Source organism: Xiphophorus maculatus, chromosome 21, assembly GCF_002775205.1.
Source record: "Xiphophorus maculatus strain JP 163 A chromosome 21, X_maculatus-5.0-male, whole genome shotgun sequence".
In the NCBI taxonomy this organism is placed as follows: Eukaryota; Metazoa; Chordata; class Actinopteri; order Cyprinodontiformes; family Poeciliidae; genus Xiphophorus; species Xiphophorus maculatus.
In genome coordinates, this window is record NC_036463.1 from 1,226,604 (window position 1) to 1,294,800 (window position 68,197).

Here is a 68,197-nt window from a genome sequence, read left to right on the forward strand (position 1 = left end):
TGGGAGTGGGGGCTACGCAGGTGTCTGTGAAATCTCATCTTAGGACGTTTGGCGCCAGGGATCTTCCGTATCAGGCAGAGATGACCACGGGGTAGTCCGCCCTCTGCTTAGATAAAAAACAGACACCTTTGCTATAAATCAGGAAGTCCCAACTTTCTTTGGGGGCCTGAGGGAGTTCTAATTGGTCGAAGAGCAGAACGCCTTGACTGCATATATTAAATAGGGAAACACCTTTTTCATTTAAAAAGTACAGGTCAGCAAGCAAACGGAGAGTTTTTTTCATCTTTTCTCCACGTGGGCGCCTTTGTCTGTCTTATGTGTTTTCGTGTTGTCTGTTTCATGTTGTCTGTATAAAATGTATATCTCTGTACCTCTGCAGCTCTGTTAATGGATTCATGCGGTGCTTAGTATGAATTAAACTATGTGATCTGTGACGTCATTGTGCCTGCCGTCTCCTTGCCAGCTGTGACGAGATCCGTTTGCGACCCGGCTAACAGGAGGAAAAGGAGAGCCATGCTTTTTCCAAAAGTTTAAGCTAACCTAATAACTTTCCTTCTTAACAACTGTCACAAAAGTTAATTATTAATAATGACAAAACCCAAGCATTGATGCACATTCTGATTCCCAATCATTTTCATGCCATTCATTTTCTGTTTTCTGACTGCAGCATGGGTTGCCTAATTTAACTACTTCAGTTAATTTCATTTCGGCTAACTAACTCACTGCTAATCTTGATCAAAGAAAGAGTGATTTGGAGTGATGCAATGCTAACAATTTCTTAAGAATAGAACAACATTTTAAGACTTATCAATTTAATAATAATAATTGCAATCAATAAGGTATTATTGATCAAATTATTAATAAAATGTGAATTCTTTAGTTTAATCAGGGCACCAACTCCAGCAACTATGGAGTCATAAGCCAAACTCAGTCTCTTGTGAAGGAATGAATTCAGAAGAAATTGTTCACACAGCAAAGAATGATCACTGACGTGCTGATTTCTAATCAAATCTGAAAATTTATTAGCAAAATAGCCAAGCTTTACAGCTGAATTATTCCACAATTAATCTTTTTCTTTAACTACTGGCATCCAGTCTAACTACTGACAAGACAAAAGGAAAATACTGAAAATAAAATAGTAAACATATCAGTTTAATGAATGAGCTATGACAAAATGAAAGTGGAATACTGAATAATTAACATCAAAACTAATTAAACAAGAAAACAAAAGGAAAATCAGATTTGCAGAACCACAAATACAGCATACAGTGTCATAGAACAAAGTAACTTCCTCTGGTGAAGGAGGAGTAAGATCTCAGACCTGTCCACCACTTTCAAACTAAGAGTTGTAAAACTCCACTCAACCATGAGTTTTGCTAACCTCAAGCTAGACAAAGGAAGCATAGTCTTAGGCCTTGTATATTCACTTTGTATACGCAAAGTGAATATGTGTTTATTAATAAGGAAATTTTAAAAAAGGCAAATAAGGTGAGAAGAAGTGGTGAGAAGCATGAGGTGGAAAGAAAAGAATTAAGAGGAAAGAAGCCAGTGAGTACTAGCAGGACCAAATTCAATTATTCTAAACCCAGGCAGTCTGACATGTGGAAGACTCAAAACAGCAAAGTAACAACATAAGAATATTACAGCATATAATTAGCAAAACTTTAAGCAAGCATGCAACAGAAAGGCGATTTACCATAATCTTAGATAAAAAGCCTACTTCAACCCAGATAATGGAAAGATCTCACTGTGAGTCGATGGGCACAGTGAGACAGTGAGTCGGGTCAAAGCAAATATCCAAAAATCCATAAATTGGTGCAAGCGGAAAAACCTGTTCTCTTCAGGTAACAGGCGTAAAGTTGGCATCCCATCTATATTCTCAGCAGAACCTCCAGGACTTTGGGTTGGGTCAAGCAAGGAAAGTATCCTTCAAGGGATGGAGAGGTTGCCCCGGCAGGCCTCTATAGGTATGCTGAGCCTGTAAAGGCTTTCATGTCTCTATGGGAATGCAGAAATGTGGGGTTTGCAGACCGCTTTCTAGAAGTTCGCCAGTGAATGCTTTGAAGGTTATTAAACAAATTTTCTTCCTTGTCATCAAGTTAGAAGAACAAGGTTCAGAGATCCTGTCTCTTTGGAGGTTGACTCCAAAGACAAGGCTTTGGGATACAGGTCTCACTTTTGTAGTGTGGTTCAGGTCATACCTGATCAGCTCTGAGTTTTAATGCTGGTGGGGTTTGGAGGTTTGGCAGTGTTGTGTCCAGTACAAAGAATCATTAGGAATTACATCTGATCAGTTTGTGAATAGAAATATTCCAACAAATTTAGGAGAATTCTTAAAACAAGGCCTGTTGTTAGTTTAGATAGTGAACCAACATGGACCAGGCAGGATGTATTTTTCTCCGTTACATGAAGAAAAAAAATACTATTCAAAATCTTCATTTGACATTTGTTCATAATTGTGTTCTATTATTTTCATATTTGACATTTTTAATAAGATATTTAAAACATTGTTTAACTGATGGTACTGTGTTTTCTTCTGTATTCCATCAGCTTTCATAAAATCGCCTCAATAATTATTGATACCCAGCTCCGATGTGTCTGAACTATCTGACAAATGCTGTGGCTCCCTCTGTCTTTAGAACATGTGCAAATGTGAAACATTTTGTAACAATACGACAAGGAATAAAAAAACAGATAAAGGAAGCCATCAGTTCAATTAATCTGATGGCTGATTTTATGTCTGAAATAAGCTTATGACACAAAGAAGGAGAAGAGGTGTTGGGTATGGAAAGAAAAGTGTTTGAAACAGATGAAGCACAAGTGAAGTTACATTCTGCTGCCCCTTCTCTTGGCTTTATAAATAACACACCATGCAAAGCTGCCCTGAAGTTGTGAAGGATTTGTTAATGGCTATGCTAATTGCAGTAAACACAAGTGGTGTCTGAGTCCTGCAACAGGCGCAACACTCCTAATTAGGCTGCCTCAGCCTCATTAAGGGCAATAAGAGGACAAAGGAAGAAGTCGGGAAATGTGCAAAGCAAATCAATGAACTCGGAGAGAGAAAGACAGCAAAAAGAGGACGTGTCAGTAAAAGAGCAAAATGAGATTGGAAACAAAAGGACACACAGGAGACTGTTAGAGCTCTATATATGAGCAAACTTTCGAGATGATATGGAAATAAAACTGCATTAAAGGGGGCATAGCATGCAAAGTTCACTTTTTTAGCCCTTAAATACATTTTTTTGTGAATTTTGAGTGTCTAGAAGTGCAAAAAATTGAAAGGCTTTCTCTCCCAGTGCTGCATAGATATTTTTAAATTCTCTTTGGGTTAAATTTTTAAGGCTCTATTCGCTATAATGTTTTCTTGGCTATGACATCGCCATATTTGCTGTGGTACTGCTAAACAAGGTCATAACTTTCTGCTAATCAGTTTAGTAAATCTGCCATTTTTTATAGTCTGAGTTCAGTTATGCCAAAGTTGGAAGTAAACAAGTCAAAATGTTTGGTTCTGGCATGTATTATACCAAAGCACTGCAGTTCTACTTTACATAGTGAATGATTTGCATGTGAAAAGGAAGGATTTTAAAGCAAACGATTAATCATGGATTCCACAGATCTGGCCTTTTTTAGACCAATCAGCTTGGAACCATCACTGAGTTTGTATAACAGGAAAATATTGGTCATAAGGTGTTTCCTACTAGTTGCCCTTCTACTCATAGGAGGACTGCTGTTAACCCCATACCTTCTATATATTCTACATATGAAAGCTTTGGTCACTCGGTCCACACATCAGAAAAAGATCCTACTAATCGATCTAGCAGTGTTTATATGTCAGTGAGTCTCCCTACGCATAATGAACTAAAAATAATTAAAAGTCTTTCTCCTCTTTCTACTGTCACATGAGGTGCCTGCATCACAGGGATCAACAGTCTGCAAGCTTTTACACAGTAATACATCTACATATTAATTTGTCCACACACACAGCTGCTGTCTTTCAGTGCATTGAACTCCAGACTAATGATGTCCAAAGGCTTCTTTTACCTCTTGATGAGCTCTCAGCCTGGCTGCTATGGCTCTGTACTGCATTGAGTCTGGGTGTAGGTAGCATCACATGGCTTTTTAGCTCAGTATTTGAACCCTAACTTTGATGTCTGCCAATCAATGGAGTCCAGAAACTAAATGTGATGTGCTAATCCAAGAAGATGAAAAGTTGCGGCATCCACTTATGTTGCATTCATGTCATACAAGGTGTTAGAGCCATAAATAGGAAATATTGAAGTTAGTTGTATGATGGTTTGTTTTTTATTTTATTATATTTAGTAAGAAGACTGATATTTGTTCAAGCCATTTTTATTGTGAAATTTTGATTTATTTTTGAAAGGCTTGCTTCCTGTCGGGCCATATATTGTATTAGAAAAACTATTGATGGATTACCAAGACACGGAGCCATACAGTTTTTGACCTAGTAAACTGTGTATGTTTTGGAAAAGGAAAAAGAGGAATTGTAAAACTGACGTATTGTCATTTTTGTATTTGCATTTTTTCGTTACTTTTTACTGATAAAGAATTTTTGTTAAATTCACGGTTTGCACGCGTCCTTTACTTCCAGTGTCTAAGGAATGACACAGATATTGGATCTGTTGCCATAACACAAGGTTTACCATGATTCTACCAAAGAGTGCGATTCACACTGGCTTTTTGGTGCATGAACATCACACTGAGGCTCAGAGAGGTTCACAAAGACAGGAAAGTGTTTCAAAGCTGAAGATACAGAGAGCAGAAATGAAGGAAAACTACTGACGGTAAACTAGGTACAATGCTGAATGTTGAATTGTGCTTATATTAAATGAGTGTAATGTTAACTCAGTTTACTTCAAAAATGCTTTATCCCAAAGTGAAATTAACTAACATCATCCAAATGTGTTCAGAGTCATTGTGGATGGTGATGCTGTGGGCTGGAAGGATCTCCTGCAGGAGTCAACTTTAGAACGGGAAACTTTGCTAATCCACCTCATTTGCTTTTGCCATCCCTATTAAATCTTTGTCTGACTGTATGGTTAGATTTGATTTATCAAACCAAAAGATAAATGGAAAGCTGTGTGACAAGTTAAGGTCACCTCTGATGTTTCCATGGTGAAATAGAAACACAGCAGTCAGGCACTAGATTATTTGATGAGCAGAAGGTGTGAAGACCTTCATAAAGTGCAGAGAGCTTTTACAGCTAGGTGCTCCAGAGTAGACAGGCATGTTAATACGACATCCAGGAAACCTTGGAACAGCAATTGTTGTTTCAAGTAAATCTGCAGAACTTCTTTAGAACAATTTCCAAACATTTTGCAGTCCATTGTTCCACTGTGATTAAAAAATTATCCACAGCTAGAAAACAGCTCAGTTCAGTCCATTGTAAGACATAGTAAAAGAGTGTAGCTTGTCTGATTGGCTTGATATAGTTCCTCTACTGGCACCTCTAGAATGAAAACGTATCTTTCTTTCTTTGATATTAAAGTTTGCTTGATCGTCTGAAATATTTAAACGCTTCAAAAACCATAAAAAGATGACAGATGGTGTGGGGGACACTTTTTGAAGGCACTGTTTTCTATTTTATTTTCATGCTGCAGTAGTTATAGCTCATGTTTTTGCAGTTTAAAAGTTCCATTACTCCGTAAGAATGTGTGTGAATGAATGTTAATTGCACTCAGTTAAAAGCCCCATAAATGAACAACATGATAGAAAAGGTTTTATCTATTTTCAGTTCATTTTCATTTACATTTCACTCATCAAGCCGATGGGAACTTGTCATGTTTATTCATGCATTGAATCAAATAAATGACAAAACTAGAATCTTTGAAAGTTTTGACACATATTTAGATCTTTAATCTTATTAGATTGTTCATGAAAAAAAGTTTTTGCAGAATCATAATTAATAACTGCAATGGTAATAGATGTGGCACAAGATGTGGCTGATTTATTAAAAATTAAATAAAAAACTCTGCCTGTGGTGGAAACAAAAGGTCATAGGCCAATTTACCATAATTTTCCCATAATGAAGCCAACATGTGACTTGTTTGGTTTGTTTGTGGACAAACGAGTCACTGTTCAAAAGACAGACAAATGGCTTAATTACAAATACAAATTAATATCCCCCATGAGAAATTTTTTTTTAAAAAAGGTCTGCTCATGATTGCGCTCAGAGAAAAGGTATTGTCCTACTACACCGTTTGCACTCAGTGTTCAGGCATTGCACGATCTCTTTATTTCTTTATTTGGATTTTATTTTTTTGTAAATGTATTATTTTTATTTTTGTGAGGTGACTTTATGTGTCGTGAAAGGACCTTTTAAATAAAACATATAGTTATTATTATAAATATTTATACTGCTACAAACAAGGACTTTGCCATGGTTATTGCTTCACGTGGTGGCTGACTTCCGGGTATTTATACTAATTTACATATGTATTCAAGGGTGGCGACAGGGCGGACCAGCAGCTGCTCTCAATTTCCCTCAAATGAACCCCCCCCCCATCTCGCCCCTCCCTGGATTGGAAGCTGTTTGTTGTTTTTACCTTAAAGTGGCCAACTCTCTGTTATTCCTATATCGATTTGATACAGTTAGGGCTTCTGCACTTCCCATATCTGTGGCTTCTGTCACTTTTTTTCAGCAGTTAAAATTGTTCAATCCGTTGTTAACATGTCGTAACCTGTTTTTCCGAGCTGCCTTTAAATGCAACATGAGCGCTAAGACACTCGCGCTGGTGTAAGAGATAAAAGTGTGTATGTATGTATGTATGTATGTATGTATGTATGTATGTATGTATGTATGTATGTATGTATGTATGTATGTATGTATTTGAATTTTACCCAAAATAATAGTAATAATAGTATGTATTTATAATGAGATTTTTAATCTATGCCTATGTTTAGAGCCACCTAGTGGTGTGATGAGTGACTGCATGCAACGGGTTCTTTAGGCGCTCTCACGGCTTCCCCCACCAGAATTCTGAGGAATGCTGGTGGAGGTAGGTGCGAGTGAAGCTACTTTTTTTTACTTAGGGTCATATTTTTCTAGTTCAACAATTAACGAAATACTGTAAGATCATTTAACATTTACAAATATAATTTGTAAAGTTTTCTCGTGGTTGGGCTGGAAAAATATGACCCTATGAGTGGGAGCTGCACCAGTTGGTGTTCGTGGCTGACCACTCAGTCACGACACTAACCGAGTCTTATTTTTAAGCTGTTGGGCCACTTGCCTGCAGTCAAAGTCACATTGTGAAGAGTTTCATTCTGTATCATACCAGGTGGGTTATATATGAGACCCATAGAAAAAAAAGTTTTTGAATTTCTTTTTTTTACACTACATGACTCTTTGGAGTGAAAAATCATCACTACAATTGAAAAAATTTCAAAACATGTTTTTATTTATTTTTTAGAGTATGTCCTTTGGAGAGGACATCGGGACTCTCTTGTGGCAAATATGAACACATTTCGAGGCCCAGGATGTCCTCTCCAAGGACCAACAGGATTTAACACAGTGGAATGTATGGTTTCAGAGTTATGAACAAAAAACCTATGTGCTCCACAGAGGACAAAAATGTATTGCTGGGTCTCATAATATATAGGGAAGACAGGGTATGGTTGTAACATAGGGAGAGTTGGTGGAACTGGTGGAACACCACCAGTTCCACCAATCAGGGTTAAGATAAGAGTCACATGATCATTTCAGTGTTTACCCGCTTCCTCCCCAATCCCATGTTGTGATTGTCAAGGCTGGAAACAGGAACATGCAGATACTAAGGAGAAAAAACGGATTTTGAGGTAAGAAAGTAAATTTTTTGACCATGACTACATTTTGTTTAGTACTTATACTGTTGCAGATAAAACCATATGACTTATATTAGATGAAAGTGTAATTTCTCAGGCAAAATGTGATGCATTTTCCTGTGCTAATTTCAAACCGCTATGCTACTACAGCTAGCTAAACATGGCTGACAGGGTTGGGGTGGGTTGTAACACATCTTTAAAAAGTGTTACAACCATCCCCTTACATACAACTAAGAACATTTTGATTTTAATAATTTTACAGAATGCCTAGGCAGTGGATACGAAAGACTGATAGAGGTGTGCCTGCAGATGTTTTAAAAAAGGCATCTGATGAGGTCACAAAGAAGAGCAAGTCACAGTGTCTAATATAATTATTGCTAGCCCCCGAAATAAGCAAATGCCCCCCCCTGTCAAACTCGTCTGGAGCCGGGGCTGGTGTTCAAGCACAATGGTTGTGTTAATATAGGGTAAGGGTTAGTGTTAGGGTTAGAGAAAAAATAGATGACACATCTGAGAGTGTATATAGGGCTGGGGCCGCAGCGCCCCTCAACAGAAAACCCCTTCTGGCCTGCTTGTGGTCCTAATTAGAAGGCAAATCTTTTTTATCCTAAATTCATTTTTAATTGTTCACTCCCTGCATTCATCCAGGTGGCCAGGTTCCCACATTTGTTCTCTCCCTGTGCTGTGTCTGTCCCTCTCTTTGAGTGGAATACGTTTGGAGCTGCTTGGAACTGTTTGTGGCAATTTCCTGAACAAGAGCAATTCATTCTACATTAGACAAAGAGGATGGTTGGAGGCGAGGAGAGTGGGAAGAATCCTGAAAGCTGACAGAGACACAGGCGTTGTGCTGTAAATGTCAGTAATGCTTTTCAATTTTTGTTATTTTGCACTTGATTCAGCACAGTCACGCTAAATGTTATGAAGCCTAGGCGCAAATTCAAACTGGAAGACTCTTTAGCCCCACCTGCATCATCCAGTCGGCGCGTCCCACTCATCACCGCCGACCTATCAACGCTGGACCAAGCCACGTCACATCCAATCACCAACCAAGGCCCAGTTGATAAGGACCTCCATCCATGGCATCTTCCGCTTTCCAGCTGCGCTCAACCCTCCTCCACCCATTCTCCACCTCCACTCTTCAGGCTCCCATCCTTCACCGACCTCCACCACCAGTGTCGGTCCCGGGGGATGACATTCCTAACCTACATCGGGAATGCTCATCCGAGCTTATTGCAATTCACAGCTCAATGTCCTCAGCCGGGGCCCGAGCGCCAAAGAACTTTAAATTCATGCATGTCAATAAACCTTTTTAATCGCTGTTTTTTCCGTCTGAGTCTCTCCAGATTGAATTCATTCTTTGATTTTTTTTTCCCTTTCTGTCGAGTTGAGAAGTCACTCTGCCTCCGTTGGGTTAATGACCATGGAGGTGTGTAAAAGCAGTCAGACATTGCCCATTTATAGAGGCCATTCTTAATCAACGCTTGGTGATGAGTTGATCTGATTTCTACGCTGTTGCTGATGGCTTGGTTATGTCTCAATGCCAGAGATCTGTGTGGCCTTAACTGGCTCTTCTGCAGTCCGTCCAAGTCAGATTTGTTTCTATCTGCACATCCTGCAAAGTTCTCTTCCCCATTTTTTCTAACCACTTCAGGATTAGTGTAAGCTGTGCCAAGCTGTGTAGTGCATGTAAGTGATTTAATTGACAGCAGACTGCATTTGTTATTGATTGGCGATGATTTATGTCACAACCTTTCTTTAAATCTCGACTAAAAACCCAGCTGTTCAGAGTTGTATTTGAAACGTAATCAATTACGAATTTAATGATGGAACTTGACTTAATGTCATGTTTTGATTGTTGATTCCATGTTGCATGACTTTGTGTTTTTGTGTTTGTTATGATGTAAAGCACTTTGAAATACCTTGCTGCTGAAATGTGCTATACAAATAAAATTTGATTGATTGATTGATTCTACTATTTAGAATAAATGTCCACATTCCCACTCAAAGGACTCTCTGACACGCTGTCATTCTTTAAATCCTGGCTGGATGCTCTACTTTTCTAACAGGCACTTGCACAATCTCTTTATTATTTTTATTTGGATTTTTTTTTTCTTTAAAATTTATTATTTTTGTTTTTGTGAGGTGACCTTGTGCCCTGAAAGCACATTTTACATAAAATATAGAATTATTATTGTAGAAGACTGTGTGCGTCTAATAGGCGCTAATTTCAGATCACTCATCAATTGAATCTTCCTCGGTTAGAAGGAATAGGTCAACTCCACCGGTGCAGCTTAGAAGGTTTATTGATGTTTCCTATGTACATATATGTGGGTGTGAGTGTGTGTGGTTATCTGAAACAGAAAAAACAATAAAGGTACATATTAATAGCCATGCGAGCAAAAACATAGATACAGAACAAAAATGGCCCGCAGCACCACAGAAATCCACCGGAAGGCACCACAACATCACAAATGAACCATTGGTTAAATGCAACAAACATACAAATGACAAAAACCGTCAGAACACATAAAATGAATGGTAATTCCCTCATATACTAATGCAATAACAATATACATGTATATCTGGCAGAGTATAGCATATAACCTGAGCTATTATAAGTAAACTCCTGCATTGCCGGCAGCCAGAGAAACACGAGGACGCCATCACCTCCTGGGCCAACAACCGACACAAACACAAATATCGGACATAAAACTGCACACTTACATCATAAAAACGCACACAGGTTTCATGCACGAGAGACCAAAGAAGAATTGATGGTGGATGCCATCCGCGGATGCCACTTCCATGCCACTGAGCCACACAGAAGCACTAGTGATGTGTCGGTCGCGAACGATCCGGCTCTAAGAGCCGGCTCTTTGAAGTGAACGATTGGAACCGGCTCCACAATGGGAGCCGTTTTAGGATCCTATTTGGGAGCCGGGTTTTTTTCTACAGTATATCGCTGTCTCTCCGCCTCCCTGTCGTTGTGCTTGTGCTCTGCAAGTGCCAGAGCCGATAGTTTTTCCCCACATCGGTTTTTTTTGTCCTGCGGTGCCTTGCTGTCTCTCCCCCCCTTCTCCCTCTCCTCCGCGTTTTGCTCTTCTGCCAGTGCTAGAGCGGAGAGTTTTTTTTCCCTCGGTCGGTCCACTGCCCTCATGTCAAGCGTGTGCTCCACACATCTGACCAATCACACATAGTTTCAATTAATAATGTGGCGGGAAAACACTGAAAAAAAAGTTTATCTCCACTTTTTTTGTGGAAACGGCAGGCAGTTGGCCAAGCTGTATAGCGTTCGTCGGCAGGTGTTTATGTACAGACACTCAGTCAGCGGTCAAGAAGCACAGAAAGAAGTCAGTGTGAGAACTGAATAGGTGAAAATAAATGAGTGACATAAAACGGAGCAAGATTTGGACTCATTTTAATGCTACATCAAGCTCCAGGGCAGAGTGCAGACTGTGCAAAGTCAGCATTTCCTATCGTGTAGGCTCGACAAACAACCTGCACAGGCACATGCGGACATCACACGCATCGGTATTGCTATAGCATTGTTATGCGGCATTTTTACTCATCATAAGTGCTTAACAATGTCAATAATGAAACAAAACATTATAAAATTAGGTTTAAGCTATTAATTAATTAATAATGTCAAAAATATATATGGGGAGCCGAAAGAGCCGGCTCTCCACAGTAAGAAGAGCCATTAGAGCCGCATCTCGAAAAGGAGCCGAAAATCCCATCACTAAGAAGCACAGAAAAAACAACCAGCTCATCTAAGTGAAACGGAACCACGAAATGAACAGATGCATCTTGGGTAACGTAGTTCTAATGTGGCCTATGTGCATCTGGTGGCTTCTCTTAGTGTGGCAATAAAATGACAAGGAGCTCAAGCTGGCATCAGTTGTTTTCTTTAATTCTCTATCTGCATTTCACACAATGGGCATCGAGGTAAAGTCAGTCTCTGGCATAAAACAGGCTCCTTGCAAGGAGGAGCCATAATGTTACCTTGTGGGAAATTCCCACCACACTTTCTCACGAACTAAACATTTCTAAAATGCAACAAAAACGATATAATAGCAGAACTAGCATAACCTGGATTAAACATATTTCAATAATATGCAAAAACCATAAACATATTTTATAAAATGCAAGACGAATATTTCTTTATCACATAGCAGAGATCTGGCAGAAAAACTGGGACACCTGGGTTCAGCACCCCCCTGCGCAACTGGCTGCTGGACTTCCTCACCAACAGACCTCAGTCAGTCCGGATCGGACAACACACCTCCCATGTCATCACCCTCAGCACAGGCTCCCCTCAGGGCTGCGTCCTGAGCCCTCTGCTGTTCACTCTGATGACACACGACTGCGCCCCCAGGTTCGCCACCAACCACATCGTGAAGTTCGCGGACGACACAATGGTGGTGGGCCTCATCAGAAACGACAACGACCTGGACTACAGTGAGGAGGTGGAGCAGCTGGTGGACTGGTGCAGAGACAACAGCCTGATCCTGAACGTTGACAAGACGAAGGACATGATCGTTGACTTCAGGAAGAACCGGCCCAGCCACGCTCCACTGCTCATCAACAGCTCGGCTGTGGAGGTGGTCAGCAGCACCAAATTCCTGGGGGTGCACATCACTAACGACCTCACCTGGACTATGAACACCACGTCTCTGGTCAAGAGGGCACAGAAACGTTTGTATTTCCTGCGGAGGATGAGAAGAGCACACCTGCCCCCGCCCATCCTCAAGACGTTCTACAGAAGCACCATAGAGAGCATTCTGACCAGCTGCCTCTCTGTGTGGTGTGGAGGCTGCAGCGCCTCCGACTGGAAGAACGTGAGGAGAGTGGTGCGGACAGCAGAGAGGATCATCGGGGCCCCACTTCCCTCCATTCAGGACATTTCATCCCAGCGCTGCGTGTCCCGAGGCCGAAACATCGTCAGTGACCCCTCACACCCCCACCATGGACTGTTCTCCCTGCTGCCCTCTGGAAAGAGGTTCCGCAGCATCCGGTGCAGGTCCACCAGGTTCCAAAACAGCTTTTTCCCACTTGCCATCAGACTGCTGAACTCTTAACTGGACTGCACTCAAAAACTGGTCTCCACTTTATACCTTGCACATATACATAGCTAAATAACTTCTATTTTACTGTCATTCCTGCACTTTATATTTAGATTTATATTCATATTTTATACTGTATTTTATTTTATTTTGGAGTAACCTCACAACATTGGAAGCTCAAAACATTGTCCTGAGCCGTATGCAACGAAATTTCGTTCTGTATACACCCTGTGCATGCAAAATGATAATAAAGTCAGTCTAAGTCTATACGTTACCTCTCAGTGATCCTCAAGGCTCTGAGGATTACCCATAATACCCCGCTCTTTCTAGAGTGAATGCAATACACCGTTTTACCAGTAGATGGTGCATTTTAGCAGAATTTAACCTGAACCATTTTAACTATGTTACACTGACTAAACAAACAGACGGACGTTTAACATTTATTATTATGATAAATACTCATACTGCTACAAACAAGGACGTTGCCATGGTTACTGTTTCACGTGGTGGCAGACTTCCGGGTATTTATACTAATTTACCTATGTATTCAAGGGTGGCGACAGGGCGGACCAGCAGCTGCGCTTCATTTCCTGCAAATTAGGATTTATAAAGGAAAGGTGCGCAGCAACGTGTGTGCGCACGACTTTGTGCATCCGATTTTTTTTGTGCGCCGCACTTTTCTAAATTTTTCTGTAGCCTACTTCAAGTTTTAGTGTGAAAACTGCACACTCTTTTATGCATGAGACCCCTGGAAAGGAAATTGTTCTGCTCTCCCACCTACATTAAATATCCACAAGCTGATGCGCTCCTGCTAATTCATATCATATTGGGCGAAGAGTGGTTATCCAACCTCTGGACGCTCCCCAGATGCTGGAGAATAGAAAGCTGCCACCTCATTCTGGGGGAGCATTACCCATCTCAAAAGTTACCAACCCAGTAGGTTGCAGATTCCACGTTCTCTTGGAGTTCACCCTACCTTTCATGTAGGCATCCTAAAACAACCCTGTCCTCCAGGCTCAACCCGCCCAGATAATTGTTTTTTATTATACTGTATATATATAGATTTCTGCATAAAGAAAAATATACTCTTAACACTAAGACAAAATGAAAATATAGACAAACAACTTAAAATAAAAATGACTCAGGGCAATTTTCTAAATGAACTTGTTATACTGCACTGAAAAGCGCACACTTTAGGATGGTCTGCCCGGATCACTGATGGCTCTTCACACCATTCAGCATTTCCTTTGTTCTGGACTTTCCGGTTGTGGTGTCCATCATCTGGTTAACTAGGAGGGGTGTTCTCAGGTTCCTAGCTGTCAGATCTGGTGACGGTTGAGTTCTTCCATCGGGATCGTCATGATCAGCCTGGATGATCGTCACTTTGTGGAGGGAGCACTGTCATATTTCATGATCAGTCATGCAACTCAGCTGCATGCTGTCATGCTGTTTCTGTCAGCATTTATATCATCCTCAGACATTGTTGTCTCCTAGATCCTGAACTTTTGCCATACCTTTTGAACCTTTTATCCCTCATCTCAATATAAAATTGCTTCTCTATCTTATGACTAGCCTGGCTAAAGACCAACCAACTGATTCTGCCTGTTTTAGTCTCCACCCCTTTAATTTTTTTGATGAAACATGAATTATAGAAAAAATAGGTAAAATATCTTGTTCGTTTAATCTAGAGGTCAGAACAACCTAAGCTGTTCACCAGTTCAGATGTGAGGCCTCAGTACCTGCACATATGAAACACAACAGTGAACCTCAAAAAAGGCAGCCACCCACACGGTCATCATTGTCATCATTGGAGGCAAGAACACCAGACATACCTCCTTTGGTTTAAAAAAAAATCCAACAGCTGTGGCAGATCCCTCTTCCCCCATTCTTCATTCATTTTCTACATTTGTACAGCTTTCACTGCTAAAGCTGCAGAAGATGCAACTTTATTTTAAAAATCAATCAGACAAACTACTATGAAATGGCATGAAGATAATGTGATGGTGTGGTGAGGTGACCTTTAAACACAGCCACTGCTACATCCCAAGCACTGAAAAAGCCTGACCTTTGTAGTACCATTACAGAAGATTCCAATCTGAAAGCTGGGGGTATGGGATCCGGTAGGCACACATGTACACACATGTAAACCACGCAGACACACACACTGACATCAAATATAGTTTTGTTTTGCATATCCTTCATGATATGTGCCACTAAAAGCAAATAGACCTAGAAGATAATGCAGAGTGTTACATAGACATGCATACACAAAAACAAATACAAGCACACAAGTATGAGACATGTGACCTGTGTGCATGCAAACGACACACTGTAACCTTCTTGCTGGCTGCAAAGGCCAAATGTGATAATAGCTTCCTCTATGTTAATGCTGGTTGGTGGAGTGCCTTTCTTTTCTCCTCAGTATTCCTGTCAGGGAGAGTTTGAATCGTTTTGAATTGCAAAATGCCGAAAGCAGAAGGCTGCATTGTTTGTCATGCAATTGGCAGTATGTGTTTAGGAAAGAAAATACAGAAAGATGTCCTGTGGAGTGCTGCAATAGAATAGTTATGTTCAATGTTGTGAGTATTCAGATGTGAGAGGGTAGATTCAACAATGTCATTAAACAAAAAGAGAACTGGTAGTAATTATGACTGTGGTAGACAGAAAAGATCAATATGCATTGATTATCTTCTGCCTACTTGGAGTAATGGGTGATGTTTGAATGGGTGATGTGATGACACACAGTTTCATCAGATTAGAAAAATAATTAATTTCCAAGAAAATAAATAGTTTCAAGTCAGAAATGGTTCATGATTTGCTTTAGGATCAGTCGGCTTAAAACAAGATGAATGGCATTTATCTGAAATTTCGAGACCTTTTGAATATAAAAACATTTTATTCTTTTCGCATACTATAAAATGTCAAACTAAATTTAACTTTTACTTAAATTGATAGTAAATTTCCAAACTAATTAAGATTTGAGTTTTTAACAAGCATAGCAGACTAGAGTTTAGATCAGGCCTAAAAATCTCCAGCCTGACCCGACCTGAGCCCATTGAGGTGTGAACCGATCCAACAGAGCTAATTAGTGTCAGTGCAGTAGGCATTCACACTTTTGAGGTCACCCACTGTTTTTCTATACACTTTTCTGCACTTATGTGTACTACTTCTGCACACTTTGTGCTATTTCAATAATTCAGCTTTTACCATATTCTGCTCATTCCAGACATTGGGGCTCTGTCTTTTGGTATTGATATCTTCTACGGTTTTTGCAATATTCCGTTATTTTTCTGATAATCTAGAACGAAACGTCCCACGATTCCTAAAAACTTCTGTTTAAAATTTTGCACTCTTTCACAGCTACTTCCACATACTTTCAGCTAGAAAGCCATTCAAAACTTAAAATGTAGTTATGTCCTTCAGCTACTTCTGTTTATTTCAGCTTTTTTCATATCTTTTACAGATTTCATAAAATCCGCCTTTAAGTGTTAGCTCACATTATGATCAGAAAAAGACAGATGCTCTTTTTGCTAAGCACTTGCTCTAAGAATTCTGAAGGTTCCAAAACTAACTCTTTGAACTCGCTCATATTCCTCTCTTTCTACACATATCATACACCAAAACGTAGGTTGGAAATCAGAAAATGTGACATTTACAAATCACCACAAAGAAATAAGGAGTAATCTGATTCTCTCTGCCTCTCACTGCTTGTCTTCTTGCTTCACATGGACCACACTGGCAGCACAGCTGTGTAAGTGGAGTCCCCTCTGAGAAGGAGCTTTGTACCACTTACTTGTGTTAAAGATCCCTGTTGTGTTAGAACTCTGAATTAATGTACATAATGTGATTTACTGAACCTGAGTGTGTCAGTCTGTAGAGCAATATCACCCAGTGACATTGTAGAGCAATGTCACTGGGTGACTATGAACCACGTCAAGCACTGAGTATGTGTAGAACAGATCAGTGCATTGATCAGTTAGTACAGGTAGAATCTACTGATCAGAACTGATATCGGTGTGTGGTTATGGCCTCAGAACTGAACCTTCAGGCACAGAAAGACAGTTGTAAAGGCTGCCTTCTGTCACTTTCATTTTATCCCTACAAGATCTTGAAATACTCATCCATGCGTTTCTCTTTAGTCAGTTTGATTACTGTCATTGTACTGTAGGTGTACCTTAAAAGGTCAGTTAAGCAGCTGCACCTGATCCAGCAGGCTGCTGTCTGTTTTCTCAATAATAATGATCCTCTAATCTGGAACAAACTTCCTCAAAACTGCAAAAATGCAGTTAAATCATGGTTAAAAATCTCATGTTTAAATGCATCTTTGACGTATTGTGGTGCTAAGCCATTCAGTGATTTATAAACTAGCAACAGTATTTTAAAGTCTATTTTCTCAGTGGAAGAACTTTGGATCTGGTGTGATGTGCTCCATCTTCCTGGTTTTAGTCAGAACTTCAGCAGCAGTGTTCTGGATCAGCTGCAGCTGGAATATTGATTTTTTAGCCAGACCTGATTACCTCTGCTTGTTCCTTTGTCACTTCCATCTCTCCCTAAGTACTTAAGCTATTCGGTTTGCCTTGCTCATTACTGAAATCCTTCTGTTATTCCTCCCCATTGTTTTCCTGTTATGTTCTCCAGTTGTTTTTCTGCTAGTTTCCTCCTTGAGCCTCATGTAACTTTCCTTTTTATTTATTTATTTTTTTAAAGAAACTGAATTTACCTGCTAGCCTGGAATTTTACCTGCATTTGGGTCCTACCAAAAACACTCACTATGACAATTTTTGACTAGCTCAGCAGCCCACTGCTTCTGTCCAGGTGATGAAGCAGTGGGCATGCTGCAGAACTCTGTTATCATGTTGTGGTGATTGTCTGTGTTAGATGAGTATTGAAATACTAGTATTGAAATACTAGAGAATAGAACCACCTGTAGGCTGCTGCGGTGGCTGGTTACCATGGAGACTGAATGTGGGGTGGCGGCCAGGCAATAGGTGATGGTGGAGCGCAGATTTCTTTGGCACAAATCCCTGCTGCTTGAGTATCAGAATGTATGACAGGTGTTATTTGGTCTCCTGCAAAAGGAAACACATTGTTTGCTACAGTATAGTTTTGATACACATACAATGACAATGGATTTTACTTACTTTACCCAAAGGGTTCATGCATAAGAATTAAGTGGCATAATACCAAAAAGTAGTCAAGCAAAAGCATTCCACAAAAAAAAAAAAAAAAAAGCATTCAAAGCCCAAAGAAAAACTCATGAAACCTTCAAAAGGCTGGGGATTGATTGATATTGATCAAGACCACTCAGGAAGATTCAATTACTTTGTCTTCTTGAAAGACAAGGTAAAACTTGGTGGGTTGACACTTTTTTGCCCGTCATTGTAACTGAGAATCTCCCCGTTCCTTTAGTCAATTACACAAATCTGTTTTTCCCCATATATCAATAACATATTTTGCTCTTTTAGCCACAACAGCATGGAATGAAGGTGGACATCTGAAGTAGTAGCTGTGATGCTAATCTCAGCTTGTGATGGAGTCAAACGCTCAATCACCAGAGGAAGCAGAAACAGGTGACGTGTAGCATGGCTTGTGCAACACTGACATCTTTTGGTCAACTCCTCTGTAAATGAGGTGAGACTTGAGTCACTGCAGCAAAAGAGCCAAGTACACCACAGTAAATAAAGATTATGATCACATTATGCAAGTGACTGCTTCTTCTGTTCAAACTCCCTCTGCATTTTCATATTTGGACAGTTATTTATGTTCTAAAAGACAGAGAGCCTGACTGTGCAGACACACATTGACAAAACTGATGATTTCCAAAAGTAAAAAAAAAACTAAAACTCTGCCCAAATGTTTATTAAATAAGAAGCAAATTGATCAAATAGTTGATTATTGATTTTTTAATACAGTTCACCAATGCTTATTCTTCCAGATTTTGATGTAAAGTTATCCTCATCCAACCAAATTTTTTTCTGATAGGTAATGAGACAGTTTTCTCATTAAAATATAACAATGTAAAATAAATATCAACTTAAAAAAATTAAAACTTGATGTGAAAGAGAATTTACCCTGAAAGCTGTAGTATTGTATAGTATGAGACAGAAAATCACTGCACTTTATGTGAGTGAGAGGTGGTGTAATCCCGGTCATGTTAACGTGAAGGAACAGATTGTAGCCCGGACATTGAACTTTTGGCTGTGGGAATGCGGCCGTATTATTTACCGAGGGAGTTTACGTCCGCCATTTTGATCGCTGTTTACATTCCCCCATCGGCTGATGCAGCGGTGGCCTGTGACGTCATCAGCTCTACCGCAGCCAAACTCCAAACTCAACACCCGGACGTTGTTATTGTGTCTTGTCTCTTGTCTTGTCTTGTCTCTATGCTGTAACTGCGAAGTAATTTCCCTGCTGGGATGAATAAAGTACTTCTATTCTATTCTATTCTATTCTATTCTATTCTATTCTATTCTATTCTATTCTATTCTATTCTATTCTATTCTATCTGTGAAGAATCAAGCTTCTCCTCACAGTGCTCCTGCAGCCACCTGGAGAAATGCATCGCTCCCAGTCAGAACAATTAATCAGAGCCAGGACTCTGGGTCTTTGAACTCCAGCCGGATTACAGAAAGAGCTGAAACAGTTTATGTCGGCATTTGTTTGCTCAATTCTGAGCCTTACATTAAGTTCTCTTCTTTTTTAGTTCTCATCTTTTTATTATTATCTATGTGCTGTGGGAAACATCTGCTTTTTTGTGTTTTTCTTTTTTTTTGTCGTCTCTCTTTGACTGCAGGTACTACAACTCATATTACTGTACTGTGTGTAACTGTGCATGTGACAAATAAAACTGATCAAATCTAAGCAAACCTAATTAATTTAATCTAATGTAGTTTTTTGTTTCTTTTTATTGCTGTTTGATGCTTTTTTTGGGTGCTATAGTTTCATGTGTTTTCATAATCATTTTATATTCACAGATAACTAAAACCTTTTCAGTTGAAAACCCTTCTATACATTATAGTGAATCAGAATGCAAACAATGTGTTGGCAAACATTGCTAATTCCTATTGAATTAGCAAAATATTGTATAAAACAGGCTGCACAGTGGCGCAGTTGGTAGCACTGTTGTCTTGAAGCAAGAAGGTCCTGGGTTCCATTCCCGGCTCGGGGTTTTTCTGCACGGAATTTGCATGTTCTCCCTGTGCATGGTGGGTTCTCTCCGGGTTCTCCGGCTTCCTCCCACAGTCCAAAAAACATGACTATCAGGTTAATTGGTCTTTCTAAATTCTCCCTAGGTGTGTGTGCATGGTTGTTTGTCCCATCTGTCTCTGTTTTGCCCTGCGACAGACTGGTGACCTGTCCAGGTGTACCCCGCCTCTCGCCTGGAACGTTAGCTGGAGATAGACACCAGCACCTCCGGACCCCACTAGGGACAAGGGTGTTAGAAAATGGATGGATGGATTGTATAAAACACTGTTAATTTATTTTCTTCCAATTGCCAGCTTCAGTTGGATGAATGAAAAAACAGACCTCATTAATCCAGTAATCGGATAAAAAATGTGATAAAGTAAAATATAGGCAAATACTGCCCTAATGGCAGCATTAATATTTAAATTTTTGTGTACCTCTAACAATTCCTTTTCTGTAGTTTAGCAAATTAACCTGTAACAATAATAGCAACATTTTTAAGCTAACGTGGACAAAAAAAACAAAACATACCAAAATCAGAAATTATATTAAATGTAATTATAAAGAAGCAGGCTCACAAATGGTTTTGTTAAATGTTTAAGTTCAATTTCCTCACAGTTTTTTACTAATAAAACCACTCCTGAAAGTTGCAGCTATTTTGTGATTTCTCAAAGGTTTTTCCAAGAGTCTCACCAGGAAGAAAAGGCAGTGCCAAGTAAACCTGCTGCAAACCCACGTCTACTGTTTTATACTCGACAGAAACAATGGAATAACAGCCATTCCAGCTTTGGGTACTATCACTGGAGATAAGAAATATCTTTTACAAAAGTTTGTCTTGCAGCATTCTTGACACAGATGTGAACCACCATCATGTCTTCTAGCGGCAGTGATAAGTTACAGTCCGTTGCTATCAGTTCTGTGGCTCTCTGTTGATTCTTAGGAACTGATTGTGAACTCACGTGAGTCTACCGCATCTGCGTACTGTATATTGCAGTCATAGAAAAGAGAAAATGATTATACTGGAAGTACGTTAGATGTTTACCAAAAATAAAAGCACCAGTATTAATAACCTAAATAAAAGATCAGGGGGGTTTGTTACTTTTCTAATAGTGTTAAATTAATCTGATCTCTCAGAAATGAATGATTCCTGTCATAATGTTACATTTATCCTGTTTTATCTGTTATCCCTCACCTTTCTTGAGTTGAAATAAACATCTGCAGAGGATTATTGCTGACCTTCTATCCAACCTGAAGTACAGGTTTAGGGTCAGGAAAAGGCTTGATTTCAAACCGAACTGCATTTTTCACCAATTATTAGCGCTATTAGTTATTTCCAATAACTGCTAAACATTATTGCGTAAAACAAGATTGACTGTACCTGATTTTGAATCTGTCTTAAAGACTGATTGCTCCCGTTTTATATCTCAGTAACCTACATCTGTAGGTCTCATAATATGCTGTGAGACAAGTATTGTTAATTGACGAATTATAAATAAACTATGGCCAAAGTCGTTATCATGCTTTTATTTTGAAAACGCTCAGTGGAAGTGGTTTCGGTAGCTGTGGCTGAATGATTTGGAGCCGCTCAAAAGTTGGAATGGAAGTTTTTCTCTATTCTTCCTATTGAAGTCATTTCATTTAAAAAGTTGGGCATTGTAATGAGTGGAGCTAAGGTCCCGGCGGACATTTCAGGACACATGTTGGACCTTGATGAGGAGGAAGACCTGGAGGTGTTCAGTAAGGTAAAATAAAGTTGGCCTCGAGTCAGTTTTGCTTTGCTCTGGGTTTCTGGTGTTGTGGACTGACCGACTGAGTGGCTTTCCGCTGACACCAGGAAGAGTTGAACAGAACCGAGTCTTTCGTCAGCTGCCTGTTGTACTAGACTTCTTGTTGTTCCTAACGCCATATACAGTCTTTTATAAAACTGCTGCTGTTTTCAAACTACTTTATTTTTTTAAGGGACTTTTTTGTCTGTTTAAAGAAATTTTGCTGAAATTAATTTCTGTAGGTTTTGAAGTGTGAAGCTGACCTTATTTTCGCCTGAGTAAAAGTAAAACCTAGAATTTCAGGTAGAGAATGCACCGATCGATGTCCTGGCCAACACCGAGTTCTCACCTGACATTTTTTTTATTTCCTGTGCTCTGACTGATTCTTTGATAGGAATGTTAATTTTGAATCCAACAGGAAACCGAAGGAATTTGAAACCTTATCCTCATTTATCCAGATCATCAAAGCATAGGTCCCTGATCTGCAGACTTGATTAGGGCAACATGTAAACATATTCTGGCTGTAAGCTAATTTTGGGCCTAACTCTCTTTGTAATGAAATGTATCTGACATTATATATGAATATAAATATGACAAAAAAATGCTCCACACTCTAAAGAGATAGTATTATGTAAAATCAACTTTTTTGAGCTTTACATCAAGTTATAATTTTATTTCCTTACCAAACACCTACCTGGAGTGTTTCCTTGATTCTGAGAAATCCTTTAGTCTTCCAAGGCAGTCATTACACCTTCAGACTTCCTGAAGGTGGAGTTTTTAAACAGAGGAACAATTTCAAGGCGTTAAACTACGTAGTCAAATTTCTTTAAGTCATATTTGAGATGCAGCATTTTTATAACAACTGAAGTTGTTATGATGCTTTTAATACAGTTAACTATGTTAACAAATTAAGTTAACATAGTTAACATTTTATAGCACTTGATAGTGCCATTTTATAGCACTATGTGCTTGGAAAACACACAATACTGCCCCTGTTAGTGTTAATATCAATGATGTTGGGAGTTCATTGTGTCTAATATATTTAATCAATTATGGTAAACAACAGATTGATTTGATCGCTAATCATTGGTCCGAACCAATCATTGCAAAATTAGCTAAATAACTAGTTCACTAGTAGAACCTACAACATGCAAGGGAAACATTCTTTGTGGAAATCATGAATAAAAACATTAGCAATGCTCAAGCTTTATCTGCAACAGTTAATAGGCTCACAATCCCACCTCTGACTGTTCCACCTGAACTCCACTCTAACACGTCCTTCAGTGAATTTGCAAACTTCTTTGCAGAGAAAATGTAAAAAATTATAGGATTAATCTGCACATCCATACTAAATCCAGTACCAGTGCTATGCCAAAACACAATAAATACAGAAAAAATGACTCAATTTCAACTATGCAAGCTTAGAAGAAAAAATAAATTAAGCTTATCAAACCACTAATTAAAAAAGAACAATCTGGACAAATCACCACTGCAGAATTACAGGCTGATCTCCAACCATCCATTCATCAGCAAAATTATTGAAAAAGCTGTTTCAACAGTTAAATAACTTCCTAATGATGACAAACGCTTTGATGTCTTTCAGTGCGATTTCCGTGGTTACCATAGAACTGAGACTGTTCAATGACATCCACATATATACAGACTGTAGAAGAACTGTTGGACCTCAGTGTTGATCATTACTGAAGCGACTGGAGAGTTGGGTCAGACTCTCCGGTCCAGTACTCATTTGGTTTGAATCTTACATAAAGAACAGGGATTTATCTGTTTCAATAAGAAACTTCTCATCAAAGTGGACAAAAGTCACATGTGGGGTTCCCCAAGGCTCAATCCTAGGACCCCTTTAATTCAATATCTATATGCTCTCACAAGCTCAGGTTATAACATTAAGTAATATTAGCTACCATAACTATGCAGATGATGCAAAGCTCTACATCATCAATTTGTAGATGAACCTGGTGGTCACTGAAAGACACTGTTGCAGAAGCAGGGGTTAGAATCAACCCTATGGGTTCAGAATCACCAGGTGATTCTGAACCCATAAAAGAATGGAACAGATGCTTAGAACAGATAAATGTGTGGAAGTGCCATAACTTTCTCCAGCAGAACCAAAACAAAACTGAAGTTATTATCTCTGGAGATAAAAAAAAGAGAACGATCTAGAGCAGTGTTTCTCAAACTTTTTCAGGCTGAGGACCTGAGAAAGGTCAATTTGTTAACCCATTCAACAAACACTCACAGGCCGTGTAACTTGACACAACATGTTAATATATACAACCTGAAATGAAAATGTTAGTCTCTTAATGCACTTATTGTCATTAGTAATTCTTCTTGGGGTATTTTGGAGTTATTTTGTGAAATTGTGGTTTTTAAGCTTTCTAATCATGTCAAACACACAGAAATAAAAAAAGAAGTTGTTCTTTATTGCAAAAGTTCTATGTATTAATAACGTTTAGGCCTGTTTGTAATTTAGAAGCACAATTAAAGAAAAATTTACTTTTGAGTTGCTTTGGCAGAAACAAAAATCCTCTTCTGCACCATTAAATCTAAAAAGATATACACCCATTTATTTAGTTATTGTATTTAATTTAATCATGTTTTATTAAGTAAAAATAACAATAGCTGTTGGGGTGTGAGCAGAGCATCATAAGCAAGCAAAGTCATAAAAAACAAAGAACAGTTCTCACTTACTGAGACTTGAGTCCTACCATAGACCTGTTCAAAAGAATCAAATCGGTTGTGATTGCTTGACAGAATACTCCCAGCAGGTGTAACTTGGCTTCCTCTGATTATATAAGTAATTCTAGAGTTATTTTCTTTCAACCTCTATCTGCAGCTTTTCCTTTGAGTGTCTTGGTTTATGCCACTTATTCATTATTATTTTTAAACACAATCATTTGGTAAGATAACTGTATGCATCACACTTTGAGCTCAAGTCATGGCAAATAAATGGTTTACTTTCATGAGCTTGCTGACCACTAGGCGGCGCTCGCAGCCCACTAGTGGTCCAGGGACGACAGTTTGAGAGACACTGATCTGAAGTCAACGTAGAGCTTCACTTATTACAGCTAGAAACCAGAGATCAGGCTGAAATCTGGGCGTGGTGATGAACTCTGACCTGAACCTTCAGAGCCACATAAAGACATTTTATTTACAAAGTCGACCTTCTATCACCTGAAGAACATTTCCAGGATTAGAGGACTAATGTCTCAGCAGCAGCTAGAGAAACTCATCCATGTGTTTATCTTTAGTCGCATTGCTTCTGCAACAGTGTCTTTACAGGTCTGTCTAAAAAATCTGATCAGCTGATCCAGAACGCTGCTGCTGGAGTTCTCTCTAAAACCAGAAAGATGGAGCACATCACCCCTGTAGAATAGCTACAGGAAGCCATTCTCTGACTCACTGTAGCTCAGAGAATAGACTTAAAAATTCTCTTGTTAATCTATAAATCACTGAATGGCTTAGCACCACAATACATTAACGATCTACTGTTGTATATCTTTAATTTCTTCCTCCTAAATGGATGGCTGCTCCCTTCTTCCCTCAGTCTGTAACCATAACAACCAGTTCTTTAAAAAGATCTCATGGTCAGAGTAAAGTTCAGGAATTATCTTGAATTGACTTAATGTTGTCAGTTAAATAAAGGCTCAGAGTGAGACCTCTGTTTGCTGCAGATGTCTGAGTTTTCCTGCTGACCTCAGCGGGTTCTGAGCAGACCTACAGGCAGCAAAGCATGGTTCACTGATATATGCATAAACAGAGTGATTTTAATGAGAGAACCTGTGTGGAAGCTGTAAACACTTCAGTTTCTAACGTGTTGCTGCAGCGCTGCTGCTCTGCCCCTGTCAGCTCAGTTACCAGGAGACAGTGCAATGTTGTGAGGACTGGATGCATAGAGGGTCATTTTATCGTCTTATTGTTTTCTTCTTCAGAAGGTGTGCATTGTTCCACCTATTAAGCATGGTTAAACATTCAGGTTGTTTTAAACATTTGTCTGGATCAGCCCTCCCTGATGAAAGCATTGTTCTAAGCTAACAGCAGCCATACTGTCTGTTGATCCAGAACACGTCCCTGGCGGAGGGCAACCCCATGCCCAACTCTCCTGACTCCATGGTCAACCAGTTCCGACTGGATGAAGAGAATGAAGAGGAGCAGCAAGGTGCCATTAATAAAGACATCTTTGTTACCGTTGACAACCCAGAGAGCCACATTTCTGCTATCGAGACCTTCATTACATACAGAGTTGTAACCAGGGTGAGTTGCTAAATCTGTCCAGTCACAAAGTAACATATTGATTGTAAAACAATCAATATGAACAGGTTCAGGTGAACAGGTTCAGATTAAATGTAAATATTTAATCTGAATCCATTTAAATGTTCAAATGAAATGTTTCTTTAAGTGAGAGACTTAAATGTTCAGCCTCTGTCTCAGTCCCCTAATCCTGGGACAATAGTCCTCTAATGGCCTTCCTTCCTTTTTGCCCGTCTTCTCTTTTGGGACAAATTAAGTATTGTTGAATTGAACTGAATCTAGTTTTCCTTCCTTCCTTTTCTGGCTTTGTTCCATTCATTCATCCATCCATCTACCAACATGCTTATCCCTAGTGGGGTCTTGAGGTTTGCTGGTGCCTATTGCCAGCAGTCGACGGATGAGAGGCGGGGTCACCCTGGACAGGTTGGCAGTCCATTACAGATCAACACAGAGACAGACAGGACATAGGTCAACATGTATAACAGTATTTTAAGTTTAGCAACATGCAGTGAGAAAATTCAGTGTTAGCGGATCTTTAATTACCAGCAAAACCTCTGTGTAAATAATCTGACATTGTGATATTTTCTGGATTCAGCGTATGGATTCAGAGAATGATGTTCAAACCAAGGCCTCTTCAGATTACTTGCAAGCTGACTGCTTCTTTAGATCCTTCCTCTCCACATCAGCATTCAAGTGATGTATCTGTGAAGATACTAGGATAACATCAATCATGACAACATTAAATGTTTCTTTTTGGAATACCTTAAGTATTGTTGAATTGAGCTGGATCTAGTTGGGGGGGGCTGTTCTGACTAAGACTGAAATTGATTTCCACAAACATTTGCAGTGTAACAAAGCAGATTTCAGTCAGAAATATGAACAGTTACCAGCAGAATGGTGAAGACTTTTTACTGTATGTTTTGAATCAAAATGAACACATTAAAGTCCCAGTTTGAGGTGGAGCACAGAAGTAAAGCTTCATGATGGAAGTTCTCATCTGGATCTATTCTCCAGACCACCCGCAGCGAGTTCGACTCCAGCGAGTATGAAGTACGGCGACGCTACCAGGACTTCCTGTGGCTCAAAAGCAGATTGGAGGAGAACTACCCAACTCTGATCGTCCATGTATGTATCACAGCATCAACTTTTCAGCCTCATCGATAGGAAATGCTCAGGTTTCTGTTAGTTCTCTGAGACAGACCCGCTACCTTCTTTTGTTGTTGCTCTTTCTTCCTAATTTCATAATGGCTTCTTTCCTCACCATAAATCTGTGCATATTTAAATGATTTGGATCTGAAGTGACAGCTTTTGTCTTATTGAATGGATATCTGAGAATATGCATGTGTCATGGATGCAGCAGGTTCCTCCTCAGTGTTTGATCACAACACTGTGGGGTTACCTGAGCATGTTAGTCAGAAGATGCTCTGTGTCATTGCAACAGTACTTTTGACCCTCAGGAGAAACCAGTGAGCAGTTGGACTGAGTCACAGTTTGTAGTCTTAGCAACTGGAACTCAGTTTGAATATCAACATGTTTTGTCCCCAACAACAGAAAGTGAAACATATAGATTAATTACATATGGAGTTAAATATTTCAAGCATTTATGCTTTGTAAATTTGATGAGTTTTGCTGAGAGAGAATGAAAGTCCTCAGATTCTGCAACCAATTCTGAGCTCGTTACAGGCTCTGGACACTGCTGTAGGAGAACTGGGTCAGTCACATCCTTTCAGTCAGAGCAGCCAGGTCAGTGTTTGGCAGATATGACAGATATCCACTAGTTGAAGCTCTTTAGGCAGGCCATTTATCTTGGCAGTGAAGGCCAACACAGAGCCTGTTAAGCGCTGCACTGAGATCCAGCCCCACATGTCAGACATGACAGAAAACACGGTGATCCCCTGAGAGCTTTGTGCTACGCTACATGAGCTGCTGCCCACAAATGCTTCATCCTCATCACCCTCATCACATTGGTTTCTAGGGTTAGATTTAAGTTTCTATGTTGGCGTATTTGCAGCCTCTCCCAGAGAAGTTTGTGATGAAGAGCATGGTGGAGCGCTTCAATGACGACTTCATAGAGACCAGGAGGAAAGCGCTACACCGCTTCCTCAACCGGATCACCGAGCACCCCATCCTGTCCTGCAGCCACCACTTCAAAGTCTTCCTCACTGATGAGGTTTCTCTCATAGACATACACGCACACTGGGAAGGGTGGGGACGAATTTATTCATTCATATAACAGCCAGGGAACCACACAGCTAAAGAGCTTAAAAAAAACGACTCTAGTGCAAAGAAAGAGTGAAAGTTAGAAATCTGAAATGAAATGTCACATAATTATGAAAAGCTTTTCAAAAATGAAAAGGTCCTGAGCTTTGATTTAAAGGTCCAGTACTGTGGCCTGGTGTAGATCCAGTGGAAGCTGGTTAGTCTGACTGCTGTGGTCTACCCAAAGTTTTAGTTCTTGGAACATTTAGAAAAACATGAGACAGTGATGTCAGGCATACCAGCTGGGGCCAAACCATTAGAGCTTTAAAAATGAAGAAGAAACATTTCAAAGCTATTCTAAAACGACCAGGCAGCCGGCAGAGAGAGGATAAAACCACATTTTGGACCAACTGAAGCCTGTTAAGGGACAGCATCATAGTCTACAGGTGAGAAAAGCATCTTCTCAAAGCTTCTCAAGATCAATAGCTTAAAAACTCTGACATTAATTTTAAACGATCTAGGTGATTAAATGATCTAGGTTGCTAAATCAGCTTGTTTGTTCAATTTTTTTTTTTTTCAAACTTTATTTGGTTTTTAACAGGAATTGAATAGCCATGCATTTACAATGTGATACATATAAAACAAACCATACAATTCCCTTAAGTTATAAAAAACAAAACAAAAAAAAACACAACAAAACGACCTCCAATCACTCCCAGGCAATAAGAAAAAGCCATAAGAACAAGGACACACACAAGAAAAAAAAATGTTTTGAAATAAATAAAAATTAAGATGCATTGTGCCACACCTAAAGAAAGTACAGTTTGTGCCCAGGAAAGTAAATATGGAACCATAAGAAAAGGAAAATCCAAGAAAAAGGACACAGGATGAGCAGACAAATACATACACAAAGGACTAGACTGGGACAGAATGGAAATTAACTTGACCAACCAATCGTAGCAATGGCTGCCAGATTTCTGCAAATTTGTCAGAGGAACCCCGTAGTGACATCCTAATTTTTTCAAGTTTAAGAAAATAAACAATATCCCTCAACCAAAGTATGAAAAAAGGAGGTTGTGGTGATTTCCATTTAAGAAGAATTATCCTCCTTGCAATAATGGTCATAAAGGACAAAGAAGTTTGTTCAATTTTAAATCCTTCTCAACAATCCCACCCTAGATTTGTTGCTGTGGTTCTAAACTGAATATTCAGAGCTCTGAAATCATTGGTGGTTGTCACCAAACTAGATAGATTCAGTCTGTACTTGATTTGATTTAACCTCTGATGTAGATCAGAGGAAGTCCTGACTTCTGGTTTTAACAGTGGAAAGACAAATGATGCTGAGTTATTATCACTATGAGTGGCAGCAGATAAAGGGACCAACAATGCAAACGTGTGGCACCCCACATGACAGAGGAGCACCAGATGAGGATGCATTATTACCATAACTGAGAAGAACCTGTCCATTAAATAAGATCTAAGCCATGAAATATTAAATCAAGTAAAAGCTTAATGAGATCATTAGTTGCATTAAAGTATTATAGAAATCTGAGTTGTTTTTTAAAAAATACTTCAGGTTCCTTCATAGTCTGGAAAGGGGATGGAATTAGTTTCCTGATCTGAATAAGCTCGGAGGAGAAGTGTATAAAAAACTCTTTATGATTCCGTCTCTTTAAAAGTCTTGATGTGTGTATGGTGCAGGAGCTGGCCCCTCACAGGAAACTAGGTCCAGGCTTTCTGAGCAGGATGAGCGAGACCATGAGAGCCATGGCCAACTCTGTGCGAGGGCTCAGGAGCAAGCTGGAGGAGTTTGCCATCATGCAGGAGTATGTGGACGACTTTAGCAACAATATGTGCTCTGTGGACAAAGTCACCCACAGGATCACAAAGGAACATAGAGGTATGACTCCAGCTTTAAAGCAGTTGTCATAGAAAGTATTTCTCTTCCCGTACCTTCATGAATGTCCTTTTTCTGTTTTTCTTCATCTTCATGCTTCATGCATTAATTCTGACTTATTTTTCACTAAAAGCATCACATATGTGAGAGACAGCAACAAGCTAGACGTAATCACAAAAGTCTTGTTTACTTCAGTTTTATAGATGTCATTTAGCAAGTTGAGACCATGATAAGTTTGTTCCAGTATTAATGCTACATGTATCCAGAACCATCAAAGTGAACGAAACAAATTTGATAAATCAATTAGTCATATCCAATAAATGAGAATATTATTGAAAGTTAATCTTTTGTGTCTAAGACAAACATAGATTATTGCCACACAGACCAAAACATTTTTTCCTGTTAATTAGGATTTTCTGGCTACTGTTAATGAATTTAAGACAGTTTTGTCCCAATAATGGGACCAATCTAGTTTGTCTGAATTCTCTGCCTTTTTCTCCTCTTTAAACTCTGCCAATGTCTGTTATGACACTTTTATTGGGCAGCCTAGAGCCCTTTTGATTGACACCGCAGTCGACCAATAATGTTATGAAATGGCTTTTCACGAGCCAATAATTTCCAGAGAGTGACTTGAGCTCGTTTTGACATGCCTGTATTCTTTCTGGAATATTTCTGACTGGCCAACTCGGAGACTAAATCTAAAGCCACAGATGTGTAGCCAACACATGCTTCTGTCACAAGGATACATGGCACCTTTGCATTTGTTTTGACATGAATCCACTAGCTGCATGCGTAACCATGCACAATCTGTGCGCCTTTGCTGCGTCATGCTGAGGGGAAACTCAGGCTCATGCGCAATGGTGTTTACAGATACACGTTGTCAGAACGTGTCAAAACTGGATGTATTTCTTCAACAGAACTTCAACACAACTCACTGGAGTGGATAATTATGGCCGTAAGAGTGCTGCAAAGTTTTGGATTTGAGAATACCGGAAATTTTTAGTCCTCTGCTGTTACAGTCAGAGCCAGGGGGGTAGAGCGTACCGTAAGAGTGTGCGACAGGGTGAGGTGGGGGTGGACAGAGGTGAGGGGTTTAGCGCACCGTCAGAGCGTGCATGAGGGGGGGGTCGGGGGGTCGAGGGTGTTAGATTGCGGGGGGGAGAAGGAGAAGGTGGGTTACTGTACTGCTAGAGGTCTGTGGGGGTATGAAGGGGTGTGGAGAGTCAAAGAAGAATGAGAGAAGGTGGTTGGGGGGCGGGGTTAGCGTACCGTTAGAGCACGGGGTGGGGAAATTAGGGGCGGGGGTGCAGAAGGTGGGGCGGTGGACTGGGGAGAAAGGGGGGTAGCTTATAATATATATTACTCATAATATATAATTATAAGACTCGTGACTGTATGTTGAAGCACTGAGGCGTTGCAGTGATTAGAAGTTTGTATAGCAGATGTTGTCCAAGTGTGACATTTGGAGACTCCAAATGGAGATTCCAAATGGCACACTTGGACAACACCTGTATATCCTCATAAATAAACATGTCCAAAATGACATTTCTTTTTGTGCCATTTTGATCAATCTTGAAATCCACGAGCAGAATACTTTATTCGACAGTTTTATTTTCCAGTCCATACATTCAACACTCAATGTGCATTTACAAGAAATAAAAATGCAAAATCTGGGTGAAGCAAAATCTTTCAATTTCTTTTGTGTTCCAAATTAGGCCTGTAGCGATATAATAATCTCACAATACGATATGTATCACAATATTCGGCAAACGACACAGTTCAATACGATCCAATACACTTTTGACTTTCTAAAAGATTTTAGAGGGACAGAGTGATTTTGGTGACATTTTGTGACTGTTCCATAGACTTAAGCTTCTCTCTGTTCTTTGTGCTTTTAGAATACATGGATGAGCTGAAGCAGTATGGTCCTACCTACTTCCAGTGGGCGGAGTCAGAGGAACTGCTGGCAGAACCACTGAAGGGTGTTGGTAGCTGTGTGGAGAAGTGCAGTAAGGAGACAGAGGAGCAGATCCAATACCTGTCCGAGGTCCTTGTCCCCACCCTGCACGAGTATGTCCTCTGTGCCGACACCCTGAAGGTGAGAATAGAATAGAAGAGAAGTGCTCAAACCACTGACTGCAATCAAATTTGAATCACTGATGGCCTCAGCTCTGGCTTGCTCTAGACTGCTTCAGCTGGAAACAGTTTAAGCATCAACAATTCAAAAACAAAGGAATAATCTTTAAATTGTTTTAGCCTTGCTTAATTGATCTCTGCCCAGACTCAACTCTAACTTGCTTATTTAAAATGTTAAATAACATTTTAGAGTTCTTGCTGCATGCAGTGGTTTCTGCATGCATGCTTCTCCCTTTCAGGTTGCACCTGATCTCAGGGCCTCTTGGCCAATCAGCAGCATGTGTGTTGCAGCTTTTTGGTGGTTTGATGGCAGTTGGTGCTCTTGGTGTGCACCTATTCCCTAAAACTGTGACAGTTTTGTCACTCAAATAAGCCATACTTCAAAAAATAATAGAAAATAGTAGTGTCTGAATGTGCAACAATAATGTTTTATCAAACCCATGTGAGGTCTATTGAACCCAATTTAACTTTGTCATGATTTATACTCAAAGTAATCCTGTTCTTGATCGTCAGCTAAGATTGTGTTTTCTTTTATGTCATTAACTGATTTAACAATAAAGATATATTTGTTTCAGTTTTGCTTGTTGGGGCAGACATGGTTTTTGTGACTTCCTGAAACATTTTTTCTAACTTTATTTTTCTGGGAGTTCTGGTTCTGATAGTTAGAGAATTTGAAACTTCCAATTACTTTCAGGCTGTTTCTGATGTGTAAGATTAATGTTTCTTTATTGATCAAACAAATTTTTTTTAAAAAATCTCTATAAAGTTATGAAAGTTAATAATTTTTATTTAAATAGAACCTTATTTTCTTCCTTCCCAGATGGGTTTTCCTTCCTAGATGGGAGAGGTTTCTCTCCTTATCGTTGACTTCACTTCAGATACTACGGATGACAAATAGTCTCCTCAGATCCTACTATCTCTGCTGCTGCACAACCTAATGACCGACAACCCACAAAACAGCAAGGCTCATTGTGCTTTTATTTTGAAAACCGACACGCAAAATGAAGTAGTGACATACCCAATGTAATGCGAGGCATGGTTTGTTTTCGGTCACATGGTTTTCAGCCAGAATACATTAGCATCAAAGCGAGGCTTCATCTGACATGCCCCCTTACCGTGTTATTCTTACCTAAGGTCATCATACGGTCATAATTTTATACAACCAATTCTTACAAGTTTGAGTTAACTAGATTGCTCCAAGACCCTCCCCTGTCTCTGATTGGTCGTTTGGTTGTCTTGTAGTACTGAGAGGAGACTGATCTGTTCACAGATCATCTGTCTCATGTTATGCTGTCAGGACATGGTAATAGTTTAAATGAATATGTAAAAATCATTTTTGTAAAAGTTACTTACTCCAGTTTGAAGTGTGCTTGATAAATAAATTTGATTTGAATTGGGTTTCAAAATATTTTCCAATGGTTACACTTTTGCTTACACTAGTTAGCCACTAGGTGGCTTTCTTTGGGTCAACATTCAAGTCCAATAAATGTTTGTGTTTCTTCCAGGCTGTGATGAGACGGAGAGACAACATCCAGGCTGAGTTCGAAGCAAAGAATGAGGCCCTGGCCTCAAAAACAACTGACAAAGAAATGGTAAGCATTTCTTTGTCAGATTCCCCTCTTTATTCATCATACACACATCAACATGAATAGCTCTCCTATGTTGTACTTCTCTGCAGTTACATTTCATAAAGAAAAAAATGGAGTGAGCTCTCTCCCTCTGGACCAACCTCAGTCCATATTGTGGAGGGACAAGAGCTCCCACAGAGGATTATCTCAGTAAGCCTGGCTGCCACTCATTTGTCCAGTAGGAAATGGAGCTGCTGATGTTCTGTAAAACAGTGACAGTCACCACCAAGGCTACAACTGGGCCGTTTCCACCAGTCTGCATGCTCAGACTGGTGGACGTCTACTTGTGTAGATGTGCAGGTGTGTCTCTCCTCTCCGACAGCGAACATTAAATCCATCTGCTAGATTTTAATTAGAAGTTCAGTGTGAAACCCTGCCGCCCACACCTCAGCCCACTCTAGAAGGTGTGTGTGGCTGGTAAGAGTGGAGCAGCTCTAATTCAGTCCTCAGGCCCCTAATGCATGTAAGCCAGTGTTGGCCTTCAGCTGATCCACTGTAATAAGAAGTGAAGTGTCACTTGGACACCTTCAGTTATTGTTCCCTGGAGGATCTCAGTATAGATTGAATGAGCGTTCAGCTCACTTTTTACCTCATTCTGAATGAGGTTCTTTGCTTAGTCGTTGTTTGCTGGTTCAAAATCTTGTGATCAGGGGAATCTGGAATTCAAGCTTTTCTGTTTGGTCCAACTTTTTTTCCAAGCAGACTATAATTTGTAAACAAAGCCACAAAAGTGATGATCAATGCTCCCATTGGACAGAGAGTTGGCAAAACACAAACCTGAAAAAAATAAACATGGAAGTCCTGCTTGCTGCATTTTTTTGTGCATGTTTGTGCTGTTATTACAACTTTAGTACCATTCTGGGTGAGTTGATAGACTCTGACCTGAACATTCAGAGCCACATAAAGACAGTTACAAAGTCGGCCTTCTATCACCTGAAGAACATCTCCAGGATTAGAGGACTAATGTCTCAGCAACATCTAGAGAAAATCACCCATGCGTTTATCTTTAGTCGCATTGATTACTGCAACAATGTCTTCACAGGTCTAGAAAATCTGATCAGCGGATCCAGAAAGCTGCTGCTGGAGTTCTCTCTAAAACCAGGAAGATAGAGCACATCACCCCATATTTAAAGTCCTTAAAATACTGTTGTTAGTTTATAAATCACTGAACAGCTTAGCACCGCAATACATTACAGATCTGCTGTTGTATCAACCTTCCAGACCTCTCAGGTCTTCTGGTTCTGGTTCTGCTCTGCATCAACAGAATCAGAACCAAACATGAAGAAGCAGCATTCAGCTTCTATGCGCCACACATCTGGAACAAACTTCCAGAAAACTGGAAAACAGCTGAAACACTGACTTCCTTTAAATCTAGACTAAAACCCACTTCTTCAGAATTGCTTTTGAACCTTATTTATGAAACATTGACCAACATATTTGACGTGTATTGATGATTTTGACAATGGCACTCGACAAAATGTAGTTTTACTGGTTTCTCAAATTGTTAGAACTTCTTATTCTTTTCTATTTATGATGTAAACACTTTGAACTGCCATTTGCTAAAATGATTGGGGATTGATTTTGAATGTTAAGAGCTCATACAACGCTGGCTTTGTGATGTGACATTTCTAATTTTGAAACAGCAGGGATTTTATGTCCTCTACAATTAATAGTTTATAACCATTTAATTAGAGAACTCATATCTAGCAATTTTACAATAATAGAATATCATATAAGCAAGTTTTATTATCTCACAATGGGGGAAACTCTGGTGCAACAACAGCAAAATGAGAAACAATCAAAGCACATAGATTCACGCAAAGATAAAACATAAACACCTGACTGGAGAGCAGCATCAGTGGCGTTAGCTGCGTTGGGACTGCGTTGGGCTCCGAAGTGTCTAAGGAGGCTTTCGATTCTCTCCGCTGCATTGACAATAGACTCATTCCTCACTGCTCCATCGAACTGCCGCTGAATATTGAAATCCAATGCAAAGAAAAGCCAACATCTGTGTTAATCTCTTATTTGTATTTTCCATCACTTTTGTGTTGCAGCGAGTTTGAAACGTTGCGCCTTCATTTTTCTTCTTGCTTTGCTGCTCCGTCACTTGAGTGTTTTCACGCCTGGGGGAAACCAACTTTGGTCCATTTAAAGTGTACCAGATCAGTGTGAAGAGCCAGATTTCTCTGAACTCTCTGGCCGATCAGCGCAATCCAGACTCAGCTTTGCTTCCTCGAACTCATCAGTGATGAGGTTTTTCTATGTGTGGCAGCTGCAGGAGGAGGTGGATGACCTGGCAGACCGAGTGGAACAGGCTAACAATGCTTTACGAGGAGACTGGTCCCGCTGGAGAACCAGCATGAGAGCTGACCTCAAATCTGCTTTCATCTCCACCGCTGCCAAGAACGTCGATTATTATGAGAAGGTGAGTTTGACTTACTGCCCTTCATCTCTTTATGATGTTTGTCTTCAGACCTCAACAACTTTGGCTAGTTGGTTCTTTAGAGCAGCTCTGTTACCTCAGAGGTGTTGAAGAGGAATCAGTGGTTTTTAAAAGGAAGTAATTGTTAAATTCATGTGCACATGTTGATTGGTAAAACAAGCTGTTTGTTTAGCATTCATCTTCTCTAGGTAAACAGGCATTTCTCCTGGAAGTAATCTGCTGCTAAGAAAAGATTTGAAATGGAGGAATAAAAGAGAAATGTAGTCCAGGGTTGTGTTTGTATAATCTTCAGCCATTGTTGGCGTGTGTGTGTTGGATACATTGTGTGTGTTTGTGCGTGGGGGTGTGTGTGTGTGTGAATTTGTCGACAACTGTTCCCAGATCGGACAGGGAGGAACTAAACAACAGTATGCCAGACACAGCGGTCAACAGTACAGCATGCAAAATATACAGCAATAAATTAGATGCAGTCCTGATCATTTCTTGCTGTTTTCAGTGACAAAAAAATGCTGCAGTGTATTTTAGTCCTGGATTCTCCATCTCTGCCAGGAGAGGGCAGCAGCTCACTTTAATTCTTCCCCCTCAGGTTCAGTTAAAAAAACACTAAATGTGATCAGGGGTGACTGTCACTCTGAGCAGCTGAGTTAAAGATGTTTTCCTTTCCAGAGAAATACTGTGAAAGATAAAATATTGCTAAGTGCAAGCTAAGGTAGAGGACTGTCTTATGTGCTTTTTATGAAAATTTATAACTACAAGGTTTCAGACCTGAATGACCGGCTTGGTTCCAGTTGTCATTAGGAAGAGTTCAGCAGTTCAAAAACACACATTTTATTAATACCTTCAATATTTCAAATATCAGCAGCAATAGCTTGTTCTTTGTTCCTATCTCACACTTTAAAATTCTAATATCCATAAGGACACCATGTTGAAGTTCTTCATTAGTTCTAGTGTGTTTAACGGAGTTAAGTGATGGCACTTAGAAGGATGGGGGGAGGTTGGAGCTAAAGCCCAATCTCTAATCCCACCTTTGGATTAGATAGATTAGATTTCCCACTTAGTCCCACTTCTTTATTTTACATGGAATACACTCTGCCTTGTTGTTCAACAGCTAATGTCACCAAGCCCTCCAGAAAGAGATAATGAGTAGAGGGTACAAGTCCATGATCTTGAGTGAAGGGTCAACTAATCTAGGCAGAAAGGAAGCACTTGGTTGAAGTTTGGTCAAGAACTTAAGCAGCAGAATAATAGCCTGAAATATTGTTTGTGCTGACTGAACAGGAAAATCAAAATATTATTTGACTGATGATTTGAAAATATGACTTGACTGAAAAAGACTTGGTGTTTGAGTAATGAACAGTGAATATTTTACATGCAGCTGGCTTATTCCATTTAATGACAGCCAGTCAGAAAGGAGCTGAGATCAAAGCAGAATAAGACAACCTTTAAGTAACTCTGGAGTCATTCGTCTGCCATGTGTTCCTGCAGCATTGCTGGAAAAACCAGATGATTACTGTTTTGCAGTCAGTGTTTGCAGTTGATTATTATTGTTGCAGACAGCAAGCTGTTAACCATGTTAGCAGGCTTGCTAACCAAACAAGCTTTCTGTGTAAATGAGTGACTAATGTAAACATGACATCAGTTCAATGTATAAATCTAGAGTAGATTGAACATTTTGGGGGCTAAATTTATTTTAGACAGCTTCCCTGTTCTATGCATGTCTTCCCTGCTGCTATGTTGATAAGAAATTGATTTTCAAAACAAGCTTTGGTGTTTAATGGTGTGTTCACACCAAACGCGTCAAAAACCCATCTGATGCTTCAAGTTCGACGCATGTGCCCTTTTGGTGGATCACACCAAATATATTTTGAGCGTCTGGTTTACATTCAAAGTCTATATGTCTCAACTTGTCGACCTAAAACACTCCAAACGGTTCAAATCACGCCGCACTAGACTCTTGAAATGCACCGCAAAGGCACTTGATGCATCTCCACATAGTCTTTGAACATAAACCAGATGCGCCTGATGCTGAAAACGTGTTTGGTGTGAATGCACCATTACAAATGTGGAACCTCAGAGCTGTCAGGGGAAACGGCCAGAAGAATGAAGAGCCATCTCTGAAGGACGAGTGTGTAAATCAGGGCAGTGTCTATGTAGGACACACTTGCTCAGCAAATAATAAAGCAGGATAGTATGATTAAGCAAAATGCAGACCACTGAGGTTTCAGTTTTGAAGGACTTCATTTACACTAAAGGGTTGTGAGGAGAATCTATTTGCATTTATTCTTGACTGGAAACATGTAAATAAATAAAGGAAATAAAAAAGACTGGAAAATAAAATTATTTTTTATTTAAATATTACTTAATTTTCTAAATTTCCTTTTTGATAGTCTGCCTCTCACTGTTAAAATTAAGCTACCATAAAAATCATAGACTGTTATATTATTTGTCAGAGCACAAACTTTCAAAATCAGTGGGGGATCAAATACTGTACTTATTTCCTCCACTGTATGTATAAAAATAGATTTTAGTGCAAAGGTAGCTTTAATGGCTTAAAGCCATAAACTGTCCTATGAGTACTGGTGAGGATCACTTCAACCTAAAGGCCTGTGAATGATTTAATGTTATGGACCTGAGAGATATGACCATGAAGTATCTAATAAGAGACTGGCGTCTGGAAGGGTTTTTATTCCGTCTACGTAAGGAGGCAACATAAGAACCACAGAGAAAAGAGTTCAAAATGTTGGAATGAGTGAAAAAAAATTGTTTCTGGTTGTCAAACAAATATTGATAACCATCAAGGATAACATGAGAAAATCCAAAAATCTGTTTTCAAATGATGATTTCATATATCCAAACCACCCAGACTCTCCATGTCAAGATCAAGAATTGACGAGTCCCCTCAACAGTACCTTCCTGACTGCATGAAGTGGGCTAAAAGTCAATCCCCAATCTGTAGAAAATCACATGAAAAACAAAGTTTCTGACATCCATCAGTCTGGAAAGGGTTACAAAGGACAACACTGAGAACCTGCAAGTCTTTCCCTGAATGGCTCATAAAAACTAAAATGAAGATTTTGGAGTGGTCTAATCAAACTCTGGACTTAAATGTGATTGAGATGCTGTGGTGTGAAACATTGAACAGGTCTTTCCAGCTCAAATTCTCCTATGAAGAGCAGCTCCAAATTCCTCCTCTTTTAGTAAACATTTGGTCTGCATTGGCTGAAACTTAGTTGCCAAAAATGACTTGAGAAAATATTAGAGAAATGTATTTGTTTAACAAAGACTGTGGAACTGATATGTTGGAGATTTGTTTATTTTATTTTATTTTTAACAGTTTTTGAATTTATTCTAGCACTTCAAAATCATCCAGTCATGTCTTCAGCTGTGAAATGTGGTTGGCGGTTAAATCCCTCATCACACTGCTGAGTGACTAATGAAAAATCGTACAGAATTTTGAAGTGTAAAGACGATGATACATTATTTTTTTATATTTTGTACATCTCTACCAGTCTTCAGCATCAACATCTTAATTTGTTTGCCTTTTCATCTCTGAAAAACTGCTTGAGCTTTTTGCCTCTCCAGCATGATACTGCCATCACTCTGTTTGACTAGTGTTTTGCCTGAAGGTCTAAACGTTCATGTTGACTGTCATCTGACCAATGTGCCCTCCCTCTCACGTCTCTTTCATGGCTTGTCTCAATCAGAAATCAGAAATTTGGACCTCTTTACCCTTTATTTCAGCAGTGCCTTTTTTCTTGCCACTATTTTATAAAGGCCAGATTTGTGAAATGCCTGGGGAACAATCTCTGCAGCTCCTCAAGAGTCACCATGGGCCTTCTAGCTGCTTCTCTCCTGTCAGACTAGGTGGATGTCCAGGTCTTGGTGGGTTTGCAGGTGCATCCTCTCTCCATGTCCAGGTGAAGGCAAAGCAACTTTATTTATATAGCACCTCCAGCCAGAGACAATTTTAAATGCTTATACAAAGAAGTTAAATGAGCTTATTCCAGATTTTTGGTGCATAAAAACTGGAAGATGCTTCAATTCATTCTCAGAATGAGTAGGTTTGATTCAGATAATCTTAAAGGTCTTCGTGGTTTTTAAGCTTTGGAGAAGATCAGCGATGTAATCTGGGCTTTTATTAGTAGGTACTTTATAAGCCATTAATGAGATTTTATTCTTTGAGTAACAGGAAATCAGTGCAAGGACCTCAGAAGCGGACTGACATGCTGACCTCTTTTTGTTTTTGTAAGGCATTCTGAAGAAGCTGAAACTGCCTTGTGGATTTTTTGGGTAATCCCAAAAAATGTGAAAATAGTGCTGCAATAATTAAGTTTGCTAAAAACAAAGGCATGAACAAATTTGGCAATATTTTTTAGATGATAATATTGTGCCTTTGATGTGGTTGTCGAGGTTTAGATCAGGATCCCTGATCGCTACCAGACTCCTGCCTTAGTCAGAGCATTTTAAACCAACAGATTGAAGGTGGGTTCTGATTTTTAACCTTGAAGGTTATCCTGCAATAGTCAGCCCCGCCCACTCCTCACTACTACCCAGGGCTGCCTACTGACCAGTTCTCTGTCTAACAGGTCCGGAAAATCTCTGAGACCTGGGTATTACCCTAAAAGTACTCTATAAGAGATAATCTATTTAAACTGGTGGCGAAAGTGATTCGTCTAGCTCTAACTACCTCCAATCCAGAAGTTATGACCCTTTACAGTTAAGAAACAATCAGCTGAGTAGCCCTCACAGCTGCATAATTCCAATAACCACTTCTGTTAACGGTAGCCCACTTTCTAAATCATAACTTGCACTTGGAACCGGCTAGATTATGTTTAGTGACTTAGATGTAAGTCCCAGGGTCATTATTTATTCTCACCAAAGGAAATTATGAAGCCTCCTATTTACTGGAATCATGTACATTAGTTTTCCCTTAATTAAAAGAACTGAACGAAGATTAAATGACTCTATTAATTCCAATGTCCACCAACCTCTTTAGAATTTTATAGTATAAATTTATTAAGCAAGCTTAAGCAGGGATATGCGACATACAAATCAATAATCAATCGTAAATAATTCAAAAACAGTGTAATAAAATTTACATGTACAATCATACTACCCTGTCCTCTTTTCCCTGACTAAAGTCGCAAGTTCTGAGATGGAATTTCAATGAGCAGATTCAACTCATACCCAGACGATGGTGGATCTTTGGCAACAGGAATTTCTAGCATCCTTGGTTGAGGTCTTTGCCTTGTGTGGAAAAAACCCTCTTTAGAAAAGAAACAAAGCAGAACGGGTCCGAATCCTTTGGCAAAACCCAGTTCCTCATCCCTGAGGGAGCTTTGTCCTTCCTCCAAGTCTTGTTGCAGAGTTTGTAATTGCTGGGCTGAGACGAGACCGACGATCGAATGAAGAACCAGGGATGGGGCGATGGAACCCAGTCCTTCCTTGGCGGTGTGAAGTCCGAACTCTCCCGTGGTTCTGAAGTGCGGTCCGTGGCTCAATCTGCTTCAGCAAGTTGTCTCTCCTTCTGCGCCGTCGGACTGGGAACAACTGGTTCCTCTTCTCAGCCCCTTTTTATGCATCTCTCCACCATGTGTGTGTATGGGGAGGTTTGGCCTACGTGACTTTCTCCACATCTGCTGTTTCTCATGAAAAAGTCCTCACATTGCCCAATCTATTTCTGCTGACCATGGTGGAAAGTCCCGTACTTCCCCTTTCTCCGTTGCTTCAGCCAAACTCAACACTCCAACCATCCTGTGCGCTCTGACCATCTGTTCAGAACTGCTTGCGACATTTCCTGTTTCAGGACTGTGCTGTATTCCTCTCTTTTTCTATAACCCACTATTATGTATTATAGCTCATTAAACACATTAAATCTGTTGTTAAACCTGTTTGAATTAATTTCAAATGATTACAACTTCACATCATCACAAGTTTGATCCTTAGTTAACAATCAATCACATCTCTTACTTATTATAATTCATCAACCATAATCTTTCCACAGTTAATTCATTACAGAAATCATTACAGATCACATTTCAGATAATACATTTCAGAAGGTTATTATGTGATTACTTGTATTCATTTTACTATTCCTTCATATTCAATTTAATTAGCTTTTAATCAAACTACAAGATTACTTATTTTCTCTCAGGCCTCTATGCACCTTTTCTGCATGCACCCGGAAAGATCTCACACCCCATGCCAGTTTTCTTGACACCCCCTCCATGAGATCGGACGGTGCTTCGCAGAAAACACAGAGTCCAAAGTCAAAAGAGATCAAGTCCATCATCACAAGTGATAGTGAGGATGTCCCGCTCATAGCAGGTAACCGGAGACAATGAAGGTGTCCAGGAATCCACAACCGCATACTCCGACAGATTGGATGGCGGAGAAAGCCAACGTTCTGCGCCCAAATCGTTGTCAAGTGTAGAGTCACCTGAGACGGAAAGGGTGGAACGTTCCAGCGGAGGCGGCAGAGGCGAAGGCAAGTCCATGCCGAAGTCGGGCAGCGTTGATGGATTGTTGCAGTAGTCGTCCAACTCTGCCAGCAGATTCTGGAAATCCATATCACTTGGTGATGGAGATGAAGGGGAAAGGGTATCCTCATTCTGGCATGCTTGGGGAGATGAACTGAGGTTCTCAGTTTGGGTACCTCTCTCGTTAGTCGCACTGCTGGCTTGGCATCCGACGTCGATAAACAAATCCGGAGACACGGGACGTGTAGGCGGAAGATAATCGCCCACCGCCACAATTCGGCCATCCAACAGATGTAAAGTTGGGAGGCATTGCCGAGTAAGTTGGTGTTCCCACAACTTATGAATTACGGGCAGCCGTAGCCCCGTATACAATGGATATGCTGGGAAGTCGTCGTCGGCTAGGCCAAATGCAGAGGTCCACACGATTTTGTGCACCCGTTCCAGGGATCTAGATGTGGAATCCGCTATGTAGGGCAAATCCTCCAGCCCTGTAGCGCAGAGAATTGCCGTTACATCATTAAAATGGCTGCTCACGCATTTGTGACACCAGCGGGCGGACGATGCCACCCAAATGAATCCATAGGATTCTGCGGTGATCCCACATCCCACACAGCAGGTTGATGCCTGAGGAGAAACAGTAACCCAGGTAACTTCATGATTAGTGGTTATTGATTAACTACATGTACTTACAATGACGAAAATGCTAAAGCGAAAGCTGAGAGAGTAGGCTGGTTTTAAGCCCGTGTGCCAGCTTGTTTTGCGAGCCAAGGTGAATTAATCACAGGAGCCGAAATGTCATGATCTGGTGCCGGTTCACCTCGATCATAGACATGAGCTGAATCATGGAATATTGCCGCGTAGGTCATCAGCCATACAACAATGGCGAGGTCCGAGGTTTCATGAAGCCAGTAGAGGACCACCAGGATCCCCCAAACCGTTGCCCAAAGAGCCAGAATTACCCACTTTTGCATCCAAATTCGCCGTCCTCGACCCTTGATAGCCAAGGCCTGGCGCGCTAAGTAGATGAGGATAGATACTGCGAAAAGCCCTTCTAGAATGGCTGTGAGAATCTTAAATGGGGCGGCTCGTGTAGCTTGTGCGCCCCCCAGGACCAATTCCAGTATCAGGGCTGCGGTGTCGGTGATGAGCCACAGGCAGACCACAACGCCCCTGCGCCAATTGATGCGAGTACGGCCCATCAAGTAACAGGCAAAGAGGGACGAAGCCAACCCCCATCTGTGGAGAATGATTGGACGGAGGATAAGCTTGGCATATCCTTGTAGCGCGACGAAGATCCTCATAGGATGTCCCTTGGGCCAAGGACCGGTGTGGCAGAAGACTACCCAGGCCAGGGTAATCCCTAAGTGCTCAATGGTACTCACTTGAATCGGTGCAAAAAGTGAGTTGGGATTTGATGAGTTGGTCGAAGAGTTGTTTTCCATGATGTGAGATGATGGTCGCTCTGGATCAGATCCTGTCGGCAGCTGCGATGAAGGTTGAATGGGTCGCAGGCACACGGCAGCTCTCTCTTATGCAGGAGTAGGCTCCTCCTTAGGGGGGAGGGGCTGGTAGTTCCTCTTTTTGCAACGACAAAGTGCTTTCAGCCACGCCTCCAAGACGATTTTGCCGATGAGTATTGCTACGGCGACGCCCAGGAGTCCTAAGAGATATGGCCATAGCACGCTCAAAGCGTCTAGCAGCCACTGTTCAACAATGTTGAGGCCTTCTTCCACCACATGAGCAATTTCTTCCACAACCTCGGTGGCGACGGCCACCAAAGTTGCTCCCATAGTCTCATACCAGAAACAGTCATGTCTATTAGAGCCTTCTCCACATTGCTGCCAATGCTCCATAGTGGTGGAGCAGGTGAGATTGGAATACAACAGGTTGGGTCCTACCCAGTCAAACCCTGAGTCGATGTTCCCTTCACACAGACTTTTCCGAAAAGCATGTCCTTCGGCGATGGCTATAAGGGGATTTGGAATGAACGGAACGGGTAGTCCAAGAATGCTCTTGCGCTTCTGAAGATGATATCCTAGGATTGCGTCGGTGCATGTCCGTCCGCTCACTATGGCCCTCCGCCATGTGCCATTGATTTTCCGCCAAGTAACCTCAGAAGAGTGAGTGTCATACTCCTCTGCATAATGTTCCTCGCAGTAGCTTTCCCAACCTCGAACGGTTTGGCAGGGTCTCCTGGCCAAACTGATCGTGCATTCGAGGACCCGTCTTGTCGTGTTTCTACAGGTCATGCGCCAAGGTCTTGGGTTGACATAACTGTCAGGTCTCCAAAAAACTCCAGGCCATATCATGCGGTCTTTCGAATAAACCGTGGCGATGTACTGGTACTTGACCCAGTAGTTTGTTGATTCCGTGAGGCATGGTGTTACCCAAGCTTCAAACTCATCTTGTTGGAGTCCCCACCACTCGTAGTCCCAATTTCGAGTGTAATCCTCGTACCAGGCTCGCAAAGCCCATTTGGCAGTAGGTGCTTTTTCAGGATCAGGGCAGTTGTACCTCCAGGTGGAGTGAAGAGCGTTCCCCGTTTGCCAGAGGTCACAACGTGGCGATGAGTGGGTTTTCCTCCAACAGGTGTCATTAAGGCTCTCAAAAATTCTTTTGGCGACACATTTGTCAATTTTTGCAAAGTCATTTTTAGGAACTTTCAGAAGGTCATCAGGAGTTGGAAGGGGTTGTGTACGCAAATTGGCAATGTGTAGCTCCTCCAAACCAGTATGAGAGCGAACCGTTCCCTCCGGGAAGTCTCCCATAAAGAACGTCTGGTCTTTGGCTATGTATGTCCATGGGAATGAGTTGTTCAGCCAGGTTTCAACCTCTGTACGGATTGTGCGTGTAGAGTGCCACAAATCAGCCCAGTATTCTTCTATGGCTGTAACTATATAATTCCGTCCTGCACATTGCACAAACTTATTCCAGAGGCAAGGATTCAACCAACTAAAGTGGTGTCTATAACAGTGCTTTTGCTCCTCATCATACATAAACCGTCTAGGTCCTTGTCTGATCAGGAAAGCCGTCATGTTGGTCAAATTGGCTGATGTAGGCAGCATCGTTGTATTGACTGGAAGATTACCTCGGGAGGCATTTCGATAGGTCCAGTTGCCCGTTGGTGCTGTAGGGATGATGTCATCCTTTCTGCAGTTCAGGTGGATGTCTCCCCAAAACTCCCCTCGTGGAAGCCAGGCCCGACAGCCTGAGGACCTGTGTGGGGCTGGGTATACTACTTCGGTATCCCAGTACCCTTGACTTGGCATCAATAGCAGCGATCGACAAGCCATGTTGCAATGCCATTCTGGCATACCTCGGTCCGGGTGAATCCAGTTGCATCTGACGGTCCGTCGTTCTTTGTTTTGCAGAACCCGTATCCAGCAGAGCACTCCAGTCTCGAGGAAGTCATAGTTGTAGATCTCCCAGGTGCGATTCAGAAGGTCGTCCAGAGTGGAGTCGTTCAATCCGAAGGCTCGGCGCTCCACGTACTTTTTCCCGTTGTCTTTGGCGAACAACCCGGTTCGGTTCTGGACAGATGTTTCGTTATTCCATGGTACAAAAATAGCCGTGGTGCTTGTATTCCAACAATTGAAGTTAGCGTACTTAGAATGTCCATAGGTGACCCTTGTATGCGTAAGATACCACGGTCCAACTCCGATGAAGTAGAAGATAGTAGCAAGAACAGCAGCAGCAAACAGCAGGGCAAGAAGCGTTAGCAGCCCTTTCAGGCATAGGGTTTTTCTGGTTATCGTAGTCGTTTTCCGTAGCAAGGGTTCGTTAGAGATTTCCGAGTCGTCGTCGGTGTCAGTAGAGCTGTCTGATTCCGATGTAACATCCAGCAACTCCGGGTCTGTAGGTCGGCGCCTCATGCCGATAGCATCCATCCTGGCCAGATTAGTGCCTCTCTGGGATCCGCTGTATCAGGCGCTGTACAGATTTTTCTCAAAGAGTTGAGGTGGCCTTGGTTGGCAGGGTTCTTTCCAACCCGTCTGGTGGCCCTTCTCTGCTGCAGGGCTGTATATATGGGAGAGGGGTAGGGTAAATCAGGCTCCAACCCCCTCCACACCCACTTCCAGTGGAACACCCTCCAGTAGTCCGGCCTAGGGAATGGGCCTGGGGCGGTTCCATTTTTCAGCGCCTGGTCTTGCCAGGATTCGTGTTTGTACCCTATTGGGGCAGGTACTGAGATATAGGTGTACAATGATTGTCCATGCAGAGTTAGTCTAGTGCGGTACCCCCAGGTTGACGGAGTAAAAATCCTCTGGTGTGGTGGATTGGGGTAGACCCTGTCTATTTCCAATTTCAATGGAAGCCTGGTGTTATTAAATATATAACATTCTGGATTTATTTCCCTCTTTACTATAGTTCTCGCCATACTTCGTGAAGTGGTCCAAATGACCATGTCATTGAGTGAAATTTCACAATACAGTCCTTGCAGTGGTTCAAGATAATGGGGACCCCACCTAATCCGTAGCTCGATCCCCTGTAACCTGAAATACACTGTATTAAAAGTCCACGGTAGAGATCTTGGGCACATAGGGGAGATTGATGCAACATTAACCGTGTTGTCGGATCCTCTTCCTTTCCAAGCGGGCGGTGCGGTAGGGATAAATAAATGTGGCTTCATGGCCGGGGGCGTCGTGTATTCTTCACTTTCCCCCACCTCTTTTACGTTTTGGAAATTGGTGGGTCGGAGATATATGAGATACTTAAGAAAATAGGCCTCAGTGAGCGGATTGGAAACAGTGAAATCTTCTCTTGGCATATCTAGTAGAATGGAGGTGGTAGGGAGTTTTAAAAACGGGCCTCTGTCTGATAGTCCCGATGAGACTCCAACCCCCACTTTGAACAATCTAGTCACAAAACACTGTCTCCCCTTTCGTTTTTTGGTTTTTTGCTGACCTGCAGACTCGACGACTCGTTTTCCTCCTTCCGGTGCGTCCATCAGTCTTGGTTTGTCTTTCTCCATGGAAATGCTGAGGCGAGCTTCTGCCAGGCGTGAGTTTTGGATTTCTTCTTGGGAGGCTCCGGCTCCGTACTGGACACGGTGGCGTGAGTCTGCTCGTCTGGTACCACTTTGATGGCTGCTCCGACTGAGTAGATCCCTTTATAGGGGACGGTGATCATGCGCACTGACAGCTGGACATGACAGGAGGTGCTAGGATCAGAGGGCGTACTCGCCCTGTGAGCCACGCCTCCCGGGTGTTGCAAAACTCCATCCCGAAACTGGGATTCCGCTGTCACCCAGTACAGGCAGGACTTCTCTTTTGGTCTCACCGCATTGCTGCCCCATCCTTCCACCTCTGTGGTGTAGTAATACATATCCGAGCTGCGCACCCCATCTTCTCTTGGTACATCCGGCAGATCCACTATGGGTATCGTGCAGTCATTGATGACCTCCAAAATTAGATGTGCCCAGGTGGTTAGTTCCCAGGGGCCTGTCCACCCACCGTTAACGGCTTGCTCTCGGGCGTCATCTGGGAGTGCACTTAGCTCCTCAGCTGATGGTTGGTATGCGTGAGGCCGATGTACCCGGAAGACCACCGGAGAGTGGTTGGCATTCAATGGTGGACATGACAGGGATGCTCTAGCAGCGTCATATGGCCAGGCGGCTTGAACAGAATCCCACAGGACATCATGGGGCCCTTCTTCCCTCTTCCACACCCATGGGTCCAATTCCTCTGGAGTGTTCGGAGGGGCGGAAGGTCCTGGTAATATTATCGGTATGGAGCTCCCATAGTTCGGCTGCACTTGCCCATAGGTTCTGTAATATCGCAGCGAGCTGTAAAATCTTGTCACTTGCCACCCTTCAGCTTCGCCTGTCAGTGTTACCTCTCCCCTCTTCAGCTGTTCCTCGCACACAGGGCAGTGGTGTAGCTCATCTCCGTCCCACGTGCAATAACAAGTTCTTGGTTTTTCCTGGAGCCACCCCCATTGGGTTTCCAACTTAAGCCGGGGCAGGTAACCCACTCGGCAGTTCCCACAGACTGTGTTGTTCAATACCGTGACTGGGGAGACGCGAAGGTGTTGTAGCATCTCTGCGGTAGCCTCCTGGTGTCTTGGCTTCTCACGGCCCGGTCCTTCCCAGATAATGGGAAGATGGTGGTCGGCTAAACAAACCGGGCAGCCGCTTTTAGCTTTTCTCCAAACCAGCATCTCTCTGTCCTCCGACAGGACTCCATTTTTGGCCCAATCCAATTTCTTCAGGGCTCGTCCTGCCCAAATCCCTGAAGGGGTTCTTCTAATTACAACCACCCCTTTCACGGTGGCCAGTCCGAGATAGGGTGGAATGGTACATGATTCACTGGCCATTTCACCGGCTTCTGTTTCGCTTTAGTCAGGAACCGGCTTGAGCTGCTCAACTCCTTGGATCCCTTTTCTTTCCAGCAATACTGTGTTCCTATCCAGTACTTTTTTGACGATGTCAGTTGTCTCAAACTTGGGTTTTACTGCTGCATGTACAGGTTGCTCTCTTGCTTTGACCCACACGCGCTGTCCCTCTCGGAATGGCACTCTGGGCGTCAGCTTCTCCTTTTTGTCGCTGGAGCCCCGCCCCACTTCCTTCGTGGTGAACGGCCGTTGGTTGAGTTCCATCGCAGGGGCGGGTCTTTCGGCTCTGCTTCTGTCGTTCAGGGCCTGCCCTATTTCCACCGCTTGGGTGCTCCAACTGTTGGTGTTAGCATTTTTAGCTATCCAGCTTTTCACTAACCCTATGGCTCGTTCCACCACTCCGTTAGCTTGTGGGGTATAGGGTGGCGAGTAAACTCGCATTACTCCATACTTCTGACACCACTGGTCAACCTGTGAATTACGGAAATGAGTCCCATTGTCCGTGCGCAGCTCTTTCGGGATTCCCAGGGCACTGCATACTTGTTCCAGCATGCCGACAACGCTATTGCCGTTTGCTTTCCTGGCTGCTTTTGTAGTTACAAACCCCGACATGGAATCCACCAGCACTAAGAGGTACTTCTCACCTCTCCTTCCTGTTATCCCCATGGGTCCTGCAACATCCATGCAGACTGAGCCCCAGGGGACCGTGCTTTTGATGGACAACCCATCCATCCGCTGCCCTCGGCGACCTGCGTTGTATTGACCACACACTTCACAGTCCCTTAGCACGCGTTGGACTTGTTTCACTGGGATCCAAAGGTCTTGCTCCTCCAGTTCCTTACGGGTAGGTCGCACGCCTGCATGTCCAAGGGCCTCATGCACGCTCCGCACGACCTCGACCACGTATTCTTTTGGGACCTCCCGTCCTTTGGGAGTTCTGTCCCACTTCTCGGTACCGACAAAGACGATCTTCCTTTGTTGGACATAACAGTCCACTTCATCATTCCCACGCCAATGAGCTCCCTCATGCGTGTGTGCTCTTTGGTGCTGCACTTCTATTTCCAACTGCAGCTTCAGCTCAGCAATTTTTTTCCACAAATCTTTGTGTGCCACTGGCTTGCCCTTTGCTGTCTCGAAACCATTTTCTTCCCAAATGGCCAAGTCTTCTCTGAGAGCCTGAGCGCAGTAGTAACTGTCGGTTACTAACCTGGCACTTTTGATTTTCCTTTTCACCAGCTCCAGCAATCCTTCCAGTACTGCCGTCACTTCTCCGGCTTGAGCACTACCGGGGGCCTTTCCTTTCTGGCGGCCTTTCTCTTTGCCGTCCTGCTTCAGAATAAATCCCCAGTATGCCGACTGGTCGGACCCCTTTCTGGATCCATCAGTGTAGATTGTCCATTCCGGTTGTCCTGGCTTCTCAAGTGTTTCTTGTGGTTTTTTCTTACTGGTAGGTTGTGCTGGCCCAATTTCAAGCTCCGGGTCCAGCAAGATGTCCTCCCATCTTCCCCACCGAGTATTGGTTGCTTTAGTACTTTCCACAGTTCCTTTTCTTAGGTACTTGTGAACTTGGCTTTGTGTGATGACTTTGACTGGTTGTCCTTGTGCTAAATCTTTCAGCACACCCCAATAGCGGGCTAACACCGCTAGCTCTTTTTCTTCCTGCGGGTATTTCTTTTCAACAGAAGTTAGAGTGTAACTCCACAGGGTAACCAAGCCTCCATTTTCGTTACTCACTTTGATCATGGCATCGTCATTCTCGCAGCTGATCTCTGCCACCAGCCTTTCTGACAAACTCCTTGGCTCCAATCTCACAGCTGCTTGAATGGCCCTTCTCAGTTCCTCTAGGTTCTGTTGATTTGCTGCTGTCCAAACCCAGGGTCTTTTTCCGTCTTTCTCGTCGTCCTCACTTTTCCTCAGGCAGTGGTACAAGGGTTTGGCATATTTCTGATAGTTGGGTACATGGTCTCTGACATAGTTGCACAGTCCCAATATTTTCTGCAGGTCATTTTCTGACTGTGGTGGTTGAATGTTTGTCAGCTTTTCTCTGTACCCATCCGAGAGTCCCAAGTCCGACGTGACTTGGAAACCCAGATAATTCACTTGGAACTGTCCAAATTGACATTTCTTGAGGTTTAGCTTCAAACCTGCTTTGGTGAGATTTTTAACCACTTTTCGTAGCCTCTCTAGGTGTTCTTCTTCTGTGTCATCAGCAATAAAAACATCATCAATGTACACAGTTGCACCCACGTCCCCCAACACTTCCATCACTGCTGACTGGAACACGTTTGGGGAGTTCTTGTACCCCTGGGGTAACCTTTGCCACACATAGCTCTTGCCTTTGTGGGTGAATGCAGTTTTACCTTGCGACTGTCTGGCGAGGCGTAGAGAGAAAAATCCATTGGCTAGGTCGATGCAGGACTTGAACTTTTTGACTCGAAGAGTTTTCAACGCTCCTTGTGGATTGATCAAACTGGCTCGGTTTGCTATTGTTCTCCGATTCAGGGCCTTGAAGTTGATGACTGGCCTCCAACCCCCTCCAGCCGATTCAGGTTTCTTCACCGCCTGGATGGGGCTGTTGGTGATCGGGTTGAGCTCCTCTCTGATGATCTCTAGGGCGCCCAGCTCCTTCACGATCTTGTCCATCTCCTCGACTGCTCCTGGGTTCAACGGGTACTGCCGAACAGGTGGATGAACCCCACCTTCGATGTGATGAACAAACTTTGGGCCCAAATCTCCACAATCATTTTTGAACCGTGCTACCTGTGCTGTAGCGATGATTTCACGTAGCTCCTCTTTCCCAGCCGGGGAGAAGTCACTCTCTTCAAGTTTCTGTTCTGTCACCGTTGGTATGTCGACCGGTTTGTACCAGTCTTGCTTCTCTGATCCTGTTTGTGTTGGGCCGACTTTCACCAATCTTGCTTTCAAGCTCGTCAGCCTTCTCTCCAGCCTACGATGTGTGCTTTTCTTTTTACTGAGTTCGTCTAAGTCTTTTACTGTAAGGAGATTGTAGGGACCTTTCACCCATACTACTCCTTTCCAGGTCCCATATGGCATTTCTTCTATTTTCCCATTGGCAAACTGAACCTTCAGGTGTCCTGCTGTTTTTAGGTCTTTGCGGGTCATCGACACCTCCGCTCCGGTGTCCACTAGGTAGGGCACTCCTTCCACTTTAGCATAGATTTCGTCCCCTTCCCAGTAGGCATTGTCTAAAACGACCCGCGACCTGGACGCCATTACTTTGGTGACCCTCCGGCCCCGGCTTTACGGGACTCACGGAGGGCCGTCCTCTCTTCTGGGCTCAATTTCCTATACTCCTCATCTGTCAGGAACTGACCTTTCCCTGGCTGATTTGATGAAGCCGGAGGGTTGGTCGGTTTCCCTTGTGGTCCTGGTGGTTTCTGCTGGAACGGTCGGTTCCGGAAGTTGGGTGGCGGTGTTCCTTGTTGAAACGGTCTGCTCTGGAAGTTGGATGGCGGTGCTCCTTGCTGGAACGGTCTACCCTGGAAGTTGGATGGTTGTCTGATGTTAACCCTTCCAGGTGGCTTTGCCGGTTGGCTAGCCTCCTTCTTCCTTTTGTCCTCGTAGTACTGTTGTTCCAGGTCGAATCCTTGCACTGCTACATCCATCTGAGCGACTGTTGTGCTTCTCACTGGCAACTTCACGAACACGATCTCTCCTCTGCGTCCTTTTGTCACCTCACGCAGTACTTTCACATATCTCGCAGGGGAAACGGTCTGCTTAAGTGTGTGCCAAAGCGGTTCCAACCGGCTTCCCTTGTCCAGCCGTCCTCTGGCTCTCTTCACCTGGGACTCTTCATCATCCATGTCCTCCAACACCAGCCTCTCATAGTTGCTCTGTGCTGAATCTGTTCCAACCATCGGGTCCGCAGTCACGCTGGTCAGCCACAACTTTTTGGCTCCCTCGTGGTTGGTGGTAGACAACACAGTTGGCCAAACATCTTTTAGATATTCTTCATTGTTTTCGTCTGCGTTTTTACTCCTAATCACCAGCCTTAGATTCTTCAATTCGGCGTAAGCATCCTGTCCCGTATTAGTGGCAGGTAGCTGAGTCAACGCCCCTGGTGGTCTCACCGGGATCTGTGGTCCTGGCTCCGAAGACGTCGCCTGAGGTTCCTCTTCATCAGCCGACACTTCGTCCAGCTTCTGTCGAGCCTCCCTGGAGTATTTGAAGGCAGCTTTCTTCAGTCGTCGCAGCATCACATCATACATAATTCCAATGTATGCATTCCTGAAGTTGGTAGTCAGGGAATAGTGTGCTGTCAGAGTGGAGCAGGATGGTGTCATCAGGATGTTAGCCCATTCTCCGATTGTTGCTTCCACCTCGAGCTGCACCCGGTCTCCCAATCTGCTGGCCCATCCTGCCGGGATCTGGTACTCGGTTTGGCCGACCTCTGGTACATACGTACGCCGTCCGTCCTTAGCCTGCACGGGACCCCAGGTCACGTCTCTTGCCAGTCTCTCAGAAGATCCTTCGATGTCAAAGGTTTCTATTTCTTTCTTCTTACCCCGATGCTGTCCTGTTCGGAGTGTCTTATGCTCGGCCGGTAGTTGCTTTGGGTCGGAGAAGACGCTGCCGTGATCGCTCTCCTCTTCTTCTTCTCCAGGATGTTCGATCTCCGGTTGCTCCTCTTCGTCCTCCGAGTCACTGATGTCCTCATACTGCTGTTGTCGAAGAGGTTCTCTCCTGGGGGAGTTCAGCGGTCGAATCTTGGCTGGTTTCATCGGTCCTTCTTCTTTCGGGACCGTCGGCTGCTCATTCTTGACTTTTCCCGCATTGGGTTTTTTCAGTTCACTGTGGCTCTCTTCAAACGAGAACTCCTTAACGTACTTTGCTGCGGAGAACCCTGGTTCAACAGGTGTCTCCTTTATCTTTATCCTGGGTGGCTGCACGGCCTTGGCTTTTCCTATCTGGGTGGTGTTTAAAACCTCACTTTGGGGAATTTTTAAGGGATATTTCTTGATTTCTTGCGATGGATGGCTAATGCGGCATTGCTCCTCCATCTCAGCTGCCAATTTCACCCCTTGCTCAGTGCGGAGTCGATGCAGACGGGGGTCAACCACCACCACCACTTCTTTGAACACAAAGAAATGACTGTTGGTCTTGGCTATATTCACCACTCCGTTCTCCGCTATTGATCTGGCGGTGTCCCTTGGCAGATCCGGCGATCTCAGTCCTTGTACACTCACTATGACTCTTCTCATGCATTCGTTGCTGGCCGCCGCTAAGCCCCGCTCGAGTCCATGCCACATCTTCTTCCGATATTCCTCCAAACCCTCTCCTTTTCGGTAGACGTCAATCGGGACTAGGATTACAGCACCATAAGGGAGACTATAGCCGTTCATCAAGACTACTTCTCCCCTTGTCTTTGGGCTACAGGTGGCTTCTAGCAATTTTGAATCCGCTTGGTAATATTGCCCTGCTTGGTCCTCAAGGCTGCGTCTGAACTTTCGATTGTGGATCTTGTATCTGTCATTGGTGAACACAATCAGTCCGTCACCCTCAAGATCCCATATTCTTCCAATAACCTGATAAATCCGGAGGCCGGTCTGCAGTCTAAAGTTGCTGGCCCCCGGTGGTATTTCGGCTAATTCTCGGGCCATCCTCCAGGTGTCCGATTTCTGAGTCTTCTTCTTAGGGCGACCGGGGTCCCGCTGCTCCTCGTCCGATTCCTCCCTGTCCTCGTCGGAACTGCTGGCCGCTGGGGTCTCCGTAGGTGGTAGTGGATGCCTTCTCTCCGTGCTGTGGGCTCGGGGATGAAACCCGGGCTCCAGACCTCGTCGCAGGGACCAGTCCCTGGCCGCTTGCTCCAACTGCTCCTCAGTGAGGCCGCCGACGAGCGCTTCCTCGGGGTCTTCCTCATTGGCTGGTGCAGGTGGGATGTCCTCGTTCCGCGATGGACCTGGTGGAGCTGAGGGACCTCCATCGCTGTCGTCGCTGCTGTCACCGCCGGCGTTGTCGTCGCTGCCGCCCGTCAGGTCTATCAGATACCTCGGAGGTTGCTTCGTCTGGCGAGTCGGTGTCGTGGTTCTGCTGGGCAGTCGGGACGGAGGCTCAGCCACCTCCGACCCTGCCTCTTCGAGGGCTCGCTCCTTTTCCTTGCCCTCTTTGTAGGTTGAAAGTCTCTGCATGGCCTCAGCGTAGTCTTTGTACTGGTTCACCCCCTTGGCGTTTGGGTCCACCAGGATTCCATCGATGCCCGCCGCCAAGGTAGCTGTTTTTACTACGCGGTCATACTTTTCGGAGGGGCTGTGGACAATTCGTAGCTCACCATCCGCCCATCCTTCAAGGAGGTCAGCGAACCATTCCAGCCATCCTCTAACCTCCGGCTTCTTAGCCACTTTCACTGGGCATCTGACGACCCCCAGTCGGTGGCCGTGTCTAAGCTGGGTGCAGTAGTATATCCGTTTTTGCACTATGATTTCCATTGGGCTCCGAGCAACGTCCTTGCTCATGGTGAAGTGAGAATCAAAGAACATCTTTTTATTTATCTCAGTCCAGGATTCCAATCCATCACCAAGTAATATCAACATTACAGGAAATTGCGATAATGCAGATTTGGAAAGATGGGATTGATGATTCTTCCCATCCCGGCTGATGTTGCTTGCCTCTTGTTCCATTGCTGGCTTTTGTAGGGGCTCCAGTTCCCCTCTTTCTTCTTCTTCACTCATAGTTGTCTTTGTCTTTCGAGTCGCCTATCCCCCAAAGCCTCTCTTTGCGCTTTCGAGTAGGGATGGGTCCAGGCTGTGTTGGCTACTGGCTTCACTGTCTGGATCTGGTCATTCTATCCTCAGTAGAAGCTTTCCCTCACCTGTATGCTATACAGTTACTGCGAGGGTTGTGACTGATGGCCTTGTCAGTCACCACTAACTCTCTTCCCTAAGAGTTAGAAACCCAAGTGAGCTATTCAGAGTCTCGCATCTGTTTTCACTGACTTGGTGTCTTTGGGGCCCGCCTACTCAGTTGTGCGCCGCCCCACGTTGGGCGCCATGAAGGTTATCCTGCAATAGTCAGCCCCGCCCACTCCTCACTACTACCCAGGGCTGCCTACTGACCAGTTCTCTGTCTAACAGGTCCGGAAAATCTCTGAGACCTGGGTATTACCCTAAAAGTACTCTATAAGAGATAATCTATTTAAACTGGTGGCGAAAGTGATTCGTCTAGCTCTAACTACCTCCAATCCAGAAGTTATGACCCTTTACAGTTAAGAAACAATCAGCTGAGTAGCCCTCACAGCTGCATAATTCCAATAACCACTTCTGTTAACGGTAGCCCACTTTCTAAATCATAACTTGCACTTGGAACCGGCTAGATTATGTTTAGTGACTTAGATGTAAGTCCCAGGGTCATTATTTATTCTCACCAAAGGAAATTATGAAGCCTCCTATTTACTGGAATCATGTACATTAGTTTTCCCTTAATTAAAAGAACTGAACGAAGATTAAATGACTCTATTAATTCCAATGTCCACCAACCTCTTTAGAATTTTATAGTATAAATTTATTAAGCAAGCTTAAGCAGGGATATGCGACATACAAATCAATAATCAATCGTAAATAATTCAAAAACAGTGTAATAAAATTTACATGTACAATCATACTACCCTGTCCTCTTTTCCCTGACTAAAGTCGCAAGTTCTGAGATGGAATTTCAATGAGCAGATTCAACTCATACCCAGACGATGGTGGATCTTTGGCAACAGGAATTTCTAGCATCCTTGGTTGAGGTCTTTGCCTTGTGTGGAAAAAACCCTCTTTAGAAAAGAAACAAAGCAGAACGGGTCCGAATCCTTTGGCAAAACCCAGTTCCTCATCCCTGAGGGAGCTTTGTCCTTCCTCCAAGTCTTGTTGCAGAGTTTGTAATTGCTGGGCTGAGACGAGACCGACGATCGAATGAAGAACCAGGGATGGGGCGATGGAACCCAGTCCTTCCTTGGCGGTGTGAAGTCCGAACTCTCCCGTGGTTCTGAAGTGCGGTCCGTGGCTCAATCTGCTTCAGCAAGTTGTCTCTCCTTCTGCGCCGTCGGACTGGGAACAACTGGTTCCTCTTCTCAGCCCCTTTTTATGCATCTCTCCACCATGTGTGTGTATGGGGAGGTTTGGCCTACGTGACTTTCTCCACATCTGCTGTTTCTCATGAAAAAGTCCTCACATTGCCCAATCTATTTCTGCTGACCATGGTGGAAAGTCCCGTACTTCCCCTTTCTCCGTTGCTTCAGCCAAACTCAACACTCCAACCATCCTGTGCGCTCTGACCATCTGTTCAGAACTGCTTGCGACATTTCCTGTTTCAGGACTGTGCTGTATTCCTCTCTTTTTCTATAACCCACTATTATGTATTATAGCTCATTAAACACATTAAATCTGTTGTTAAACCTGTTTGAATTAATTTCAAATGATTACAACTTCACATCATCACAAGTTTGATCCTTAGTTAACAATCAATCACATCTCTTACTTATTATAATTCATCAACCATAATCTTTCCACAGTTAATTCATTACAGAAATCATTACAGATCACATTTCAGATAATACATTTCAGAAGGTTATTATGTGATTACTTGTATTCATTTTACTATTCCTTCATATTCAATTTAATTAGCTTTTAATCAAACTACAAGATTACTTATTTTCTCTCAGGCCTCTATGCACCTTTTCTGCATGCACCCGGAAAGATCTCACACCCCATGCCAGTTTTCTTGACAACCTATGCTGTTTTTTTGTTTATTTAGCTGAAGAAAACTTTGGCACATCCTCAATATATTTATGGAGCATTTGTACCTGATTGTGATCTCTGGATGATAGACTAATGTACAGCTGTGTGCTATCAGCATAATTATGATACTCTGTCTTGTTCTTGTACAATTTGACTGAGTGGAAACATATACGTATCGAAGAGGAGAGGACCACGGATAGAACCTTGACGAACTCTGCAGATAATTTTATTCAGTTTAGATTCATAGTTTATTATGGACACACCAAAGGTTCTTTTGGAAAGATAGAATTTAAGCCAGTTTTTTTGTTTAGCTTCAGGATTTCAGCTTCAGAGTTTTTCCTCTGGCTGCTGCACAGAAATTGGCTGTTAAATGGAGAGTTGGCGAGGCGCGGTGCTGACTTACTGCTCTCTCTTAACAAACTGCTATTACCTTGGAAAAAAAACAAAAACGGACTGTTTTATTGATGTGCTGTGACACAGTGGTACCCGGTCCACTCAGAGAGGGGCCCTGGATCCATCTGTGTTTATTGGTGTGTGTTTGTCATTTTCACTCCATGGCTGGATGGCTTCCTGACTACTAGATAACTACCTCTTTATTATAAAGGTGTGATTTGCTTTGTCAAGCTTTTCACCACACACACATGTGCACCCCCAGGCGCAGACACACACATTGACGTGAAGGAAAGCTCTGCAGCTGTGTTTATGAAATGGAAAAGAAGTTCTAGAATAAATGAAAAAGTGAGAGAAGTGTAGAGATGAACATTGAGGTGTTTCCTGCCTTGTTTTAACCTTTTGCTCACCAATGAAAACACATCAAAACACTGCTAATGATGAAATGAAGAAAGCTTTATTGCATGAAAATTCAAGTGAAGCTACACATTTTTGTTTGCCTTGTCCTTTAACAATTGTACAATGGTGAAGTAGAATTAGAATTGCAGCAAAAGGTAGTTCCACTTTTGCACGCCATCCTTATCAATTTATTTATAAAAAATAAATTGAAAAGTTTATTTTGAATCATATCGTTTTTTTCTACTTGACAATTGTTTGTGTTTCTCTTACACATTAAATTCCAATGAAATGTATTCATGTTTGTGGTTATCTGACAAAATATGTAAAAGTTCAAGGGTTGTGAATACTTTTGCAAGCAACTGTATTTTAAGAGGTACTTACAGAATACAGACAACCATTAATATTAATTATTAATATTTTAACAGTTTAATAGGCTGTTTTTATCAATATATTCTGACACAACCAGCCCTTTAAGGACACTCATGATGGTGATGGGGGCACATGAGGGGTGTGCTTTGTTTGGCCCAAAATGAAAATGAGTTTGTCCGATCGTCCCCAGCCTGTTGAGGTCATTGCTGATGTGCCTCCATGTTGGTATCATGTGAACGGGCCCATGATGAGGTTTGCCTCATGTTTTCATGTTTGAAGTGCTGATCCTGTTTCTTTCAGTGTCTGGCCGTTTGGGAGTCCTTCCTCCTCTCTCAGAGAGGTGAGTCAATGGAGCAGAGAAACGGAGCGGACGCCTCCTAAAGCTGAGGACCGAACCACTGGTGGAGACAGCGGGTCATTTACACAAGCAAACTTTTCATGTGAAGCATTTTCTTTCTCTTTGAACAAATACAACTCGTCCTACTCTTCATTCCAGTGATGTTTCCACAGAACCAAACACTAATTCCACACACGTAGACAGCCAGAATTAAACACTCTACAGGCAACACTTTGCATCTTCATGTTGAATCACTTTCCATGATGTAATATGATGCTTGTGAATGAAGTGCAGACATTCTGACACATTTCCTACAGCTGCTCTATAATGACCTGTCTCATGTTTTCCTAGTATGTGCAGCTAAAGCAAACCAGAGTGCTTTGTGGGATCCCATTTTAATCATTTTCACTCTGATTAAAATGGAGTGAAAAAGTCCAGTTGTGACATTAAGCATTCATTATTCCTAATTATGCAGCATTGCATCCTGTGTAGCAGCAGTCATCCACGGGTCAGCTGAATGAGGTTGTGTGCTCTGATTGACTAAAAATAACTGAAAAATTTAATTCTTGTATATGCATTTGTTTTTCTAGATCAATACCTAAAGAGAGTGTCACACTGCAGATTGTAATTTTAAAGACTGGAACTTTGTGAAACATTACTTCTAGAATTCTCATCAATTAGTGTCTTCTACCACCATGGGTTTCTAATGTCTGCCATATTTTGCTGGTTGCAACTTAAAGTTTACAAGCAAGATAACCTATTAGTAATGTATTTCTAATTAAAAAGCTTTGATTATGTTTTTTTTTTTTTACTGAAAATTTTACTATTAAAGACAAATGAATGAAGAAGTGCTATTTTACCATGATAATAAAGATTGACATCAAAACTGTTTTGGCTTCTGTTTGTAAACTCCTGCAGCAAAAAGAAACCAAAGATGAGAAGTTGCCTTGTTTTGTCTTCAGGATACTTTTAGAACATGACTTTCATGTCTGCCCAGCACTACAGTTTTCTCCAGGATGTCAAATCGTTTATTTCCCGACTTAACATGATCAATGATTAGTTGTAACTATAGACTATATTTGAGAAATGTTTACGATGTAAAAACAACACAGCAATAATACTGTAGGCTGACACGGATGTCGCCATGTTGTTATGACATCCATTCACCCAGAATGCATTCCGGGTAAATGACATATGCTAGGTCCCATTGTGCTAGCTCTGTCCAGACAAAATAGCAACCAGTAACATTAAGTCTTTTCAATTTGAATTCAATGGAAATGTAGAAATCACCTAGAGGTCATGAGGATGAGGAGATCACACAGAGGAAGAGGACTGCTGGCAGAAGCTGGACAGCTGGTGTTTGTGCAGCTGCCTTCTGCTTCGTCATTGAAACAATGAATGATGTATCAGGTCTGGTCTTCGGTCTGTTAACACCTCTCTGAGGTCGGGTGTTTGGTCTGGTACCGGGTCCATGTTTTCAGTACTGGAAGCAGTAGCGAGGGTAAAAACCACCTGTTCGATCCTTCTTCAATTTTGCTGAACAAATGACTTAAAGTCTTCTGGAGAAAATGTTGAGAGCACAAATTAGCAATGCAGACTCACTTCATTATTTCTGTTAATTACAGCCAACTGCAACGCAGTGTGGCATTGTCTAAATTAACACCAATCAAATGCAGTACGATTCAAGCAACTTCAGTGAAGTTGGCCTTCTGTGTTTATAGTACAGAATGGACCCAAACATATATATATATATATATATATATATATATATATATATATATATATATATATACACTGCTCAAAAAAATAAAGGGAACACTTAAACAACACAATATAACTAAATCAAACTTCTGTGAAATCAAACTGTCCACTGAGGAAGCAACACTGATTGACAATCAATGTCACCTGCTGTTGTGCAAATGGAACTTTGTACAGAACAAAGTATTCAATGAGAATATTTCTTTCATTCAGATCTAGGATGTGTTATTTGAGTGTTCCCTTTATTCTTTTGAGCAGTGTATATATATGTATTTGTTGAAACTGTCACTATGTTGAAACAGATAATCTGTGAAAAAGTTGAGCTCCTCCCCCTTCTCCCAGTGCTTAGGAGAAACATCCAATCAGAGCCAGGAGGCAGGTCTTAACGCTGTCAATCACAATCCCCTGTGGTGCTTTCGCCCTGTACCCCCTTGCTTTCCTCTACCGCTACAGCTTTTCCCATCAGCAGGTTCCACAGTCAATGCTCAGGCTAGTTAGCATAGCCACCAGTGACAGCAGGTAACCAGTTTCTCTTTAACAGTAAGTAGTTTCTCCACCATTAGCACATTCAGCAGTGAAGAGCAGTAACAGCAATAAGCCCCTCCTCCTGGCTCTGATTGGTTGTTTTTGGTTAGGAGTGGTGCATTTCTCCAGACAGCAGCAGTAGCTGGATCTTTTCACAGATCATCTGTCTCATATCACACTGTGACGGCGTGGCGACAGCTTTAACAAATATGTACAAAACGTTTGTTATAAAAGATACATATTGCAGCTTTAAACACTAAGGGTTAAACACTGACAACTCACGCACACACACAGCAGAACAAAATGTCAGAACAATGTCTGACTGAAAGGTCGTTGCTTCTAAATAATTAGGAATTGACTTAACATAATCCTCTTGCTGCAGCCAGAAGGATTATGTTGAATCATAACATAATCTTATGACTCATAAGATTATTTTCTGACTTATTAGTAATAACTTGCTAATTAGTTACTAACACAATTAGTTGTTACATCTAGCAAGTCATTAACCAGCAAATCAGCAAAGAGACATTTTATGTTCAATAAACCATATTTAATAATTTTATTTTTCTGCTCTGTATCTGTATGATGTTTTCATAATTTACTCCCTTTGTTGGATTCACTCTATTTGTGAGGGTGGGTTGGTTTCTCAGGTGGTGACTAGCAGTACTGAAATTCCAGTTTTGAGAAAGTCAGGTATTTTTCTGCTTTTACCAAAATACCAGCAGATCTGATACTATTTCAAATGTTAAGAGGTATTAGGGGATAACATTCAGGACAAATGATGATAAGACCAGAATATCTGCTGTTTAAAAAGGAACAGGGTCTTACAGAGTTTAACACAATTCTTACATCACATTTATTTGTATCTGACTGTGATATGTCCCACAGTAATGTAGCGGCTGTGATCGTCTTTACATTGATTGCATGTGAATCTTGTTTCAGTCTCCTTCCTGCAGCTATCAGCAGCCTTGTGTTCCTCCGCTCCATAGCCGCTCCCATGAATCCATGAATCCCTTCCACAGTGAGAAGAAATGAAAGGCTGTTAGGGTGAATAGGAGACTGATTACTCGCTGCCATGTCAGTAATCTGCCTCCTGAGACTGCCAGCCTCTTACCGGGTGTGTGCTGCTTTCATCCCTCAGAGAGAATAAGAAGGAGAAAAACAAAGTCAGTTGGTTGGTATGGGAAATAGGGAATTGGTATTTTAGAAGTGTGAATTCCCACTTCCACAGCCTTTTTCCATTTCTCTGTCAATTACAATGAAAGCGTCATCTGCAGGGGGTGAGGCTGATGGAACAGGTGGATATGACTGACAATGAGGCCGTCATATCCCAAGACAATGAGGTAGTTGTGGGATCCCTTTAATGAGGCAAATGTTGACTTGCTTTTATCAGATGAAGTCTGCAAGAGTTGCAACGAAATAAACAAATGTAGTGTTTTCATGAAAAGCCATCTTTCTCTCAGAGGATGTAAACATGCTGGTAGTTCAGTCAGAGGCATTATCCACAGCTCTCAGCATGGCTAAAAAAATCCCTGCGAAGTTTGAGGCTGGTTTGAAGCCCTCATGTAACAACCTGACAACATTCTAGATATTACCAGTGGAATGAAAAGCTCCGGTATTCACAGTGGTGAATGTTGTTTTAATAGTTTATACACCAAACATACAAATTAATACTCAGAGGGAACCGTCTTAGCGTAAGCTGACATCTACAGTGCCCTGTATGTAGAGCACTGATTGGCTCTATACATGGAAAACAAATGAGGGTTCTGGATTGGCTGCTTTGCTAAAGCCAGACAGTAATTGTTCCTCAATGCAATTCAGATTCCCAGCTGCTCTTTGGTTTTGAATATTTTTGACATGCTCCATATAAACAATCTGTGAAGAGGCTAATTTTGAGAAAACAGCACAGATCCAATGGTTGATGTTCTGAATGTTTTACTCTAGCTTCTAACACATTACTGCCTCACAGACAAACATTTGGTTCAGGTTCATTATGTATTAACAATTTACAGTTAGGACCTGTTGTTGTTGCACAACACTCCCCACCCCTTCTTTCTTTACTCTCTCACTCTCTACTTCCTCTTCTGAGAGGGGCGATGTTACCAGCTCTCTGTCTAACGGGTTAATTGAGTTTCCTAAATCTGCTGGGATTTACCCTGTCCAGAACTGAAGTAAACTCTATTTAAGCTGGTTTCAAGAAAAGATTTGCCTGGTTTCTGACGGCCTCCATCCAGGTGTCCCAACCTTCTTCCCCCTGTGAATTAGCCAGACTGAGCAGCCTGCAGCCAACTAGTTTCACAGAGCACACCTGTTAACGGTCGCTCCTTCTCTAAATTACAACTTGCTCTTGGTACTGAACCAGGTTGGTTTTAGTGACTCGGGCGAGTCCCAAGGATGATGTTTTACATATGGGCTACCAGCAACCTATAAAACATTTTCCACTTTTTCCTCTCCAGAATCAAACATCAAAGAAATTTTACAACCATCAAAGAACTTTAAGGTGACTCATTAACTGATTGTCCACAACATCTTTTAGATTTTCTTTATGCTAAATATTTTATTAGTAAAGCAGTTTGGCAAGGGTCATGTGACAGCTGTCCCAACTGTCACACGCAGACACTATTGGTAATGGTTTTTTGTTTTCCCTTAATATTACTTTATATATTGATTAGTGAGTAGTTTAGATTTTTATCTTTAAATTTGTTTTCATTAGTCTGACTCTTTAGTTAACTATTTGTTGTGCACCCATTTAGTTAACTTTATGTGTCAGTTCTTTGTATATTTTGTTAAATACAACAAATTAATTATTTTTCTTTTGAGTTACCAGTTTCCTCTGGACCTGTGGCTGAAAATCAGAGATGAGCTCCAGCTGATTGGTGTCCATATATGGTTGTCAAACTTCCTCAGCGGACCATTCCATTTGTTCACCAGGGGAGGGGGAAATTTGGTCTTTAGTTTAATTTGACCATTTATTTAATGTTTCTTCTTTTGGAAAGTTAGTTAAATTCTGATATTTATTTCATTTATAGATTTAGTAATATTCTGACCAATATTTGTTAGGTTTTTGTGTGTTTAATTACCCCCTAGTGTGTGTTAATGGTCTGATCAGCCACTATTTAAGTTCCCCTCATGTCTTGTTTGTTAGGTCAGTTTGTGCTTGAGTTTGTTATGTTACCACCTGAGTTGTACTTTGTTATGTTGACCTCAGTTTGGGCCCAATTTATCATTTTTGGATTCTTTTTGTTAATAAATTAAGATTATATTTTGAATTTTCATCAACGTCTCTCTGGCTGGTTCATGCAAAACCTTCACACTTGGTGTCAGAAGTGGGATTTTACCAGCCAGGAGTACAAAGTTTTTTTTTCCATTAACAACCTTGATGCAACATGCAGCGTGGAGGAAGGAGTAAACGAGGCAATTTTGTGGAGTCTCAAGGAACAGCAGGCCCTGATGAGCCGACTGATTGCACCGAAGCAGGAGCATCTGGAGGACATGTAGGCACTGAGGAGGAAGGGGGAGTAGAACCAACTTACGCAGATCTGGTCAGTATTCTTCGTGCCCACATGAGCCAGCAGGAGGCACAGAATAGAATGATGAGAGAGGAAACAGCTCGCCAAGATCAACGGTTCAAGACTCTCCAGCACCAATTTAGTCTTTTGCAGTTAGAAGTGCAAGCTCGTACTTCTCCAACATCTGAACCTGCTAAGCTGGAAAACTCTGACTCGGAGGAACCAGAACCACAGGATAAAGACCTACTGCCAGGAGACCGTAAAGTCATCTTAACTTCAGGTCAGTTTCGTTCCTACCTGGAGCCTAAACTAGAAAAGTTAACAGAAACTGATCATATTGAACATTTTTTAATGACTTTTGAGAGGATTGCAATTTCATGTAACTGGCCAGAGAAGGACTGGGTCTTTCGTCTTGTTCCATTGCTCACTGGAAAAGCTAGAAGTGCTTATGTGCATATGGACATTGATGAAGTGAATGATTATATATCTGTCAAAGATGCAATTCTTAAGAAATATGACATTAACCCAGAAACCTATCGCCAGAGATTTCGTTCTACAGAAGTGGAGCCTGGCGAAACTCCTAAGGAGCTGTATGTAAGGTTAAAAGAGTTGTATGAAAAGTGGATCCAACCTAAAGGTAAAACAGTGAAGGCTATTGGTGAAATAATTGTCTTGGAGCAATATCTCCGTATGCTGTCTCCTGAGCTTCAGGTTTGGGTCCGGGAACATAATCCTCCAACAGCTTCCAAAGCTGCTTCTCTGGCTGAGGTGTTTGTGGCTGCAAGACGGAAAGGACAACCATGGAGTTACTCTTCTTGGAAGACATCTAAAGATGCACGCAGGGCTGCACCTGTACAGCATCATCAAAGGGGTGTATCTGCTATGGGTAAGGCCTCCCTAAGGGAAATCCAGGCAGTAAGCACAACACCCAAGCAATACAATAAAGTACCTATTTGTTATTTGTGTGGGCAAGAAGGCCATACAAAACCCATGTGCCCAAAGAATCCTCCTAAACTCACTCAACTGTGTGTTATTCCATTCAAAAGTGAGAATTGTATCAGTGTTGGACAGTCTGTGAAAATGAGTGAAGTTAAAGTCAATGGGAAATGTGTAAAGGCCTTAATTGACACTGGTAGTGTACAGACACTTGTTGACAGAGAGCTGGTTCCATCCAATATAATCTGCACATCAGACACCATCCTTATCCGCTGTGTGCATGGTGATGAAAGGCAATACCCCACAGCAGACATGTATATTGAAGTGCAAGGACAATTATACCTGTTGAATGTTGGTGTTGCAGAAAATCTCCCTTTTCCAGTAGTGTTGGGTAGTGATTTACCCGTTTTGTTTGACTTGCTGCACAAACCACAGAACTGTAATGTAGTAACTCGTTCTCAAGCAAAAAAGCCAGAAGAGTCTCCTGCAATACTGAGTGTGCTGCCTTTTAATGATGCAGACTTAGATGTGCAGCCTGGAAAATCTAGAAAATCACGTCGACAAAAGCGACGGGAGAAGTTTCTGCATACACCTGTTGCATCTACAGAAGGGGTTCAGGATCTGCCCCAAGGTTTTAAGATGCCTTTAAATATGGCTCAAATCCAGCGTGATGACTCCAGTCTGGCTGCTCTTTTTCTGAAAGCCAAGGAACCCCAGAAAAGTAACCACAGGGGTAGTGCTGACGAGTTTGTTCTACAGAAAAATATCCTTTATCGCCAACAGGGGGCATTTAGGCAGCTTGTGGTCCCTAGGGATGCAAGAGGGATGGTGCTTACTTTGGGCCACTCAATTCCCTGGGCTGGCCACCTAGGGACACGTAAGACTCTGGCTCGCATCAAGCGCCATTTCTACTGGCCTGGATTACGGACTGAGGTTGCCCAGTTTTGTAGAACCTGCTCTCAGTGCCAATTAACTTCCAATAAGTTCCCTTCAAGAGCACCACTGCAGCCTCTTCCCCTAATTGACATGCCTTTTGAGCGCTTGGGTATGGACATTGTGGGTCCACTTGAAAGAAGCAAATCTGGACACCGATATATGTTGGTGATAACAGATTATGCAACCAAGTACCCAGAAGTGTTCCCTTTAAAGACAATTAAAGCAAGAGCCGTGGCTGTCTCCTTGGTGCAACATTTTTCAAGGGTTGGATTTCCCTGTGAAATTGTGACAGATCAAGGCACTAACTTCATGTCTGCTCTCCTAAAGCAGGTATATCAGCTACTGGGGATTAAGGGTGTTCGAACTACCCCTTATCATCCACAGACGGATGGGCTCACGGAGAGATTCAACCAAACACTGAAGCAAATGCTACGTAAGTTTGTGGACGAAACCGGCCCCAATTGGGATCAATGGTTACCGTATCTCCTCTTTGCCTACAGAGAGGTACCACAGCCCTCCACTGGGTTCTCTCCCTTTGAACTTTTATATGGTCATGAGGTGAGGGGACCTCTGGCGCTTTTAAAGGAGACCTGGGCTGGAGAAGAGGGGAGGGAGGAGCCTGTTAATGTTATCTCCTATGTTATGCAGATGAGAGAGAGACTACAAAAGATGACGGCTCTAGCCCAGCAGCATATGGCAGAAGCACAAAAGTACCAGAAGGCTTGGTACGACAAGTCAGCCCGGCAGAGGACCTTTGTCCCAGGCCAGAAGGTTCTGGTTATGCTACCATCTAGTGAGAGCAAGCTTCTGGCCAAGTGGCAGGGGCCATTTGAGGTAACAAAACAGCTTGGACCTACCACTTACCGTGTTGTTAAATTGGGACATCCACATTCCACCAAAGTGCTGCATGTAAACCTCCTTAAGGAGTGGACAGAGCAGCCTAAAATGGGGGCAGAAGTCATGCTGATTAGAGCTGTGGAAGAGGAGGAAGCTGTTGATGATCAGTTCCTGCCCTCATCAACACCGATGGAGCTTGACTTGAAACATCTGTCAAGTGAACAACAACTTCAGGTCAGAGCATTAT

The 68,197-nt window shown here is 42.2% G+C and overlaps 1 protein-coding gene across 2 annotated transcripts; it reads left to right on the forward strand.

The window, feature by feature from the left end:
• The first annotated feature begins 21,630 nt into the window (after positions 1-21,630).
• Positions 21,631-60,335, forward strand: snx7 (sorting nexin 7). Of its 2 annotated transcripts, XM_023326343.1 has the most exons (9): positions 21,631-21,811; positions 25,916-26,107; positions 27,119-27,229; positions 28,116-28,274; positions 30,005-30,203; positions 32,099-32,298; positions 33,842-33,928; positions 36,237-36,389; positions 59,413-60,335. In XM_023326343.1, the coding sequence occupies exons 1-9, from the start codon at positions 21,728-21,730 to the stop codon at positions 59,491-59,493; spliced, it is 1,266 nt and encodes a 421-aa protein (XP_023182111.1). In that variant the 5' UTR covers positions 21,631-21,727; the 3' UTR covers positions 59,494-60,335. The 2 variants fall into 2 exon arrangements, with proteins under 2 accessions (XP_023182111.1, XP_005816137.2); XM_005816080.3 differs by lacking the exon at positions 59,413-60,335 and having other exon boundaries at positions 36,237-36,497.
• The last annotated feature ends 7,862 nt before the right edge of the window (positions 60,336-68,197 follow it).

What these genes read in the sequence shown, in the direction of transcription:
- snx7 (XM_005816080.3), top strand. Translation starts at nt 21,728, where the DNA reads ATGAGTGGAGCTAAGGTCCCGGCGGACATTTCAGGACACATGTTGGAC. An exon ending in ACCTGGAGGTGTTCAGTAAG is followed by an intron (nt 21,812 to 25,915) that starts GTAAAATAAAGT and finishes CTGTTGATCCAG; the next exon opens with AACACGTCCCTGGCGGAGGG. An exon ending in GATCACAAAGGAACATAGAG is followed by an intron (nt 30,204 to 32,098) that starts GTATGACTCCAG and finishes TTGTGCTTTTAG; the next exon opens with AATACATGGATGAGCTGAAG.